This window comes from Haliotis asinina, chromosome 6, assembly GCF_037392515.1.
Source record: "Haliotis asinina isolate JCU_RB_2024 chromosome 6, JCU_Hal_asi_v2, whole genome shotgun sequence".
NCBI classification, from domain to species: Eukaryota; Metazoa; Mollusca; class Gastropoda; order Lepetellida; family Haliotidae; genus Haliotis; species Haliotis asinina.
Genome location: NC_090285.1, coordinates 63,610,847 through 63,671,794, shown reverse-complemented (window position 1 = coordinate 63,671,794; position 60,948 = coordinate 63,610,847). Strand labels below are relative to the sequence as shown.

The following is a 60,948-nucleotide window of genomic DNA, read 5'->3' as shown; positions in this document are numbered from 1 at the left end:
CCAGATATTGGCACAACAATGCCCAGCTATTTAGTTACCGCTAACTCGGAAGTGAGTACATAACTGGTCTAACAGCATAAATGACAGCATTCCTTGAAGATAATACTCTCGTTTGGAATGAACAAAAACAACTTTTGTTGTTAATATTGGCACTAGGCAAATCTGGATTTTCTAATTTAACTGCGGTATATCCACTATGTTTCCTTCATCACTTCCGACTTTTTTATTTTATTTCCTCGCCCTATTGCAGAAGCATAGAATCATGTCGAAGGGAAATAAATCAGGTGCGGAATACAGACATGTATTTAATGTCAATCCGGGTCAGACATATACCTTCAAGGTGAGGACACGCCCAGTCGTACACAGTGATGAATTTATTACACAGCTCATATTCCAACTATAATCTTCCAATATCATTTGTCTTTTTCTGCAAAATCTGATTTAACTAAATAACATATGATACTGGCATGATGAGAATTATAACTGAGTGAAATTTCCTTATTGTTAAAAATAAGATAAAATCAGAAAGATATGTAAACTGTCAATTATGGAATGATATATTGTATGATAGTACGAGCTACTATTTACATACACTTATTTCGCATCCAGATTCAGGTCCCTTACAAAGATGTTCTGTACAATGTGTCCTCAGAATTGACGTGCCCTGCACCTATCGGAGGTATGTTCTTTATAATGTGTGTGTGGATGTTATGTTGTCGTTGACTGCTTTGCTGTGTTCAGGTACACTGTAGTTGAAGACGTATGTAAAAGGAACAACATACTATATAAAAATGGGTAGGCAAGCGAGTTTGGGCCTAAAGCAGTATAGAAACATAACTGTGTAGGGCACCATAAATAGGCTTCACACATTGTACCATGTGGGAATCGAACCCGGGTCTTCAGTGTGAAGACGGAACGATTCAGTCACTAGGCTACCCTACCACCTATGAAAAAATAGGTAGAAACAAACATTAGTTCATATTCGGGAGATAAGCCTTACGAGGGTCTTGTGATGAGGTGAAATCAGGTTCAACGTCGCCCTCAAGATGGACTCATCTGTGTCTTGTTTCTGGCTTGTGGCTTGGGCTTTGGTTTTTTGCTTTTGGCTTAAGGTTTGTGGGCTTTGTTTTTTTGCTTTTGGCTTGTGTCTTTTGGCTTGTGCTGTGCAGACATGTGGTCGGATCGAATACACTCAGTCAATTTTACTTGTCCACAGAGATACGAAGTTTAAAACTGACACCCGAATCAGACTCAGTAAAATGACCAGAGGCCGTCCAAACCTTCCTTCCTAATCCTCTGATGAGTTAGGCTCGGCAACAACAAGTATCATCTTTGAAGTCCTTTGGTATTACAAGGCCGAGGATCTAACTCCCAAACCTCTTACTATTTAACCACGAAACCGTCCACCCAAAACCACAGGTATCGATGACTGACCTAAAAGTTATAAAATAGAAACAGAGAATTTGTGCCAATATCCATTGGATATTAGCTTGATCACTGGTGCTTCATGCCAAGAAACATATGAAAGTTTTTGTGACGCCTGAAGTTCTTTGATCCAGATTAAAGAATATTTGATGTGATGATGAAGTGAACATACAGTACACACATAGCCTTATATTATTTATATTGCAGTTCCTCCAAAATGGCCAGAGGGATTGCAACCATCTCCCGACGTCACCGACACTCAGTTCATATTAAACCACTTTGAATTTTGGGATAACGGTACAAATGGTCCCATAACAAAGCGTCTCTTGTACATTGCAAAACACAAGAGAAAGTTGGTACTACAGGGTATGTAACATAAGCAAATTGTTTTGTCACAGTTTTCTACATGTTGACGTGTTTTAAGACCTACGATGCACTATTGCTAAAAGGAGGACAACCAATGTTTAATGTTATAAATTATTCGATTATTTCAGATGACAAATCTGGATATATCCCGGCAATAAGAATCGGGTGTTGTAGAGGTAAACATTTTCTCCACTCTGTATCAATCAAGACTTACCTCCCTTTCCGTGTGACATGTACATGTTTACCTTCCCATTGTGTATATTCCTATTATCCAAAACATTCAAATATCTTAATAGTTATGTCGTCTACAAGCAAAAGTAATTGCAACAAAATAATGTCACATGGAAATCTTTATCATATAAACTTGCCAAAAACAAGTGTACTTTTTGTATTTTTAGTTTTTCGTCGGTGTTAGATTTTATTCTGTCCTGCCTTGTTTCAGAAGGATCTGACAAAGTCTGTAAGACTGGCCACTGTACTACACACCTGGCACCAGACACAATATATTAGTACGTAAATCGTTTGTCATTGATTAATGAGATTTGTACACGCAGCACTATGCCGTTCAAAGAAACGACACAATAACTATTTCAGTTACAACGCTAATCTAACTGATATTGAAAAATGAATTCAACTACCTTCCTTTGATAAATATCCTGTCCGTTTGGGGACAACATTGTGGAATCAGTTACTTTTCAGTAATTTCTTTGAGGGACATTTAGAAGTCGGTGTGATGAGCAACAAGGAGAGTTAAAATGATATTCAAATCATTTAACATAATATGAGTGACGTTTCGACTTGGCTACTAACACTTACTTGACAACGGCGTTAGTAGCCGTACCGAAACGTCACTCATATCATAAATAAGAAATTGTACATCTGTGTTTATCCATAGAACTCTCCTCGTTGTAAATCTTTCCAGCATTCCCTTCTTTGAGATAATTTATCCAAATGATTTTAATGACTAGTTATACTTGCATTTCAATGCAAGCATACTTGTAATATACAAACTTATATACTCAGATGCAAAAGTTCTTGTAACATGGACTGTAACCTTGCGAATGATGTTTTGAATTTGAACAAGAGAAAGGTTGTGATATGACAGTAAAAGAAACAACCAACCAGCTGTTCTGATTGCAGAATAGTTGCAAGAAGCATGTCATATATAATGAGACACATGTGTCATAGAAAGTTACAGAATCATATATTGGTTTGTTTGATTTACAGCTACGTTGTTGTGGGTTGCACAAAGAGGGGTTGCACAAAAAGTCCAATATTCGACTTCCGAACAAATAAAGGTATGTTGGCAGCATTGGACTGTTTTTGAAAAAGAATCGGTTGTTTTTTTCAATGGGCATAACGACCCTCACAAAAAACATTGACACTAACAGTATTGTTGCGAATTGTTATGTCAACATTTGGGGTAAAGAAAAACTAATTGAAAATGATGTATGCAATATATTAGTTATTGTTATTTATAATTGTGACACTGCACATTCCTATGTTTATTGTAAATCTTCATATATCTACTTATGTTATGACAGATAATACCACCTCTATCGTGGTCGCAATGTTGGTGACGGTCGTGATAATTGCTGCCACTATCATCGCTGCTGCCCTTCTATGGCGTTCCAAGTAGGTTACATCCTCACGGTTACATCCTTTGGTTCAACCTATGTTTTATAAATGAAAGAAAGTAAACATGTGGAATTTCAACCCAAAAATTAAAAATGTACAGGGGTAGACAAACGTGTTGCTACTCACTGATATCACACACTAATATCGACCATCACAACCCGATCAACATCACAGAATATCGATTTCTTGTGTATTATTTCATTTTTCTGCTACTGTTACACATAGGCGTATACTTTCGGAAACATATTCTTTCAGTGTGGAATACGTTTCTGAAAAAGATCTAATAAGAACACCTTCGGAGTATTACACAAATATATATTTTAATATATGTTCATCCGCAATAAATGTTTGTTAGAATTATCAGACTTGTGCTGAACACAAGAAGAGAATACTATAAGACATATCATTTGATATTTTGTAAAATGACAACACTTTCAGAGTGAAAGTGAAATCTGATATGTACATTTCAGTGACATTAAATCATCAGGCTAGTCAGTTATAATAATGACTTGGAGGTTTCCGGCTCGTCATTAGTGATGCTACTGTGTCGTTAAGGTCCACAGACAGGTTTAGAATGACTAATTTTCTATTGCCTGACTAAGATTCTATTATATACGGACATCTGTCAAAGAACTATTATTTCAGTGTGAAACAATATTCAAATAACTGTCGTGAGCTCAAGGGTATACGCTTGTATAATTTTGCACTCTTGGTTCAGTTCATTAGCTGCTATTGAAACCGTGTGATAGGGATCGACGCATACATGAATGATGGAGTCACGCAGGCTCGTCTAACCCTCCCATTGAAATTTAAGCAACAAAAGAAATTCCAATAATCTGCTTTAGCATTTCACCAGACACCAAGGTGCGACAAGGTCCCGACACATAAATACACGCAAAGGCATAAAAACCTTTTATCTGGAAAAGCAGGAAAATCCCAGAAATGTGCTTAAATGGCATAACTTAGACTTTTTCTGTGGAGGTACTTTTCAATCTGCTATGATAACTCCAGTATTTATTCCTCCATCTGTCCCGAATCCCACGTGAAAGGTCTGTACATCCACATTCATGATATCAGTGTATCTGTGTGTTTTTAGTTTCGGATCCTTGTTTTCAACTGAGAAACAAACAGCAAAAAATAAATGCTTTTTTTCACTTCCTAGTATCAAGGAAAATATATCAGATACAAGGATCGACTTACCCTTAGTGATTAGCGATTTCTGATTTGCGAAATATCTCTATGTATCTGATTACAGAATAACGTCTTTTACCTGGGCACGTGCATGGGTTGCAGCAATATTCCGGGTATCTGAGTGAGACTATCTTGTCCTAAAGCGTCCATAATAGCATTACCTTTGAGTTTATGTAGATATCAATGCAGAGGGTTTATTCATAAATTACCTGTGTTATTCAATGTTTATACTTGCCTAAAGTCTGATTATTAAATAATTACCACGACAACCTATGAGCTAAACCTGATTATGGGAAAACCTCTTTTATTGCAACTGTCAGACCAACCGATAAAACGCATATGAAAACATCCATTTCAACATTTCTTCGCAGTCTTGGGGCGATGGGGGTAGTCTTGTGGTGAAATCCATGCCGAAGACCCAGGTTTGATTCCCTACATGGGTGCAAGGGATGAGACACCCGTTTCTGGTATCCCATTCTGTGATATTGTAGGAATATTGTTAAGAACACGTAGAAACTAAAATAAATTTACTGACCGATTACTCAATACCTTTATAAATTACCTTAAGCCATGGTATAGTTAGAATCGAACTTAAGGCCATAGAGGTTTCTTTTGCGTTAGATCATGGTCTGGGGTCGCGCTTTACAGAGTTTGGTCTGAATATGGAATATTTGTTCATTATAAAAACATATTTGGAATGCTCTTTATTCCAATGACGATGATATAATTCTCAGAAAAAGAAACACCAACAATACCCACAGTGACGAGCGGGAGGGAACGGTGGACTATAGAGTTTACTACAGAAATAGCCGACGGAATGGTTGGGACTGGTCAATGGCGGATTACATCTCCCCTACTGTGGAACGGCCCAGCCCAGAGTATGAAGCGTTGCATGTGTATGAGGAAGTACAGTAAACTTTATCCTTATCCAATAATACCCGCAATACGTCCACTAGTTACAGTGTAGTGACAGATGTTGTACACTACTCAACAAAGAGCGAAAACTCGTAATGCTGGTTTCCAGTTTCATTCGTTGTCATTCTCAGTACAGAGGTATGTCCATTCAGAACAGCTACAGTTGTCAGATGTTCCGGTATTTGCTGGCCAAACACCTCAATACAATCTTGTGAATGTTTTACCTGAGTGACGTGCTACATGCTTTCAAGCACAATGCACTAACAGACGCATAGCTGTATAGAACTTGTCAATGTTATCAATGCGATGTAATTGTAATTGCTGTAGTAACAATGGTTTGATGGCCATTCCAGTAGCTGGTGAATAAATAAGAAAAACGTAAAACTTACAGACACCATCTCGATTTTACAGGGGTGGATGATCATAGTTTTACACCGCATTAAGCAATATTCCAGTTTGATGGCGGTGGTCTGTATATACCTCGCGTCTGGGCTAGACAATCCAGTGTTCAACAGAACGAGCATCGGTCTACGCTATTGGGACATGATGACACGTGTCTACCAAGTCAGCGAGCCTGACCACACGTTCAGGTTACTCGTCTCTTAAGCACTGGCTACTGGAGATCAATTCTATCCCGGATCTTCACGGTAGCTAAATACAATGAAGAAGAAGTAGATTTCTATATAGTTTTATGCACCCATATATGTTGCAACAGTTTCACAGATCTATAAGTAACTACTCTCATGCTATCGCGAGAGTAGTTATTACTCGGTATGTATGTACACTGCCATAAAAGCAAGTAAACGCATCGGTTGCACATTGTGCAATGTACTGTAAGATTGACAATGATGCAGTCTGCTACTGAGACATTACAGTGCTAAACGTTTAAAGGTTAAACACAAGTATACCTTTTATTCAAACTCAGATATAAAAATTTATGAATGATTTATATTTTGTGCTATCTTTGAAATATTCCAAATGATCATGAATATATTCTTTTGTCAATATAGTAATTGCAAAGTTGTGAAAATGATTCGAGTTTCAAGAAAATTGATTTCGGCCAGCTTACTTGTACAATTTATGTAATTTCGCTTTGCATATTTTGCACTGTACAACTGTGAATAGAAATTCAATGTTTCCAAGGGTTATCGCTCGTGAATCAAACCTTATGCGCAAAACATATTTTTATTTTTTAGTTGCTATTTAGAAGCTGAGAAGTAGAAAAAAATGACAAAAGTTGTGGACAGACTTTTTTTATTTTTAAGTGCTCCATTTCGAAAATGATTCTTGTACCGTTGTTACTATAAGCAGGACAACAGTGCTAGAATTCAATTCAGAGCGTTGGACCGTTGCTTCATTAATTATGTTAATGTGTAATAATTATTGTAATTTTCATGTACGTTTTTTGGAAACTCTTGAAATTAAATGAATGGCAATGGATGCTAGTTATGGCGCTGATTATACTAGTTCTTACCTGTAACTGTCGTAACAACTTCATTGTTATTCTGTGCAAACGTGCTTGGAAAAGTCTCACCTCAAATTTCATTTTACATGTCTGGAATATCTAGTTTCACTTCGTTTCCATCAAGTGTATAATTCTATTTTTTTTCTGTTCATTTTTCCGAAGGATGTTGCTCAAACTGATTATTTTATATCTTAGTGTATAAGTCTAGTTTAATTGTGTAAGTACATAATTCTAATTTTCCTCTACATATTTTTGTAAGAAAGATGCCACTCCAACTGTTTGTTTCTGTTTTCATGAAGTGGAGTATTCTAGGTTTATTGTACAGTATTTTAAGAAAGACGCTGATCAAATTCATGATGTATGTAATGCTAAACATTATTGTACATATACTTTAAGGTACACGCTGATCAAACCATTTCTCCTATCTATGTTATATCGTACAATAGCTTGCACCGGGAATAAAAAAAAATAATAAAATAAAATGATTCTTTGTATCTTTCATAGATCGACTCTGTAAATACCCTGCCTGCATTACACAGTATTTGTCTTGCTAAGATAGTCAAATGTGGGTCCAGGCCCACCTGCACAAAGCTGGTTTAGCACTGTTTCAGTGTATGTTAAGCATGGGATATGCGATAGTCTTAGCTCCAAGGCCATTTCAGGACCAGGATCCAGATCAACAGAGATGGTGTGATCCGGTGGTGTGATCCGGTGGTGTGATCCGGTTATATCGAAATGTCGTTCGGCGATGTTGCTTGATGTTACCATTAGGGGGATAATACAAGGACTGGGAGGTTAGGAGGAGGTAAAGATTTGAATGTTCTATCAGACTGTAGCACGATATGTCAGTAGACTTTCACTGGACCATACAAGCAGTTACACACACTTGCAGACACACATATAAGTGTAAGTATTCAAGTGTACGTTTTTCGCCATATCATTCACCTCACTTTTCATGAGTGGTAAAACCATATATTTCTTTACAACTGGCAGCACTTTCAATTGTTTCCAGGCCTTGAATTATCACATGTGGACCAGATAGTTCAGTGGCTGACATCATGAGCATCTGACTATGCAAGCATTAACCATGTCAACGACAAGCCTTGGTTAGTAAAGCCCAATTCTTGCCCCGATCTCCACGTCTTGAAATCATGCCTGACTCGGTAGACAGAACCTGTAAAATACAACCTGTGGAGGTGCGGGTTAGAATATTGGCTTTCAGCAACTCATGCTTGTAAGAGGCGACTAACGGGATCAAGTGCTCAGGTTCGCTGACATGGCTGAGAAATGTCATCGCTTCCCAACTGAGCAGCTCGATGCTCATTCTGTTGATCAGTAGATTGTCTGATCCGTATTCGATTATTTACAGATTGCCACCGTATGGCTGGAATATTACTAAGTGCGGTGTAAAACTAAATTCACTCACTCACCTATTAAACGCCACGTAGAGTAAACAGATTAAACCAAACATTTGCAAACATGATGAAGACACTGAGACCCAAACCACAACTATATGATATCATTTTCCAAAACAACCATTTCCCGTAAGCATATTCTTGATACACCATCATGGATGTATTCATTCGTATGTCTGAATATGTCACAACAACAAGACAAATGACCCAATTCAGATTTTTTTATCTAAATCTAATTATATCATATCACACATTACAAAAGACAATGGATTTCCGCCAAAAGGAAGCCTGTTTCAATCATGGTACAGACAGCTGGGAACTAGCTGGGGCGTGGTAGCCTGATTGACAAGTAATGCCAATATATATGTATGCATGTATGTGTGTGTGTGTGTGTGTGTGTGTGTGTGTCTGTATGTGCTTATGTATGTATGCACGTATGTGTGTATGTAGGCACGCGTGTGTGTGTAAGTGTGTATATATTAATATATGTATGTAATTATGTGTATGTATCTATATCTGTGTAAATATAGATAAATAGATATAGATATAGATAAATAGGTACTTGGCGAGATAAACCGGCATCACTGGGTTTCATAATATACATCGATTTCCTCAATCATGGGGCTGTACATGAAATATCAACATATGACATTGTTTTTTAACGAAACAGTGAAATACAGAGAATACTTCCATTGTTATCATTCATTTGTGTAACTTCTACCATGGTCGAAGTCGGTTACCACGTACAGGGAAGTATGGATAATGTTTTCACAGTCTGTATGAAGCAAAAATTCTAACATGCGGCAAACGAAACCGAGTCTATAACAGCGCTTTAATGCACTGCTCCTATCAGGAAGTAAATGAAGGGCTAGGGTGGTGGGCGAGGAAATGTGACTAACGTGGACGAAACATCGCCGGACTACATTTAGTATCATTAACTAGCGGAATTTCTATGTCTCTTGTACATTAACCCAGGAACTCTTTTCAAAATGGACGGTTCGGTACGCCTGTTGATCTACACAGCAATACTTGTGAGTAGTTCGTTCCTTTATTTTCTCTAGACATAATATGATGCTCGTTGTGGGGTGTACGACAAAGCCCGATATTGACTCGTATTGGGTTTAGCGAGCTTGTTTCCATATGAATAAGAGACACACACATCGCTCCGATTTTATATACCGATGTAATTCGTGTTAGAGTTTCATTTAAAAGATTTGTGAAGAAACTGTATTACAGAGACACACCCTGACTAGTGTTTTGATGCGGTATATTTTGTTTGGTTTGACATTACGTGTAACCATTAATTATTGGGGTAAATAAATATCATACATATATAAAATTGTATTTAGTTGTTTAGTAGCGTGAATGCGTGTTTGATGAAATGCAAAAGACTGGAATATAACTGGACATATCTAAAAGTTGGCATTCCTCAGCAGATTACACACGCATATTGCTAAAATGATTTACTAGCTTGATCGGCGATCAGTATTCCTGATTAATGTGCCAAAGCATGTCACCGCCTACGGCTATAGTACATGTATGTTGGGACATCATTACTGCATTGGTGTTGACAGTACGCACGACCTACACGTCGGTCAAGATCAAGCTTATATTCAGTTTCAGTATTCGCCAAGATCTGTGTCATGAATGATTTTCGGTTGTCATGCCACATCATGTTTACAGCTATTGAGACTTTTTAAGACCAGTTTAGGCTGTGCTGTCAGGAAATCGAAAGTGGTTATTCTCCCATTTGCACATGTTGTTTGGAGGACGGAAGGCTTGTGAAAATGTTAACTGTGTTGATATACCAATTCGAAATGCACACAAATTCAATACATATATTTGTAACAGCAAAATACGCTGCGTTTACTTCTGATATCAAATGCATTGTAGAGCATCCATCTACGCAATTGAAAAGCGATGATGTCGATGTGTCAACCAAATTACCCGATCACCACCCGACCCCGCTAGTCTCCTCTTACGACAAGCATAGGTTGCTGAGGCCCAATTGTTACCCGGATCTTCACGGCTTGATACGATTATGATTAAGAAAGGCTTGACCTGAACAGATAATATTTTTCAACCCCACCTAGACTGATATTTTTTAAAATGTTCTTTAAGAGTCTTGATAACTGATTTGAGGAAGTCTCTTCCCGATCTTTTCACATCAATCCCCATTAGTCCAATGACACCATTGAACGAGTTAAAATAGATTCAAGCTAGAACTTTCTGCATGTACTGGAGGAGACGGATATCGGGTCAGATAAAGACAGCGACTGAGTTCAGTTTTACCCCGCTAACAATACTATTACAGCAGTATCTTATCAGGGGCCTCAGACATGGGCTTCACACATTTCACTCATGTGTGTTCATCCAGAACACGGGAAACCCCTAGGCTACCCCATCGCACTGGCGAAAGAGAGCACGCCTCTTTCGATAGCTAAAAGCTTAAAGATGTCTGTAAGAGTATGACCACAAGTCAATCGGTCATCATTTCCGGTGATCGGACATTGCACTTTGTCAGTGAAGTACACATTCAAGTCCTTTTGGTTTAGTCCCATCCAGGATTCGAACAAGCACTCTCAGAGTGAGGCATGCAGCTATTCGCTAGCACACAAAGAAAGCCACAGCGGCTCTCACTTTCTAAATGATATTGTGTATTCATATCTTCATGAATGGATTTGGGCATAAAACACTGTTCGACAAGTTAGTTCATCAAGATACTTCATTGTATCAGAGAAGCTAATGACAGATCTAAAGAGAGTAGGAAACAGTTTGCATAGTCCCGAGCGTGATAGGTGTCCTAGATTTGTGAATCGGGGTGGATAACTGGCTGATTGCTTGTAATTTTATCCAGAATGCTTTGCTCCTTGCTCAACATATCACTTACTGGCCCTTCGTGACGCCCCTCAGTTCCTAGATGGATCGGGCATATTCCTTACAAACTTTAAGATACTAAGAATCGAACACTGCAACCAACAGGCTACTCCATCACCTGGATGTAGCAACAAGTGGCATGACTCCCGCACTGTATCAACTCTCAGCACATGGAGGGACGGTGTTGGTGATGTCATGCGTAGTGGCTGCTTCCTGTCAGTAGGCACACTCAGTCACAAGCCCATTGTGTATCCTACATCACTATGGTCTGACAAGGTTTACTCTACATACAGCATCAAGACAGTGATGTTGTCACGAAGTTCAAAATGAGACCTGCACAAAGTCTCAGGAATGTGACTAACTTCTGGGGGAATTCAGATTCTGAATACTGCTGAAACAAATACATAGCAATAGTCACTTATATGGAGATCATATCGAGGCGCATTACCTGATCACGTACACTACTATCCCCGGTCATAGGTCACCATCGAACTATCCGATACTTGTTCAACTTCCTACGCATCATACAGATGATGCCTGTCATGAACTAGCACACATTTTCACGCGTACCCAATTTACAGCTGGGTGAACTGAGACAATATGGTTCTAAGTATGTTGTCCAAGGATAGTACGCAAATATATTCATGCTCATGATATGCTTAAAAGAGATTTCTCATGAATGTGGAAATGGTTTTGTGGCTTCTGTTGAATAGTTCACCAGCTATACAAAGGACGTAGCGACTGAACACCCAGTTTCGGGTATTTCATGGATCCTTTGTTATAGTACAAGTGTTAAACTGTAGCCGGTTCGCCTTGTCCATGCTGTATTATTTGTAGGTTTACAATATCCTGGATGTTGAATGTCGAGTTGAACAAAAAGTACATCGATCCGAGAGTGAAATACAAGAATATAATAACTGGTGTAATTTACAAACAGTAGGTTATGTTAGTGTCAAAATATGACCATGAAATACTATACTGTATATTTTAAACCGAAAGAAATCAGTATTTGCGAAAGAGCATTTTTGCCCGGAACTACTATTGTTTAACATTATGAGGTGTTCAAAGCATGATCCGGTTCTCAAGCAGCAGGATATTTATTTGCAAAGCACGTGATACATAGAACATTTTGTGCATTCTGGCCAAATTACATATCTCTCTTGCCTAGTCAACTTTTATATTTCAACTTCTTCATTTTGACACCACAGAAAAGATGACACTGCGTTGGGTTGGAATCCATGTAATAAAAAGCTTCAAAGCATTTGTGAACAACTGCTATACTGAATATTTGTTAAAATACGTTGAATCAGTTATGGATCTAAAGGACGAGGAAGAATAAACCTTTTGATAGTTTGATCTAGATATTATTGTCATTTCTTCAGCACAGGGTAGAGTACAATGAAATATTCACTGCGGTCTAACATCCGGTTTTGACGTCACATCAGGATTTGCTGTTATCGGCATCCGCCAGATACGACTATGACGCAGCACAAGGAAATGCAGCCTACGGATGACAGTTAGTTTATACTGTTCCACGATCAGTAATCTGAGTCATGATAAAAACAGAGTAATTTGCATTAATCAGCATGATATTTGAAAGCATTAAGTTAAAATGTAGTGTTAACTAAACGGTATTAAACTTTTATTATATAATATGTGAAATATACCCAGGTTTCGTGTTTGACATTCGTTTTCACGGTTATTAGTACTGCTTTGTGGTTTCTTGTGCTCAGGAATATACTAGCTATATGGCGGGAGTGATTCCTACAGTAATCGAATCGTCATCAAATTCATTGACTGATATTATGAGCATCAAAGTAAGCAATTGGGGTACTATGCTATTTGTGTGTTTGATGTTTACTGGGCAATTAACTAGGTCATAGTGTCTAGCTGTGTGACCTAGATCAGAACTTGAGTAAGTCACTGGCGTTTCTTGCGCTGAGTCGAATATTTCCAGTGTGTATCTTAAATATTGTCGACAAAAAACACCAACATAAGAGACAAACAACATTCATTTATGTATGCATTGTACATTCCATCGATTTAAACACATACTCAGGGCTCACAACAGTTATGTATTTCATGGTTTTACGGTACGTCTTGTTATTTATGGAAAGTTTTTGAGACAAGGGGAATCAATACCATGTGGATTCTCAAAAACTGAAAAGATAGGCTTATATTTGTGTTCTGTCTAGACATTTGTGACTGAACAATCTTTATTGATAACAATTTCGAAATAAAGAAGTTCTTATCCTTGTTTGTTCAATATTGTACTTCTCAACCTTCTAAAATACCACACAAACAAAAATGTTTGATTTATCAGCATTATTTACCACAATTCCACGTGGCAAATGTAGTAATAAACATTGTTCCTTGATCCATGGGGCATTTGTAAAGAATCGTAGTGAAACAAGGATATATCTTCATCAAACTTCAAATGTATTTTCAAAGGTTCAGTACAATTGGTCAAATATGTATGTAAATGCCATTTGATGTTTACCGAGAAAAAGAATATGTAAAATGCTGGACTTTCTCAGTGATAACATCGTTGTGAAATATTGGGGTAAAACATTTCGCCAAGCAGACCTCCCCATGCGCACCAGCGATGCCGCCTTCTTGCCTCCTTCTTGCCCCCTTCTTGCCTCCTTCTTGCCTCCTTCTCTTTCTTTATGCATATGAATCAGAATTTCTGCTTGGGTTGGCAAAAATCGAAACAAGGTAATTTGATCATGACGTTTAGCTTAAGCTTCCGGTACATCGATGATCTAACATCGTCTAGTAACCATCAAAGAGCTAATTGATGTATCCACCTTAACTTGAAACCAAGGAGACAAGTGTGACATCTCCAACTGTTTCATATTTACATCTATGCATAAAGAGGCAGAGTGACAAAAGTCTCCACACGGCTGTTCGACAAAGGGATAATTTCGCTTTTCCAACAGCCAACTTCCCTTTTATGTCGAGCAATATTTCAACGGCACTAGCCTCTTTTCATCAGGGTTTCAAAGAGTATCATATAGCTCTTGCTCAGAAGTTGATCAAGGTTACAACATTCAAGGCCTCACAGTAAAGCTTTCAAGATGTTTAATGGTAGATATGTGCAGAAAATTTCCGAACGATGCATCAATAACAAAAATGATGTCAATTCCCTGTTTGTTTTGCCAGGTATTTGACGCGGAGAACTGACTAGATTTAGCGTATGTTTATGACGGGTGCCACCGCTAACTGTTCCGAACTGTTGGTATTTCATTGTGATTCGTTAAATATATGTTCTGTCATCTTATCAAATAGTGGGAATCACTGAATTGTCTGGTTCAGACTCGATTTGTTTACTAAAAACATCTTACAGCTGCATTATTGCTGGAACAAATATATGCTCATGATATAGTCAAAACTGTACAGTCGACTCTGCTCTTGTCAGGGATGTCTTTCGAATGTGGAAAGGGCTTTGTCGGTTTTATTTACGGATGTGGGAAGGGTTTTGTCGCTTCTATCAAGATGCGTGTGGTCATAAGGTTTAAAACAATAGTGGCCTAATGAAATTAGCTTATGAGCATTTCAGCCCTGTCTAATGAAGTATTGTAATGTCAACAGCCAACATACTGAAGCGAGAGTCATACAGATCAACCAGACATAGCAAATAAAAGCCACAAACTTAATTCCATATTTATATGAAATGTCCATTGCAGATTCCAACTAAATCAGAAGTATGTCTCGACGATTAACGATCACATGGTAATGATACATAATGTTTGCGGAAAGGTGGCCGTATCAGTGTCACTAGTGGCAACCGTCACAAACACGTGCAAAGTCAAGTCAACTGTTCACTTAAACAGGCACACGAACATGCGGAAGAAAATATAATGCTGCAGTTTTCATGTTCAAAATGGCAACCTCTTCAACAGATAATTGAAGTAAAGGAAACAAAGTAAGCCGCCCCCTGCAAGTGTTTCATATTTAAACCTATGATTCAAGATCACTGCAAAATATTATTTATCTTGTGTACCAAAAAAGGAGAACACAATCGAAAAACCCTTGATTTAATTTCCGCAAAAAGGAAGTTTGAATCTATTGTAGCGCAGTCAGGAAAGTCTCTGTAGCATGGTATCTGCAGATCCGTGCCAGTTATATTGAGTTTAACATTGACCTTTGTAAAATTTGACAGGCAAATGTGAAATCATCTCTGCTCTGCACTCATAATTTCAGTTCAGTTTTCCGACCACTATGTAACTAATGATAACACATTTATCAATTTACATATGGTTCCATGATAGGCAATCCCATAGGCCGCCATGTTCAAAAAGATCTGGTTACTGTGCATATGTTGATCAAGTTGTTGCCATTCGATTAATAAGCAAGAAATAAGTCAAAGGAATTTATGTGATTGTAGGTAACAAAATGAAAAACAACTGACTTGGATCTTACGAAAATTACATTCATGAACTATATTTATTCTACACTATATTAACATGGAAATCTATGGAAACTGTACATACATACATACATACACACACACACACACACACACACACACACACACACACATACATACATACATACATACTGTGAGAGTAACAGATGATTCTACTTGATAAAAGCACCACTATAGAAACTAAGCTAAATCACACGTCGACACGTGATATGTTTATTACATTGCCCGTTTCTGTTTTTTAAAGGAAATATTTTCAAGCTGTTATTCGTTATACGCTATTAATTTACTTCCGTAGTTTTGGGGTGCATACATAAAACTGTTTTTATAGTGTATCGAGGTTGAAGGTACAAAATCTTATCTAAATCTGCAGTTGCTGGACAGTTTCAGTGACTGACAGTGACCAAATTCTGCAACCCATACTTGTCATAGGAGTTGAAACACAAGATCATGGTGAACACTCTGAACTGGCACCCCATTTGCCGACCTCGATGTTTATGTCGTTAACCACTAGATTGTCTAGTCCAGACTGTGTGTTTACTTCGATTGCATTAAAAGAAAGTACAGAAATATACATGTGCTGAAAACTTCTCTTTCTGCCGTAGATTCCTCCAATGTCTACCGTGTGAAGGGTATTAAGTATGTGTGTTCTGTGTTCTGATATATCAAGAATATTGGTGGAAGGTTAGGCAGAAACAGACACATTAATCTTTACACTTTCAACTAAATGAGTCAAACCTTAACATTAGTGTGCGAATCTATCCCCCGTCATCCTGGAAGAAGATACTATGAAGCATGACTTGTTACATCTCTCCATGTTTTTAGGTTGTGTACCTGTCCGTACTGACGTTGCAAGGGACGACGACGACCACGGATGGTGCTGCAGTCAGCCCCACTTCCACGACTGAGACTTCAGAAACCGCACCACAAAAGTCAGTGTCAACCACTGAGGCATCCTCATCCAGTGAACCAGATCTTTCAATATCGACATCTGCTATGACGCATACGACTCAACCGTCTCCACCAACATTACCCCCAACAGCAAGTACCAGTACGACGCCTTCGAGTAAGTCAACACACTGACGTCGTGATACACGTGTGGATGCAATGACCCTGTTTTGTTTTGCATAGATGCTGAAACATTACAGCTAGTGATGAACCAGAATGTATGCATGCTCAAACGTCATTTTTGACTGTTTTAACGTCCCATTGCAACACTCTACTGTCATCATTAGTGACACTGCTGGCAATGTATTGTTGATAGTACTGCCTCCATCTGATTGATGTAAGGTAGATTAAATTCCACTATTTACTGAACAATACGGGTAGTAAACGTTTATGGTGACAGAATAGATAAGTTTAAAGTCGTGTAACGCGAAGGTGTTGCAGATGTACGTTAACAGCCGCTCTTAAGCGTGATCAGAATGTGAAAACCCTTCACAGTCCAAGAGAGTTACAGTATGATTGTTATTTTTAATCTATTATCTGGTTGGCGTATCTCCTAGTAGATCCAAAATAGGAATCTTAGAAGGAATTAGAAGATGAAGTTAAAGATGTCATGCATAAACATGGGATGCAGGGTGCTGAGTTACTCAAAACTATAATTCTATTCATTATTAAATTGTTCGTAATACGTGGGGCGTTCCGAAAGTAGTCGGTTCCATCTAGAAAATTATACAAATGCAGCCGTTTTAGACTTATTTTTCTACATATTTTCTGTCAGCGTAAAGCAACGACCTCCACTTTGTTTGACTCTTAGTCTTAGTTGGATATCGAGAATAGAGTTAGGCCCACTACTTTTGGGACGCTGTGAAATGAAGAAATGAAGAAACACAATGACGTTGTTGAAGACGCCGTTTGCTTGGTTGTAAGGTCGGTGCCGCTTGAGTCGAGAATGTGGGCGTGGTGCCTACTGTATCATGAGTCGGTGCACGTGTGGGTACGGCTACTACAGACACGGGACACAGTGTGTGGCCAGTGAGTGGGTAATTCACGTGCATGACCACATATACGTCACCCTGTTATCATGTACTAGACACGTACAACTTATTTAGTCACTGACATGCATAAAATGTATCCGTGTCCATGCCATCTTCTCCATGAATATATAGAATGTATGTATGTATGTATGTATGTATGTATGTGTATGTGTGTGTGTGTGTGTGTGTGTGTGTGTGTGTGTGTGTGTATGTACGTACCTACGTCTGTGTATGTATGTATGTAGAACGTGCGTTGTCCCGTACGCACGTTGTCCCGTACGCACGTGCACACACACATATCGTATATTTGCATCATAGTCACGGGTATCTGTATCGTTCATTTGTTCTGTCACTGATGTACCTATTCAAATATAGCACGGATTTTGATATTTTCAGTTCCTCATGTATACACCAGTATACTTCAGCTATACTCAGCTACTGAAACTACCAACACAGATACAAGTACTAACAAAAGATTATCAAAAACGATGGACTCATGGACAAGCATGGATTGTGCTTGATGAGAGTCTGGAATTTTACTCTGATATCTAATGTTTAACATTAGCCAGTGCGCTGTATATGCGTGACTGAACTTAAAAGACATGTGTCCCATCCGGGAAGTTGTCAATACCTGCATAAAATCTCAGACCCACCCATGGCTTGTACATTTATCTTCAGCTCTACAATCCTGCACATTGTCTAAACTGGATTACAATGAAATCTGATTAAACCGGTAGTTATTGGGAATGAATAAATAATTCAGTTTAGACAATGTGACGGATTGTAGAGCTGATGTACAAGCCATGGATGGGATTGAAATTTTATGCCGGTGTTCACAACTTGCCGGATGGGACAGATACCGTTTTTACACCCTCCACTGTATTTATTCAGTCCCACTGAGTGCCGGTTTAGACAGCTTCCACTATACTTAATTTTGAAACCTAATCTGTATTCAACGTCTCACAGATATTCAGAATAATGTCTTCGTATAGTACTACGTATGAGATTGATACATACATTAATACCTGCAGGGTAGACTGCACAACTCCTAATATCTTACCTTGCACATAAATGTCGCTTTCTGATTGGCTGAGTGCACATCTGTTATTTTCAATGTACCCCGCTGACAAGCGAGCAACATTTATGTACCTTCCTGGGAATGCCGAACTCATCTGGTACTTCATGGTAGTAATTCTTTATCTCGAATAACACTGAATCACGTATGATGTACGGTAAAAAACGATGTTTTGCGAATGCAAATCGATGGGAGATAACTCTAAATTTGTTTTTTCCTGTCAATGCAATGGGCATTGAGGTGTTCGATAAGATAACTAAGCTGTTCACTAGTATGTCGGGGTCGATAGGCTGATTTACCTTCGATGTTTGTTTATGTTCATGTGACCATTGAAAAGCGTATAAGGTACAACGTGTCACATATTTCTTCTTTTTTAAAGGATAGAATTACCAGGCATCCATAAGCTTAGCCTAACCGTTTCAGAAAACAGGGCACTGTCCCTGTACCAGGATCCGCTGACTGCGGTTCTGATCCAGATACGTTCGTAATATAGTATGACCGTTTGTTCCTAAACACCAGCCAACCTGCTCTACAAACGGGGTGAACGTCATGGTGGGCCTTCCTTTCGTTATTTTATTGATATAACGCTACTATGTTTAAATGAACCCCAGTCAAGAACCACTCACTCGCAAGCATCAAGTGGTTTGCCGTCTACATATACAGCATGACCTAAGCCTGTTATACACTAGGACTACATACTAGCATTTAATATATTTGTATTGCATGTTCTATAGATGTGTGATTTCCATATCTCATTCATGTTCGTTTTGCTCTTTTCGTATATTCTCGATGCATCGTATGGTGTTTTCCATATCAATCACTTTGTGGGAATGTTTTTGTGATTACTTGTATTGTTTTGTCTTAAATATTTTGTAAGTGGAGCTTTGAGACCATATGGGAAATATACCAGTACTTCTTTAGTTAGTCAAACGTTCCGTTGGATTGTAGAGGCCAGTTAGATAATTTACTCCATGACCATAATGTTTCTGTTAAATTAGATTGACTTGGTAGATTCCAGTTGTATTATAAGAATGTCTTCACGGTTCACTGTCAAATAATGCTGATATCAGGTGTTTACGAAAGACGAGCGCACCCTGCCACACCGGCTGCTTACGTCACAGATGCCGACAGAGACAAGGCAGTTTATCACTTGCAAAATAACACACAAAAGGGAACTTGTGGATCAAACCTTTGTACCTTTCAAAAGACTTTTTGTGTATTACTGAATACAAAGGGAAAACACTGGATCTTTGTATGTAGGTCTAAATATGAAATGATGGGTCAGTCTCATTTGTCTACTTCATTGTTAGTTTAGGTGGGTAAAACTACGAATTGGAATTAGCCATTGGATTGTTATTGTATGGCAATAGATATTTGATATACATAAAGCTTAAGTTGCATTTCATAACCTCATTTGATTCTGTCGTAGTAACATGACTACTTCGTGCTTCGTGCTTTGTTCTTCGTGTACATAACGAAAGAGGTCGGCGAGAAGGGGGACAATATTGCTACACATGCATACATGCCTTCACGTATTGTCTTCGTATTGTCGTATTATCTTACCTATATTAACTTCAACTATGCGTTCCCATATATTTTCAGATGGAAAAAAAATTGACTCGACTTTGTGTGTGTGGCGCATATCAATATTTGAAAGTGACACGGAAACGTATGCTAAAATATATAGTCGGAATCGTACAAAGATTCAGCGTGTAGCGGTGATTTGGTAATTACCCTGATTTCTACACTGTTTTGTCCCGAACATCCACCTGAGTCATCGAATGGTTCCCACTGATCAACAGTTAAACATGATTGGATGTGATAATTTAGTTGTGTCAAGTTCTCAAACATAGTTACTGCATATATTTTACATATTTACAGACCTCTTAAGGAGTATCGTATGTACACAACATGTATTTGATTGTCATAACTTTAGGGCTAAGGTTGTTCAAATATGATCATTATTGATCGCAGAGTTCACTGCATGCAACCTACACTACCCAGAAATGTTTTCTATATCTATATTGGTGCATGGTTAGTAGTTAACCTTACATTTTAGAAATCGTGTTTCTAAAAATACTGCATGTATGTTAATGCCATTAATTCGCTCAGATCAATTTGATGTCCTCTATTACAGAACGCTTTGTGGAACCGACACCTATGTCTAACAAACCTTTGACAAATACAAAGGTGGTGGACATGTGTACCCGAGCTTTAATGATTACCTTTATCCTACTGGAATCATAAACTTCATAATATGCTATTTTGTCATTTATGTATGTTCAAAGCAATACCGGTTGGCAGCAATTGTACCAATGAATCTCAATGTATGGCGCCTTCCACGTGTAATGACTCCACATGCACATGTCCTGAGAAATACTACAAGAAGGATCAACAATGTGAACGAAGTAAGTCATTGACTGCCACTGCTGAGGAACATAATAGGCGTACACAAAGGTACTCTATTTTCTAACGGGGAGGTGGGGGTAGCCTAGTGGTTAAAGCGTTCGCTCGTCACGTCGAAGATCCAAGTTCCCCACATGGTATAATATGCGAAACCCATTTCTGGTGTCCCCTGCTGTGAGACTGCTGGAATATTGTTAAAGAGGGTATAGAAAGTAAACTCACTTGCTCATTCTAATTTCTAACACAATGCACTGTTTGAGGAACAGTATAAGAAATATAAACGCTTTTATATTGGTTGGCTTCAATACAAGTGCATTAGTGCTACGATGTTATATATTCGTGCATTTTGTTTATTGGCTGGACAAGTACAAGAGGTTATTGTTATTGTACAATTCACTTACGTTATTTTATATCATAACCCGATGAACTCGACAGAAATATTATTTTTACATTTAAAACAATCATTTTGTAATGCAGCCAATAATGTTCAATAACACGTAAAATAATCATTGTATATAGTATATGAAGTGACCGATGTTATACACCCAGTACAGTATGAACGATTGTCTTCACCGTATGTTTGTCATACAGGAGTACTTGTGGGTGGACAATGCACCAACAGGTCCGAATGTGTTGCTAACGCTGATTGTAGCAATAACACATGCAAGTGTTCTGGAGAATTCTTCGAGAAGAATATGACGTGTATACCAAGTGAGTCTTGCACGCTCATGCAACATGTATCTGGTAATCCTCCCACATCTCCACCGATTCCTAGTTCCTTTTGTGTCGCTGCACTACCACAGTGTACATACTCACATTGCACATCCTTATTTTTCTCCAATGTAACCAGTGCCCGCACACTTCTGTTTATCACAGATGATAGAATGCACATCCATATGGCACTACGAGATTACTCGGAATAACCACACTCTTCTCTCTAACTTAAATATTACAATACACATCGCTTTACTACACCCAATATGAGTAAGCCTTCCATATCTATCTGATGTACTTCCACATCCTACTGTTTATCACCTTATCAGCTGACTTCATCTGTATCATTTTTATATTTGTATCAGCCAGAACCAGTAACCAATATATCAGTATCTTGGAATGACTTGTATTCCTCCTGAATTTGTTTCAACCACAGCCAGTAACCGACATATGAGCATATTAGCCCAGAACGTATTCCTTCTATATTTATATTGGCCAGAACAAGAACCAGCCCAGCATGTATTCCTTGTATATTTGTATCAGGCAGATTCTGTACCCAATATATCAGTATATTAGCTCAGCATGTATCCCTTCTATATTAGTATAAGCCAGAACAAGTACCTTATATATCAGTATACCAGCTCATGTATATAGTCCTTCTATGTTTGTGTCTGCCAGAACCAGTCTAGCATGTATTCCTTCTATATTTGTATCGTCCAAAACCAGTACCCAATATATCAGTATATCAGCCCGGTATGCATTCCGTCGCCTGGATTGTGTATTTGCCTACCTGCATTAAATTGTCCTTTTTTTGTTTGTGAGGAAATTGTTGCAGATATTATGATTATAAGTAATGAATGAACTTATTTTTACTGTTTATTCAGGTATAGCAAAAACCGTATAAGAATCCGCAAACACATACTGTTTGCACATCGAGAATGTACCTTATGTTTGTTTTTTCATAAATACTCCCACGCCACCAGGATTCTGTATAGTTCTATTGGTAAATGATTTGCCCACCACCTCCAACAATTCTGAGTAAATGCTATATCAAAATGCTATCTCGACAAACTAGACATAACATCACAAACACGTTTAAATATTATCTGCTGTGTAACAGTTGTCTTTACCGTATATCCGCTATACAGGGGTACAGGTGGACCAAGGATGCCAGGACAACGCTGAATGTGTTGTTAACGCCGTGTGTAGCAATAACACATGCACGTGTTTAGAAGATTTCTTCCTGAAGGATATGAAGTGTAAACCAAGTGAGTCCACGGATTCCTCCTCCCTTCTGTGTCACTTCAGTGAAGTGGTAATTTTCCCACGGATTCCTAATCCCTTCTGTGTCACGTCAGTGAAGTGGTAATTTTCTCACGAATTCCTCCTCCCTCCTGTGTCACTGCTGTGTAGTGGTAATTTTCTCACGAATTCCTCCTCCCTCCTGTGTCACTGCTGTGTAGTGGTAATTTTCCCACGAATTCCTCCTCCCTTCTTTGTCACTTCAGTGTAGTGGTAATTTTCCCTCGGATTCCTCCTCCCTTCTGTGTCACTGCAGTGTAGTGGTAATTTTCTCACGCATTCCTCCTCCCTTCTGTGTCACTTCAGTGCAGTGGTAACTTTCCCACGGATTCCTCCTCCCTCCTGTGTCACTGCAGTGTAGTGGTAATTTTCCCACGAATTCCTCCTCCCTTCTTTGTCACTTCAGTGTAGTGGTAATTTTCTCACTGATTCCTCCTCCCTCCTGTGTCACTGCAGTGTAGTGGTAATTTTCTCACGGACTCCTCCTCTCTTCGTTTCACCTCACTGAAGTGGTAATTTTCTCACGAATTCCTCCCCCTCCTGTGTCACTGCTGTGTAGTGGTAATTTTCCCACGAATTCCTCCTCCCTCCTGTGCCACTGCAGTGTAGTGGTAATTTTCCCACGGATTTCTCCTCCCTTCTTTGTCACTACAGTGTAGTGGTAATTTTCCCACGGAATCCTCCTCCCTTTTGTGTCACTTCAGTGAAGTGGTAATTTTCCCACGAATTCCTCCTCCCTTCTGTGTCACTTCAGTGAAGTGGTAATTTTCCCACTGATTCCCCCTCCGTTCTGTGTCACTTAAGTGAAGTGGTAATTTTCCCACGAATTCCTCCTACCTCCTGTGTCACTGCAGTGTAGTGGTAATTTTCCCACGGATTCCTCCTACCTCCTGTGTCACTGCAGTGTAGTGGTATTTTTCTCACGGATTCCTCCTCCTTTCTTGTTAATACAGTGAAGTGGTAATTTTCCCACGGATTCCTTCTCCCTTCTGTGTCACTGCAGTGTTGTGGTAATTTTCCCACGGATATTCCTTCTCCCTTCTGTGTCACTGCAGTGTAGTGGTAATTTTCCAACGGATATTCCTTCTCCCTTCTTTGTCACTTCAGTGTAGTGGTAATTTTCCAACGGATTCCTCCTCCCTCCTGTGTCACTTCAGTGTAGTGGTAATTTTGTCGCTGATTCCTCCTCCCTCCTGTGTCACTGCAGTGTAGTGGTAATTTTCTCACTGATTCCTCCTCCCTCCTGTGTCACTGCAGTGTAGTGGTAATTTTCTCACTGATTCCTCCTCCCTTCTTTTCACCTCAGTGAAGTGGTAATTTTCCCACGGATTCCTCCTCCTTTCTTGTTAATACAGTGAAGTGGTAATTTTCCCCACGAATTCCTCCTCCCTTCTGTGTCACTACAGTGTAGTGGTAATTTTCCCACGGATTCCTCCTCCCTTCTGTGTCACTACAGTGTTCCACTCGGATAGTACCCTGACTACTCCCATGGTCTCTTTTCACTACCATATCAGAGCACATAACCTTACAACATTCGGATAGTACCCTGACAGCTCTTATGGTCCTTTTTCACTACCATACCACAGCACATATCCTTCTAAGAGATATCGTTTGATCTCACGCAAGCAATAACTTGGGTGTAACACATTTTGCAAGATAAAGTCATGTATGTTGAGTTCTGTTTGTATATGTGTACAAGAGAATCGTGATTTCCCTGCGACCTTAAATAATTTTTCAACATCTCATTAAAGACGACAGAAAAAATCAAACACGTTTTAATAATAATTTTGTAAAGTAATTATAACACATAATTGCAGATCCACATACACACATACGCACGCATACGCACACAAACCAACACACGTGTGTAACAACGAAAACTACTTTTTATTGTCTACGGTATGTCCGTCATACAGGGGTACAGGTGGACCAAGGATGCCAGGACGCCGCCGAATGTGTTATTCACGCCGTGTGTAGCAATAACACATGCACGTGTTTAGAAGATTTCTTCCTGAAGGATATGAAGTGTAAACCAAGTGAGTCGTGAATGCACGTATGCCATGTATCTGGTAATTCTTCCCACAGATCCCTGCTTATATTCTGTGTTACTACAATGTCACAGCGTGCACATCTTTACACAACTCTGTATAAATTACGGTAAATACACTCGACGGATTCTTGGGTCTGTCTCTGAAAACATCTAACCGTCTCTACCTAAAGGACCACTTTGAAAAGAATTGACGCAACTTTATATTCATCCGATGACACGTGACCATCCGGGCTAGAAATGATCTTCAGTAACATTAGATTGACATAAAAGTCGACTAATGGGATCGTGTGGTCAGGCTCTCGGGCTTGACTGACATGCGTCATTGCATCCCATTTGCATAGAGCGATCAGTGGATTGTCTGGTCCAATTTCGTTTATTTACAGATCCCGCCATATATCTGAGTGCTGCGTTAAACTAACTAACCTACGCCTCCAATATTACCAATACCCACGCACCCATATTAAAGTGGATTATTCAAAAGCAATCCTTTCATTGCTCCGTTATTGCTGTTTATCATATATGCATATATGAATACCCATCTTAATGTCACCTCGATAGTATTCTAATTAACAACACACTTCTCTTTAACTGATCACAGTTGCAATGCACATCCCATTACTACTAAAAGTTCTCCTCGTCCTGATCAATTTCCTTAACTCATGAGTACGTATCGGCCCAGCATGTATTTATTCCTGCAGTCTATTGTGTATCTTTAATGTTTGTCCGAAATTATCATATGTAACATGTTTTCGACTTCCGGTTTAATTATGAATATTGATTGCCTTTTGTTTTCGTTTGACAGAGGTATGAAAAAAAAACGCTACTCAAACCGTTGTAAAAAAAAACGTGACGCTAATTCATACAGTTTGCACATCGGGTATAAAACACAGTGGTGAACAATGTGTTACTCTGAGGTGTCACAGTTGTGTACTTAGTGTTACTGTGAGGTATCACAGTGGTGGACGTAGTGTTACTTTGAGGTGTCACAGTTGTGGATGTTGTGTTCCTGTGAGGTGTCACAGTGGTGGACGTAGTGTTACTGTGAGGTGTCACAGTGGTGGATGTAGTGTTACTCTGAGGTGTCACAGTGGTGGATGTAGCGTTACTGTGAGGTGTCACAGTGGTGGACGTAGTGTTACTGTGAGGTGTCACAGTGGTGGACGTAGTGTTACTGTGAGGTGTCACAGTGGTGGATGTAGTGCTACTCTGTATTGTGACAGTGGTGGATGTAGTGCTACTCTGTATTGTGACAGTAGTGGATGTAATGTTACTCTGATGTGTCATGATAATGGTGTATATGATAAGGATTATTCGGTGTGACAGTTCACTGGTGATTTTTGCATCTAGATATTGCTTTTGTCGTCGCTTTGTACTTCGTACAAACAAAAGCGTACCTTTGGAAGCCTAAGTTGAATGCATCCTGGTTATGATACAATTTCCAGTTAAATTATAATGGAAACTATATTGGCAACAGCAGAAATCTCTGTGAACTTGGCATTAATTGACGAAGAAATAAGTACACGGTGTCTGTTTCAGGAGTTTCACCTGGTGGAAACTGCACTGACCACACCTCATGTGTGGAGAACGCTGTTTGTTCCGGTAATTACACCTGTCAATGTAACCAAGGATGGATGGTTAATGGATCGATCTGTACAACAAAAGGTAATACTGGTAACAAAGAAGAGTGTGTATATAACTGGGAATTTTAAGAAATAAGCTAGAACTTTTACTGTTTTAACATGCACAAATATATATTATACAGAGACAAGATACGTGGAGAATCTAAATGTTACTGGCAAGACAGCGTCATCGGTTCTTGTGACATTTGATGGCCCTCTGGACTACAACATGTTCAAGCTTGATGTCAACACCTCCACTCCAATGTGTATTGTCCTCCGTCGTAATGCTTCAGAGGAAACCTGCAGTGAGGTAAAAGTTGTTGATAATTAGTTGTGTACATTAATGTTGTCACCTGGCAACATATAAAGGTGGGAACATCGTAAAACAAGGGCAAGACGGTGACGAAATACTTGGCATAAACACTATTCTGCCAGTATTGACTGGCGCAGAAGGATATCTTGAATTAAATATGATTACAGTTATCAAAGTGAGCGAAAAATGTGCCGAATGTCAGCTGAGAGGCAAGTATTATTTTTGTTTTCAGTGCAAAATAACTGCAGACATTGAACCATCTAAAGACAAGCGCATTGAATACAACGTGACAGGTTTACAGGCCTTCACTCTGTATGAGATCAAGGTGGCAATGGTAAAGTGCAACAATGGAAGTTCTGAAGGCAGTCGAGCAGCAAGTTTAACGGTGCAAACTGACACAGCAGGTATACGGTATTCCTAACCTGTTATAATCTTTGATTTCATAAGTTGCTGGTCTACGTGATCGTTACGACTCCTCACCAACATTTTACTGTGTTCAGACACTCATTCGTTATTTTCATCTTATGCTCAAGTAATTTCTCGGTTGCATTTATAGTACTTAGTTGTACATATAACTAATTCTGTTGAAAGTTCCCAACCGTGTGAAGGACTTGACTACATGCAGAAGAGATCACTGCCTCGTGTGTGCACAGTGGGCTCCCCCGTTCCCAGACCCAGGGCCTGTCACATACAGAGTAGATATATTTGATGAAGTCAACATGACAGTGGTAAAAGAAGCTAATCAAACCGGTATGCCTTTTTATCTTAAGCCCGGGTTCAAAATCACGGTCTCTCTCTCTCTCTCTCTCTCTCTCTCTCCCTCTCTCTCTATATATTTATATATCTATATATAACTATATCTGTCTATCTATTTATCTATCTATCTATGTGTGTGTGTGTGTGTGTGTGTGTGTGTGTGCATATATATATGTGTACGAAACCGGCTAATGAAACCGGTATGCCTTTTATCTTGCATATATATATGCATATACCAGTTGAAAGTGCCTTGATTTGATCTTGGGTATTTCCTTAAATAAGTTTTTGAGAGTCGATAGTAACTGGCATTTACTTTTAACCAACAGCGCAGTGAAATGGTGATGTTTTAATATCTTGTAAACGAAGTGAATGTCTGTACATGGGTGTTACAGCTACATCAGTGTGCTATACAAAGGAAGATGTCAGTCCTTTCTTGAGGTACACTATTGGTGTGTCAGCATCTACTACAGCTGGCCAAGGAAAGGAGGAACGAACAAGTAGCATGGAAAGTAATGTACTTACTCACATTATTTTACATAAATGAAAAGACATATCTATAATGCAAGTATATTTCAATATTTGCAAATATATTTCTAATGTTTTGTACATCTTGTTAGGATGCATGTATCCTATTGTTTCTTATTTGCATGTTGAACGTTAGGTTTCTGACGTCTTCTATATAACACACATCTGCTTTCAGTTCATTTCCTTGAATTCAAGATCTTCACTGCAGAAGGGATGTGCAACGGGCGCAGCCTGGACACTACAGGGAGCTACAGGCAGATGACAATACAATGGCGAGAACCAGATATTGGCACAACAATTCCCAGCTATTTAGTTACCGCTAACTCGGAAGTGAGTACATAACTGGTCTAACAGCATAAATGACAGCATTCCTTGAAGATAATACTCTCGTTTGGAATGAACACAAACAACTTTTGTTGTTACTATTGGCACTAGGCAAATTGGGATTTCTGCGGTATATCCACTATGTTTCCTTCATCACTTCCGACTTTTTTATTTTATTTCCTCGTCCTTTTGCAGAAGCATATCATGTCGAAGGGAAATAAATCAGGTGCGGAATACAGACATGTGTTTAATGTCAATCCGGGTCAGACATATACCTTCAAGGTGAGGACACGCCCAGTCGTACACAGTGATGAATTTATTACACAGCTCATATTCCAACTATAATCTTCCAATATCATTTGTCTTTTTCTGCAAAATCTGATTTAACTAAATAACATATGATACTGGCATGATGAGAATTATAACTGAGTGAAATTTCCTTATTGTTAAAAATAAGATAAAATCAGAAAGATATGTAAACTGTCAATTATGGAATGATATATTGTATGATAGTACGAGCTAGTATTTACATACACTTATTTCGCATCCAGATTCAGGTCCCTTACAAAGATGTTCTGTACAATGTGTCCTCAGAATTGGAGTGCTTTGCACCTATCGGAGGTATGTTCTTTATAATGTGTGTGTGGATGTTATGTTGTCGTTGACTGCTTTGCTGTGTTCAGGTACACTGTAGTTGAAGACGTATGTAAAAGGATCAACATACTATATAAAAATGAGTGAGTGGGCGAGTTTGGGCCTAAAGCAGTATAGAAACATAACTGTGTAGGGCACCATAAATAGGCTTCACACATTGTACCATGTGGGAATCGAACCCGGGTCTTCAGTGTGAAGACGGAACGATTCAGTCACTAGGCTACCCTACCACCTATGAAAAAATAGGTAGAAACAAACATTAGTTCATATTCGGGAGATAAGCCTTACGAGGGTCTTAATGTGATGAGGTGAAATCAGGTTCAACGTCGCCCTCAAGATGGACTCATCTGTGTCTTGTTTCTGGCTTGTGGCTTGGGCTTTGGTTTTTTGCTTTTGGCTTAAGGTTTGTGGGCTTTGGTTTTTTGCTTTTGGCTTGTGTCTTTTGGCTTGTGCTGTGCAGACATGTGGTCGGATCGAATACACTCAGTCAATTTTACTTGTCCACAGAGATACGAAGTTTAAAACTGACACCCGAATCAGACTCAGTAAAATGACCAGAGGCCGTCCAAACCTTCCTTCCTAATCCTCTGATGAGTTAGGCTCGGCAACAACAAGTATCATCTTTGAAGTCCTTTGGTATTACAAGGCCGAGGATCTAACTCCCAAACCTCTTACTATTTAACCACGAAACCGTCCACCCAAAACCACAGGTATCGATGACTGACCTAAAAGTTATAAAATAGAAACAGAGAATCTGTGCCAATATCCATTGGATATTAGCTTGATCACTGGTGCTTCATGCCAAGAAACATATGAAAGTTTTTGTGACGCCTGAAGTTCTTTGATCCAGATTAAAGAATATTTGATGTGATGATGAAGTGAACATACAGTACACACATAGCCTTATATTATTTATATTGCAGTTCCTCCAAAATGGCCAGAGGGATTGCAACCATCTCCCGACGTCACCGACACTCAGTTCATATTAAACCACTTTGAATTTTGGGATAACGGTACAAATGGTCCCATAACAAAGCGTCTCTTGTACATTGCAAAACACAAGAGAAAGTTGGTACTACAGGGTATGTAACATAAGCAAATTGTTTTGTCACAGTTTTCTACATGTTGACGTGTTTTAAGACCTACGATGCACTATTGCTAAAAGGAGGACAACCAATGTTTAATGTTATAAAATATTCGATTATTTCAGATGACAAATCTGGATATATCCCGGCAATAAGAATCGGGTGTTGTAGAGGTAAACATTTTCTCCACTCTGTATCAATAAAGACTTCCGATTTGTGTATATTCCTATTATCCAACACATTCAAATATCTTAGTAGTTATGTCGTCTACAAGAAAAATTAATTGTAATAAATTATGTCACATGGAAATCTTTATCATATAAACTTGCCAAAAACAAGTGTACTTTTTGTATTTTTAGTTTTTCGTCGGTGTTAGATTTTATTCTGTCCTGCCTTGTTTCAGAAGGATCTGAGAAAGTCTGTAAGACTGGCCACTGTATTACACACCTGGCACCAGACACAGTATATCAGTACGTAAATCGTTTGTCATTGATTAATGAGATTTGTACACGCAGCACTATGCCTTTCAAAGAAACGACACAATAACTATTTCAGTTACAACGCTAATCTAACTGATATTGAAAAATGAATTCAACTACCTTCCTTTGATAAATATCCTGTCCGTTTGGGGGCAACATTGTAGAATCAGTTACTTTTCAGTAATTTCTTTGAGGGACATTTAGAAGTCGGTGTGATGAGCAACAAGGAGAGTTAAAATGATATTCAAATCATTTAACATAATATGAGCGACGTTTCGACGTAGCTACTAACACTTACTTGACAACGGCGTTAGTAGACGTACCGAAACATCACTCATATCATAAATAAGAAATTGTACATCTGTGTATACCCATAGAACTCTCCTCGTTGGAAATCTTTCCAGCATTCCCTTCTTTGAGATAATTTATCCAAATGATTTTAATGACTAGTTACACTTGCATTTCAATGCATGCATACTTGTAATATACAAACTTATATACTCAGATGTATACTCAGTTATTGTAACATGGACTGTAACCTTGCGAATGATGTTTTGAATTTGAACCAGAGAAAGGTTGTGATATGACAGTAGAAGAAACAACCAGATAGCTGTTCTGATTGCATAAAAGTTGCAAGAAGCATGTCATATATAATGAGACACATGTGTCATAGAAAGTTACAGAAACATATATTGGTTTGTTTGATTTACAGCTATGTTGTTGTGGGTTGCACAAAGAGGGGTTGCACGAAAAGTCCAATTTTCGACTTCCGAACAAATAAAGGTATGTTGGCAGTATTGGACTGTTTTTGAAAAAGTGTATTCACGACTTGCGAATTGTTATGTCAACATTCGGGATAAAGAAAAACTAACTGAAAATGGTGTATGCTATATATCATTTATTGTTATTTATAATTTTGACACTGCACATTCTTATGTTTATTGTACATCTTCATAATACTTATGTTATGACAGATAATACCAGCACTATCGTGGTCGCAATGTTGGTGACGGCCGTGATAATTGCTGCCACTATCATCGCTGCTGCCCTTCTTTGGCGCTCCAAGTAGGTTACATCCTCTCAGTTACATCCTTTGGTCCAACCTATGTTTTATAAACTAAAGAGAAAGTAAACATGTGGAATTTCAACCAAAACATTAACATGTCAAGGGGTAGACAAACGTGTTGCTACTCACTGATATCCCACACTAATATCGACAATGATAACCCGCTCAACATTACAGTTTATCGATTTCTTGTGTATTATTTCATTTTTCTGCTACTGTTACACATAGGCGTATACTTTAGGAAACATATTACAAAAATAAATATTTTAATATATGTTCATCCGCAGTAAAATGTTTGTTAGAATTATTAGACTTGTGCTGAACACAAGAAGAGAATACTATAAAGCATATAATTTTAACTGCCAGTCGTTTGTAAAATAACAACACTTTCGGAGTGAAAGTGAAATCTGATAAGTACATTTCAGTGATGACATTAAATCATCAGGCTAGTCAGTTATCATTATGACTTGGAAGTTTCCGGCTCGTCATTAGTGATGCTACTGTGTCGTTAAGGTCCACAGACAGGTTCAGAATGACTAACTTACCACATATATCGTACATAGTTACATTGTTATCTCATTATCTCGATTTGTCGACTGCCTGACTAAGATTCTATTATATAAAGACATCTGTCAAAGAACTATTATTTCAGTGTGAAACAATATTCAAATAACTGTCGTGAGCTCAAGGGTATACGCTTTTATAATTCTGCACTCTTGGTACAGTTCATTAGCGTCTATTAAAAGCGTGTGATAGGGATCGACGCATACATGAATGATGGAGTCACACAGGCTCGTCTCACCCTTCCACTGAAATTTAAGCATAAAAAAAAATTCCAATAATCTGTTTTAGCATTTCACCAGACACCAAGGTGCGACAAGGTCCCAACTCATAAATACATGCAAAAGCAGGAAAATCCCAGAAATGTGCTTAAATGGCATAACTTAGACTTTTTCTGTGGAGGTACTTTTCAATCTGCTATGATAACTCCAGTATTTAATCCTCCAATTTCAGGAGAGCTGATATGATGCCTGTTCGCATTTCACTAAGAAAGCCGGATCTGTCCCGAATTCCACGTGAAAGGTCTGTACATCCATATTCATGATATCACTGTATCTGTGTGTTTTCAGTTTCGGATCCTTGTCTTTAACTGAAAAACAAACAACAAAAATAATGCTTTTTTTTCACTTCCTAATATCAAGGAAAATATTTCAGATACAAGGATCGACTTACCCGTAGTGATTAGCGATTTGTGATTTGCGAAATATGTCTGTGTATCTGATTACAGAATAACGTCTTTCACCCGGGCACGTGCATGGGTTGCTGCAATATTCCGGGTATCTGAGTGAGACTATCTTGTCCTAAAGCGTCCATAATAGCATTACCTTTGAGTTTATACAGGTATCAATGCAGAGGGTTTATTCATAAATTACCTGTGTTATTCAATGTTTATATTTGCCTAAAGGGAAAGCATATGCACTACTGGGACAACGAAGTCTGATTATCAAATAATTACAACGACAACCTATGAGCTAAGCCTGATTATGGGAAAATCTCTTTAATTGCACCTGTCAGACCAATGCTGCTGTCCCAGTTGGAGGAACGCGTCACAAAGATGCATGCAGACAGCAACTTACAGTTCTCAGTGGACTATGAGGTCAGTATAATCACATGACATCACACATGCTTTAGTTTGTCAAAACGTAAACAAATATAATCCCGAAAAAAAGAGAAAACATGCCGTGTCTATCGCAGTATAAAGTGTTACGGTTACAAATTTACCGTGACAACAATGTAAGAAATCCCCTTGTGAACCAGCAAAACAGAACAAAGACAAGTTTAAAATATTCAGATACTATTATTATGCAACGAGAGCAAGGTATGCAAAGTCACAAGTCAATACAATAATGCAGATTTCAGGTACAATTCAAGAGAGACAAAGTCTAAGTCAATGGGTCACAAAATACAATATAGTAAACTCACCAAAGTGTCAGTACGAGAGGTAATAAACTATGCAGAATGTCAACACAGCGATCGGCGTGACAGCAGATAATGTAGGTCAGGCGTTGACGGGTTTTGATGCTCAAGCGTGGCAGTAACTCCAGCAAATATGAATGAGTGTGAGTGTCACCCTCCGCACGGCAACCAACCTTTATATTTATTTACTAAGTCATTTCCCAAAAGTTCGTGCACAAACGAACATCATCAACACTGTAGAATGCCCTAGAATAAGTCTCCTGGAAGTAAACACATCCACTAAATGCTGTGACCCAAACATAATTATTACTTAATTAATAACAAAATATACAGAAAATACACACTCGTAACAAAAGTTACATAGCATGTGTGATATGCATTTCTTTTGTATACCAATAGTTATGAACACTCGGCCACACTACTTGTAACCTGTGAAGGTCCGGGTTACACTTTGCCTTCAGGAACTAATGTTTTTCGTAGGAGGCGACTAACGGGATCGGGTGGTCGGGCTCGCTGACTTGTTTGACTCATGTCATCATACTCCAGTGGCGTAGTACGATGCCCATGATGTTGGTCACTGGATTGTCTGACCTAAGCTCGATTTTACAAACTGCTGTCATATAGCTTGAATATTGCTGATTGCGGCGTAAAACAACAAACCACGACCATATTACTTGTGTCAGTTTCAAAGGTTGTCGTGTACACTGATCTGCAAAGACTTACACCAAAGTTTCACCAGTGAAGGCTCTCTGAAGAACGTATACACCGATCTGTAGGTCACCTTACTGAACGCAAACCTTTACATGACAGTCCATATTTCCTGGGGCATAACACACTGATTCATCAGTTTACAAAAGGACTCATGTTTGCATCGTAACTGTAACAAAATGGTTGGGATATCGTGGATGTTTGTGTTATACATTTTGATCTCCGGCAGCCAAATTGTGAATTTAATCCATTAGTGTATGTGGAAGAAATATGAACTCGTTTTCCTTTTGTAAGCACGTGTATTGTTATTTAGTATGGTGTGTGTGTATTTTGACCAAAGGGAGATAATTGTAAATATGGGAAGTATATCATTCAACCTGGTTTGACATTATCGTTCTTACAACAGTCACCTTATGACTGTGTTGTTCGATATGGGTGACTGAGTGAGTGATGGAGCGAGCTGGACTTTCAGCCACTTTTAGCAATATTCCGTCAATATCACGACTGGACACACCAGGTATGGGCAGCATAGCACCCATGTGCAGAATCGAGCGCTGGTCTTCCACTGAAAGAACGAACGCTTTAACCACTACGCAACCTCAGAGTCCCCGAAAGGCACACAAACCGTCATGTCTATGCGAGGAGCAAAGATTTTTATTAAAATATATGACCCCTATAGGTATGTTTCCGATTGAAATGCTTCACAGTGCAATGTATCTAGACAAATCGGGGGTCATCTCAAATTATATACATATATATTAAAATCTTTAATCTTCACAATGACACGAGGGCCTGTGGTTAGGCTTACATATTCTCAGTATTTCGCTATTTCTATGGGTATTTTTGTCGAAAACGGTGAATCAAGATACGAATACCTTCAGAAAGTATTATCATTGTAGACACTGAACCAAAAGTATATTGCGTTATGAACGGTGTATGATTAAGTTCAATACCTGATGTTTTTTTCAGCTGGTATATGTGTTATCGTATCACATCTATGTCTTTCTAGAACATCACCCGCATCAGCCCTAAGCACACGAACCATGCCTCCCAGATAGACGAGAATAAACAGAAGAACCGATGGGTGAATGTTTTGCCGTGTGAGTGAGGATTTATAGATGTTACATGGTAGTTACGAGAGTTTCGTTAAGCGCTTTTGTGTAAAGATAAAATATGAGTACATTTTCTTTTGGCTATTAATTTCGTCTAATTTCGTGTCATGTTTATGGATGAAACCTATAGTTAGTAGTATTCAGTTTCATGGGGTTGGAGCTCAGCAACAGTGAAGCAATATTTGAAAAAAGTATGGAGCAAGATTAAGAAGGCATCACTTCAATATTTTCAGTCGACCATAGCCGGGTTATCCTCCAAGTTCTCGATGATGACGAGACTTCAGATTATATCAACGCCAGTTACATGCCGGTAAGTAACAATTCGGGATCCACCTGCGTTTCATAATAAACCACAATAAGCAGCATGCATGTGCTTTAACGATTGTTACATTTCAAGTACAAACTCGTAGTGTCAGTGTTCAACGCTCGAACAGATCCCAGCACAGACATGTTTATTTGTTGTTTAGCTCCACGCTCAACAATATTTATGCTAATGGCGGCTGTCTGTAAACAGTCGAGTTTGGACTATACACTCTTCTGGTCAACATCGAAACAGGGAACCTAACCACCCGATCCTCTTAGTCACCTCAGGTCAGTCTGACCGAAAGGTTAACACGTGGCATCGTATCCAATGTAAATCGATGCTCATGATGTCAGTCACTCGATGTTCTTTACAGACCGCTGTTAAATAGCTGCGCTATTGCTCGTTAAACAACAAACAGTTGGTAATATATCAAGCGGTAATAAATGTAGAGGATTTTTAATCCGAGCTCTTAAAATCCGTAACTGTTTAATTAATTTTGGGCATGTCGAGGACTAGCATATACAAATGGTCGATTTGACTATATATCATGTGTGGTTCTTGTCAGTACTCGTCAGTATATATTTCCTGATCTGTTTGTTCTCATCAGTAGTGAGTTCTGTTGTACGCAGCCTTCAGCAATATTCCAGCAATATCACGGCAGAGGACACTAGAAATGGACTTCAAACATTGCACCCATTTGGGGAATCGAACCTGGGTCTGTGACGTCACAAGCCAAAGCTTTAACCACTAGGCTACCACCCCTCTCACCAGTGTCCATGCCCTGTAAGAGGATTACGCTTGTGTTGATATAATTTCACAGGGCTACAACTACGAGAACGAGTACATCGCCTCCCAAGGACCACTTCCTGGTACAGTGGATGATTTCTGGAGAATGATCTGGGAGAAGAAGGTCTCTATCATTGTCATGGTTACGCCTGTGAAAGAAAATGGAAAGGTGAAACGTTATTCCTACTGCTGACACAAACACGATAACCTCACCTGTATTTGGTTATACGACCATCTGCTTCCCTGGACCAATAATTCCTAACCCCGATACAATCAATATCGTAAACTTGGCATAGTAGTTGGTGAAGCGATCATCAACTATCACGAGGCCTAAACTCTCATAACTGACACAGTTACAGGATAATCTAGAGGTGCATTTGGTGCAACAATAATGCGCTACCCTAGATAAATATTTGACTGACCTCTTGTAGTGTTGCGCAAAAGTTCTGCTACAAGGCCGTAAGAAGTCAAGTCTTGACCACATGTTTACAGATAATGCTATATGATTGAAACAACAGCTGTAGAGAGAGGGGACATCAGTACCTTAGTAAATATAGACAGGTTATGGAATATAACATTGCAGAAAAGGCAAAAGGAGGGGAAGGGTAAATAATGTGGTTCAGTGACAGTGTTAACAGAACACCTTGTGTTAATAGAACACCTTATATTAATAGAACACCTTGTGTTAATAGAACACCTTGAGTTTTATACTTTAAGGGAACTTTTCTATAGTAATCAACGTCATGACTTCCTGCAAAACTGGCAGTCTGCCAAACCGCGAGAGCAATAGCAGAATCTGTCAGCAGATAATTAAAACTGATCGTTCTCAACTGACAATTAATTTATATTTACAAAACATGAAGTTTTTGTGGTAGAATCCCTTTAAGCACTCGGTAACATATGACTCATTCTGTCCACTGAAACTATACTTTTCCTTTTCTCATCTTATTTAAATGAGATTGTATTTTCCGGACAAATCACTGGGGGAATATACAGCTTCTGTTGTAGGTCGTAGGTGGTCCCGCCAGTGACAGTGTACAGTTATCTCATATCGTGAGATTGCATACATACGTGTCACGAAGTACACGTGACACATGAGATTTCACCTCAGGCAAATTAATTTGTTCGTGAATAAAATTGCCTTTGTTCACCCAGCAGTAAATGGGTACCCGGTGGGATATGTAATATGGAATGTTTTGAGAGTGCATCACCATTTGCACTTCCTTACAACCATAGTCATTTGGAATGTAGTCGCTTTTGAAAGATGACTGGTATATGGTATGCAATTTGCATGTCTACGATTCTCTTTTCAAAACAAACAACTAGAAACAAACACTAACAAATGTGTCATGCAAGATGAGTGTCAAAATTAATATTTTTGATTAATTAATATGCTGTGCACCTGCATATCTTTCGTTCTGTTTAGGGGTTGTAATAGAGGGAAATGGTGGTGCGTTCATATGATGTCTGTCCTTGAAACGTTCAGTCAGGAGTATGTAGTTGTCAGCACGACGTACCTCCAAAGCTGCTTTGCCCTGATGTGTCTGAAATACTCCTCACAGCTCCCTCAATACTCCCTCAATCGTTCACCGAGGCATTTCTACCTAGGTTAAGCATATAAGGAATGTATTGGTGTAATGTTACAGGTGAAGTGCGAGGAGTACTGGCCAGCGGAAGTTCAGGAACCCAAGGAGTACGGGGACATCGTGGTGGAGAACACCTCCTTCTCCTCCCTCAACACCTACAACGTTACAGTCTTCCAGCTGAGGAATGGACAGGTAACAATTCACAAATCACTTTACTGATACAACCAAAACATACAACACACAACCAAAACAGGAGAATTGGTTACAGTTGCTGTTCAACACGGATAGCTTTGGGCGATCGTTCACACAAGTTGATTTCAATCAGTAGTTTAATTACACCGCGGTGGGTCAGTGGGCTTGCACCATAAAACCAAACTAGTCCATATACACATACACTGATGGATGCGGCAGTAAAATACGATCTGCCTCTGTGCTGATGAGTGAGAGCCAATGGCTGGATTGACTTGCCCTAGGGTCATTTCAGGATAACGATGTACGAGTGATAAAGCACTTCCACTTCCTGAACTGGAAGGACATGTCGGCGGATGTGGAGCGGTCCGACATCTTGGACTTCGTGCGGACAGTACGATCACACCTCCGTCCTGACATGGAAGGGCCAATCGTGGTCCACTGCAGGTAAGTCCTTCCTCGAGTGTACTCAAAAGCAACAGAGAGAGAGAGAGAGAGAGAGAGAGAGAGAGAGAGAGAGAGAGAGAGAGAGAGAGAGAGAGAGAGAGAGAGAGAGAGAGAGAGAGAGAGAGAGAGAGAGAGAGAGAGAGAGAGAGAGAGAGGTGGGTTACTGGTATCAGATTAAACTTCCAAGATATATTTCTAACATTTTCTGTTTGTATGACATGTATCCCATCTTGCTGAAAACCCTCTGTAAAGGAAAGGCTGCTGATTTCAAATCCTCAGAAAATATTTTTGACAGAAAATCACAACAGTGGTCATATTTCTCAGAGGATAGCATGGCACTTGCTTTCAAATGGTAGGCAGGGGAAGTAACTCAAGTAACACTCAAGTAACTCACATTACTAACTGGTTCTCATATCCGGAAATTAGTTTGTCCGAACGAATCCTATGTTCAAGTAAAGTGGCCTTATTGTACATTGACTTTAAAGGTCCTTGCTGATTTCCAAGGTATTTCCATAAGATCCTTCAGTACGCACTCTGAAAATTGGTATTTCCCTCTGTCTTGATTAAGATCAATATCTGTACACATAACTGACGATACATACCTGTATCTCAGCAAATGTATGGCATACTATTTTGTTTCAGCAAAGAAATATACTCAAACATGTTCCCATTCCATATATAAAAGTTAAAGGTCAAAGTCAATCATAATACCTGATGGTGTTGTGATGTAACATACAGTTGGTTGCATCGACGGTTAACGAAGTACCAGATAGGTCATCATAACTTGAAACAGTAAAACCTTGTCCCCATTTTTCGTTATTTAAGTTTAAAAGATTGCATCCATCATGCAACTGAATTCTCATGCACTACTGCAGGAGGCCCACAGGTCGTTGATCGTTTTGGACAGAAAGGAAACGATACCAAAAGCATGATCTGAGTAGATTGGGCATGTTTTTTATGAATAATAATTCCATTTTTCAAATGAAAATATGGTTTCTAACAGAGGAACTTCCAGCGAAGAGTGTTCAAGTTTTTCCCATAGGGATTATGTAACGTTGCTGTTATTGAAATATCAATAATGAGACATTAAACAAAATGTGAAAAGCTTTATTCCTGTATGTTCAACCAATGTTTTATTGTCTACGACGTGTTTTTCTGTACCAAACTAATTGCTTAACTACGTAAAGAATCGCAAGTGCCAGTTTCTAAAAGCAAGACATTATTCCAAAGAACATGCTATCCATTTGCTGTGGCATTTTCCTTTCAAGACATACATATTTCTTTCCAGTGCTGGCGTTGGTAGAACAGGGACGTTCATATGCCTTGACTATCTAATCCAGTTTATTGAGAAGCATGACCTGTCTGACACTGTAGACATATACGGTTACGTGATGAAGCTGAGGAACAACAGAGTCCTCATGGTCCAGACAGAGGTTAGTTGATTTAGCATCCCTGCTGTGGGTACATAATCAAGTCGGAACAAGAGAGAGAAGAGAAAGAGAGACATACGATGTAAAACCACACGGTCTCGTTAGTCGCAACAGAGCAAATACATACTGTGGTCCATTATATGACCCCATATGTACCACAAAACTGCATGCTTTAATCTACAGCATACTCACTTGTGCCACTACACGTCCACAAAACTGTCCGCTTTCATCCATGATCTACTCACTTGTGCCACTACACGTCCACAGAACTGCCCCCTTTCATCCATGATCTACTCACTTGTGCCACTACACGTCCACAGAACTGCCCCCTTTCATCCATGATCTAGTCACTTGTGCTACTACACGTCCACAGAACTGTCCCCTTTCATTCATGATCTACTCACTTGTGTCACTACACGTCCACAGAACTGTCCCCTTTCATCCATGATCTACTCACTTGTGCCACTACACGTCCACAGAACTGTCCCCTTTCATCCATGATCTAGTCACTTGTGCCACTACACGTCCACAGAACTGTCCCCTTTCATCCATGATATACTCACTTGTGTCACTACACGTCCACAGAACTGTCCCCTTTCATCCATGATCTAGTCACTTGTGCCACTACACGTCCACAGAACTGTCCCCTTTCATCCATGATCTAGTCACTTGTGCCACTACACGTCCACAGAACTGTCCCCTTTCATCCATGATCTAGTCACTTGTGCCACTACACGTCCACAGAACTGTCCCTTTTCATCCATGATATACTCACTTGTGCCACTCCACGTCCACAGAACTGTCCCCTTTCACCCATGATCTACTCACTTGTGCCACTCCACGTCCACAGAACTGTCCCCTTTCATCCATGATCTACTCACTTGTGCCACTACACGTCCACAGAACTGTCCGCTTTCATGCACGACATATTCACTTGTGTCTTCTTACGACCGAATACATTCAGTGGACTCAGCGATATCCTATTTATGTAAAATGAAGTTACTGTAAAATCAGGTATCAGCTGAATGTTGAAATTTTGGCAACAATCCAGTCTGTTGGGACAAGTTATTATTGTAACCCGTCTATCTCGGGTACGTATTTGCCAGCGTTCCAACGTTAACCCTACTGGTCAAATTGCAGGGACAAGACCCAAAGTTGACAAGGAATGAGTCAAAATAAAATCAACATCTATTTATATTATGACATTGCTACGAATACAATTGACACGATTTAACATTTTTTCGTATTTGTCATTCAAATTCTAAAAGGTTTTCCAAGTTCCATAATTTTGATTTAAAACATCTGAGCATTCGGACTGTTACGGAGATGGGCGCCATTAAAGGAAGCCGCAACCATAATACTGAGTTAATAAGTTGAAAAACATGTTGTGTAACAAGTTGCATTTTTTATACGATTAGATAGCACGCAGTCAGCAGACCCCACAAAAACGATTAGTTGAGAAAAACGATGATTTTTTCCAAATACGTGGTACGAGTTTTTCTCATCTTCGGCGCCAGTTGTCTTTTCGGTGTAATTTCAGTTGCATTTCTGGTCAGGTTCTTTCCCAACTGAGCTGGTTTCAGCAAGTGACAGTTTTGTGGACGTGAGCGCTGGGCGGATATTCTATGTTGAACATGACATCAGATAAAACGTTTGCTGCAAACACTAGAGCGCGTTAGAAGCCGAACCATCTCCGAGGATGAACGGTGGTACGAGATTTGTTGAAAAAATTGTTATTTTGATTAGGAGCTATGTATAACCTGTGAGTATTTCGACATGAAGGCTGTAAACTTTGCAGATTTAGGTTAAGAGCTTCGTTTATTTCCAATATTGAGCAGAAATAATATTTCAATATGAAATCGGAAAAGCGAAGTGAATCATTGAAAACATTTCCCTGATCGTTAATGCATTTATATTTTTTAAAACCAAAGGTTTCAAGAGAACAAAAGCCTGTCCCCGAGGACGAGTAACATTACTGCATTCTTTCTGTCAAATCTGGAATCTTGGCGACACCTGTTGTATTTCCTTTACTATACAGTTGGTGGACGATAGTCTTATACTGAGATACAACGACAAAATGGAAGGAGAGTGATTTGGGGGTCATCTTGTGATTGTGCAGCATCTCGGTATTCTTTCATCTTAACACAAAGAGATTGTAAGTGTGGTTTTACGCAGAATATGGGCATATTCCAGCAACACCACGTGATTTTGACAATGAGGAGCATGGTAGTACTGTTCAGGGACTGGTGCTCTCCTGGTGAGAAAGACAACAAATGCATTATCTCGAGATTTGAGGTCATCATTGTACTGTTTTCTTGTTCACTTGTTTTTATTTAGTAAGTATATGACACATGTTGAAGCTTAACCTCACAAGCCACTGGCATCATATTCCGCGTCTTAGTCTGTTGAAATCGTGTCTACACAAAATTGGTATTCCAGTAACGAAAAATGTCCATATATTAAATTTTTAACATTTTCTGGAGTTTGTTGGAAACCATAAAGCTTCCTGTTTCTGCGTTAGGAATATTAGATATTTTCGTTTCTTCTGCACTCGTCCATAGCGCCGTTAAGGAAGCTGCCATTTTGCATAGATGACCTGTTGTAGTTTTTCATATTTCTGGATTTGCGTAGAAACCGTTATCATTATATCATGACAGAATTTAAACACTTGCCTTGCCGTAATACATCCCCTTTACTGGTCAGTGAGGGGAAATTAATGGGAGATCCCGTACAGGATGTTCAGGATGATTATGCGTGTGATGGCAACAGTCTTGGATCAATGCTCATACTATCGATTTCTTTGACTATTTCACTGAATCGTAGCTTGAATGTTAAACCGTAAGGAATATAGGTGCCCAGGACCATGTTCGGTTTTGCATGTAAATGGATCTGTCACGTCTGTGACGAAGTTGAAAAATGTTATCGAATGTATCAGCATGTATCAGTGTTGTATCACTGGATTGGGCACAGACTCCTGCCATGTAGCTGAACACAGCAGCAGCAGCAACAACAACAATAACCGCAAAAACAACACAAATCTATAAAATACCCAAACAAAAAACCCCACCCAACATCCAACCAAAGAAAAACAACAACCCCCTAACCCTACAAGAAGCCAACCCCCTCCTACCCTCAACTCCGAAAACACCCAATATAAAACGAACACGCACGCACGCACGCACGCACGCACGCACGCACGCACGCACGCACGCACGCACGCACGCACGCACGCACGCACGCACGCACGCACGCACGCACACGTACAAAAAAACCAAAAAAAAAACCCCAAAAAACCCAAAAAACAAAAGTTACAAAACCCCCCCCCAAAAAACCAAAAAAAACCCAACAACCCCCAACCCCCCAAAGGAAGCCAAAACAACAAACAATAAAACAACATATAACGGAATTTCAGTTGTTATCGCTGACCGTGTTCGATCCCCAGACCCAGTACGTCTTCATCCACGACTGTGCCAAGCAGCTGGTGGAGGAGAAGCGGTTGGCTCTTGAACATCCCGACAGCGTCGTGGACGTGGAGGAGGGGGAGGAGGAGGAGGAGGAGGAGGATGCGGTGTATGTCAACACAGAGATGGGGGTGCCGGTGATGAACGATGGTATGACAGGAACAGAAATACCAACGTGTAAAGATAAAACAGGGGGTGAGCCTCAGATTTGAGGGAAGTTTTAATGGTGGAAGGCAGCAAATCGCGAAAGGAAATGGAGGACGTAAACCGGAAAGAGATCAGTTGTATTGGTCATGGTCATCGCGAAGATATAAACTAAAGTCGAAGTTTCATCACAGAAGGTGTCGCCAAAACCTCTTTATAACTGATGGTTGCAAATTGTTTGTTTTTTATTTTTGCTTCATGTTGGTGAAAAAAAGAAACCGAATGCTTGTATTAATAGACAACAAACACATAGCCTCAGTGTTCAATGCTGGAGAAATACTGTCAGCACGTGTGCACTAAGTTGATATTTTCTGTAGGTTAAAAGTAAGATATCAGGAATAAATCTGGTGATATTGTAATATGTACTTTAGAACAGCTGTTTGATATATTCGAATCATCTTTGTTTATGATTCGGTACAATACTACATGTGATGGGGTATAAAAATAGGAATATGTCAGTTGCTGTTTTTCAAGCAGATTTAACTAAAAGCTATGCCAATATAAACGTCATTAACGAAAGTGATATTGATTCGTTTTATATATTGACACAACTCAGTTTATATCGTGTTTATGCAAAGCTGATTTATAATAATTTGTTAAATGTCTATCGTGATGCCATTTCCATCACCACAGTATTCACTGTAATAAATGCCCACGTTTACAAGTGACGGATCATATACCATTAAATAAGAAAGGGATGTTGGATTGACAAGATGCAAACGCGAATGATGAAGCTAAGGAGAAAACAGTATATGTGGGGAAAATGTGATCATTTATTCAATTTCGCTGTAACTCGTGACTACATCTTCCACAGATGGCTGTGATCTGTATGAGAATGCCAGCACCTGCCGCCTTATTCAACAGACAGAGCTATGAGGGATGTACGATGTCACCCTTAACAGTACAAAGAGCCATTCAACTCAGTTGGTACCGCGGGAAGTTGCTGACACAGGTGTCAAACCTCTCTCACTCACTCATCGACCATCTCAGCAGATAGCATGGTTGTTGCCTAAAGTACTTATATAGATCACCTCAAGTGCCAAATACCATTGAATGTAAACAATAATATTATTTTACATATTTTTGTCATTTATGTATATGTATGCATTATTATTTTCTTAAACGTGTGTATTATATCGTGCTTATATGAACAAATGGAGATACTTAAATTCAGTACATAATTATGTATCTGTATATAAATCGCTTCGCAAAAGTTCCGTGTCATACATAATGTTTCCTTTGATGTGTCACTACTAGGAAGGATAAATGTTTTCTTTCAAGAGTTTCCATTAACTTAGTCCATCAATTCATCAAGAACAAATTAAGCAGATACGGTGACAATCCAGACTGTACAGTATTACATATGGGAGGTTGAAAGATTTATAATAGATAACATGTTTGTCCTAGTAATCCCATGATATTTTAATGTGTTAAGTGTATAAAGAGTCGCCGCGAGCTTTGTAGCCGCAGCCTTTTGCTGATGACTGGAAACTTATTGCTCTCAGAAGGATGTGCGAATTGAAAAAGTTGTAAAATGCCATTTTAAATTCACTGTGATCGTTCTTAAATGACATCTCTCATGGGAATATATCAATAACAGAATAACAGACAAACAACAGAAGTTGATTGGAGCACCAGACAACACTTGGTCGTGTGAAGCTAGACATACTCTGTCTGTCATACGGCATATGGCTATTATGACCTTATCTCATATTCAAGATCAACGTCATAGCTACAGGTCATCGCTGTTAACACAGATCCTGTGTGTTAAAACAAGACATTTCGAAATGTTTCGTGTTTACTTTTAACACACATATCATATCACAGAATGACCACAAGCCAGATTTTGTCTTGTTTGAGTATGTTCTTTAATGTTCTCAAAATGCATATTAATCTCTTTAAACGAAATTTTACGTGTATTTTCCATACAACTGCATGTTTTGCTCAGTCCGATTTTCATGTTAGTATTGTGAAGAATATACCTGTTGACAGGACAGACACGCACAGAAACACAGAGACACAGATCTAGACACACACACGCACAGAAACACACAGAGACGCACACAAACTTGTGTTACACACATGCAAAATGATTTGTGCAATCAAATCCTCTCTTCCATGTGATTGTTGAACCGCCAACGAAATGACTATTGCCTGTAAATGTCCGCGTTTGTATCACACAATCCGATGATCGATACTTTAGGAATGGGGGTATGTGGACACTCCCAAAACAATCATACAATCCAACTGCACGTCCCTCAAGACTAAACACATGTCGCTTACGAATGTGTGATGAGACATCGTTTATCCGATTTATAATTTCTGGTGTATATATACTTTTATATCTTTATATTTTGTTATGATCATTAAAAGTCTTTTCCACGTTTTTAATATAATCTCATTTCTTGTTTATAACGCAATCAGAGTTCATACAACGTTGTCCTTTACGTCCAGGCTTATCTTTGAAGGTGTTTATTGAATCCAAGTTTTTTTAACAGTCTCATCTCTTGTTTATAAACATCGATCAGAGTTCCCAAAAATTATGTCCAACGTTGTCCTTTGCATCCGGGCAAATCAGTGAAGGTGTTTATTGAATCCAAGCGAACTATCATTCAAGGGATCATTGACCTCCTTCCATTTCACTTGCGTGAAAATAATTCTCTTTCATACCAAGGCCTTACATCCATCCTTTAAATGAGCTGCTGGCCATGCAATTTTCCCTATCCTCATCTCGTCCAGATCAGTGACCATTGGTTCTGACAGGCTGTGAAATTGCCAGAGGACCTTCGTATCTGCGGGCTTTCCTTTGTCCCGTGTATCAAGGCACATTCCTAAACAGGCAATTTCCGATAAATCCCCTTTGTCCCTGTCTATGTCTAGACCTGGCCTTCGATTGTCTTTGTGTAAACATTATCTGGCCTTCGTTATAGACGCATTATCTGCTCATTTGTCCCAATAGTCAGTCCGCGTGAGGACAGGATATTAGTTGGTGAGAGCCTATTTTATGAATGGGTCGTTGCTCACTGATTGAAAACAGGCCACACGGATTGTGAAGATTTAAGTTTTGGATTGTTTTAGGGTGAATTACGTTAGGTCATTGTAATGTGGAACGTCAGGTACTCGATATTTATGGTTGCAATATACAGCCCATCATGGATGCCCCACCTCGTGATATGGTCATATTACTGCAGATAAAGTCACAAGAGGTGAGCTAAGAGGTTCAAATATCTTGTTTAACGTTTTTTAAACGTTTAAACTGTGAAGGTTTAGGAAATATTGAACGTATTTGTGATTAACGTCCTTGTTCTGATGTGGACAGTGAAAGTTTTCATCGTGTTGAGACAGATGTAGGTTGTAGGATCCCTTGCATTACTGGAAACGACAGAAGTATGACAGAATGTATGTTGCAATGAGTGTAGATGCTCGTCAGGTGAGGCCCGTACCGCATGGTCCTATTTAATCAGGATTAAGTGACCAGGCTGTGTTACTTGCTATCATGAGTGTAATGTTATTCCAGTCGATTCTTAAGTTTCAAGTCAACTGCTGTTTGACGTTACATACATGTACCATTAAGCAACATGTTCTTGTCCCTTTTGGTCTGTAAACACAATGTGAAAAGCATAAATCCAGTGTTTTGATTAGAACCGATCATCTGCAATGCAATGCAGGCGATTAACAGAAAAGGATGGTTAGACTGAGTTCGTGAATGTATGTCACAAATGTGTCTGACCCAAACCGGACCATTTTACAGACCGCCTTAAAGCCTCTATTGAGGAGTGCAATACAGGCAATATCAATAAATAAAACGACATTCATTTGAATAAACATGACAGGGTCAACATAGGTAAACACAGGAATAACAGCACAATGGATGGACATACAGATGAACAGACAGACAGGTCAGGCTATGTCACTTACTGTGATGAGTGTGCTGAAGTTTGTAGTCAACTGCTGTTTGACGTCACATACATGTAACATTACCAACCTCAACATTAAGCAACACTTCTCGTGTCCATGTAGCTCAGTAAACACAATGTGAAACACGTAAATTCAGTCTTCTTCTCTCCTGTCTGAGAGATAGCACAGCTCGAGCTTGAGCACGGACCCAAATAGCAATCAGAATAATTTGTTGAAGGATATTCATTACGTGACATATACTAAACCACATGAGACCCAGACATCGATAGGCTATAATGGCCCTGAATGACATGGTCTACTCCAAGTACACGTGGGACAACGATATGATAAGTATATCTGTGCAGCGCAATGGATGGAGAATCAGTTTCCATAGCATCTGACTCAGTGTACATAGAGCATCCACTTAGTCAGACGTAGTCAGGAAATGCATTGACCACCGTAGTGTAAAAGTGTTTTAATTGACATCGTTACACAGAATCTGTGCAGTATAACACATTTAGTACTGACCCCATCAATCCGAGACACCCAGTCTTTATTAGGAGTACTGTCAACCATTGGTGTGACGAACTCTATAAAGTAAACACTTTATCCGAGTGTGCAAATTTGTACAAACGAGCACACATAAACATGCACGTACAGAAACATGCACGCACACATGGGCACATGCACACAACTGCATATGTACATACACGTCTCTTTAGCCGTGATATTGGAAATATCTTAAACCCAGTTTTAAGACGCCACATCTTCCTACACTGTTTGGTTTTACATTCTGCTAGACTAGACTGGTTCACACATACGCTGAATAGTTTTCCGCTATAGTCATGTAACATGCCGCGAATCTCTCCCCACTATAGTCATGTAACATGCCGTGAATCTCTCCCCACTATAGTCATGTAACATGTAGTAAATGCTTCTCCCATACAGTTCAGTATTGAATTATGTATTGAATTTGCGTTTTGTGTTGTGTTGCAGTCAGGTAGGACAAGTGAGTCAGTATATTTCCAAAACGTCCGTAACATCAATACATCACCCTGGACACAAGGCAACGGCAAAGGGCTTCAGGGCGTGAGTGAGTTAAAGCTAAATGGGATTTTCGACTTAATCACCGTGTGTCATTTTTTACACAGCTACCCTGATGGAATATACGTCAGAGCAGACATAAAGTGTCTGATAACATCGATCCAGAGTTACGAAGTCAAACTAATACTCTGTCGGGCTGTCAGCACGAAATGGTTTTCTACAATTTGGATACTCTGACTTTTACCCTTGGATTCCCTAAGGTGAAATCTACATTACATTCAAGAAAACGGTATGCTTAATGCGACTTTAAGCTTACAAAGAAAAGACAAAAGATTTGGAGTCTTAGAAGACATGTCTCATTGTTTGTGCAATGAGACTGGGTCTTTGGGTCGTCACATTGCGTGCTTGGTATTTGGTTTGGTGACTATCAGACATGATTCTGACTACAGGTTTCCACTGGAGGTCCTTTCACCCAAGCTGCTGGTGTCGTTGTGGGCATTTAAGTTGATGAAGGATATGTATTACGTGACATATACTAAACCAGAGCAGCGTAAAATAACATGCAGACACACAAACTAACATTCAAACAAACTGCTGAATAACAGTACAATATATCCAGTCAGCATACGACATAGCGGATATCATGCATATCACAAAATAAAATTACGCCATCTAATTTCACCGATATCCGTGTCTCCATTGGTAATACGTTCCGTGCATTAATATGATCACCCATCGCTCCCACAATGCTGAAAGTCTGAAGTCTGCTAAAACTGCATGTTTGACAAGGAAGCCGAGAGCAACCTTAAAGATCAAGCAGCAGCTGTGTCTTTAGAATCCATAGAATAATCCATTAGTTAATCGGTTACTTGAATCTTTTATTAAGATAAGGAACTCTTTTGATGAAACGGCCCATGCCCTGGAAACAGTCGTAAATGAAGAAGTTGTCGGGTTCAGTCAAATGAGAAGGAGCGCCTGTTGGAGAGGCTTACGTTGTGTGATGCTTGGTTGTCTCATATGGCTTCAGCGGCTGTGTTCTCTCAGTATTAAAGGTCAGATCACAAAGGCCGGTGAATTTCGACTACAATTTAAGTATGAAACTGATCACAGGAACGGCATTGTGTGCAGTGTTTAATCGCGGAGGGAGGTGTGCCATGATTTAGATTACTCTTTTCCATTACAGTATACTATTCCTTGGTCCCCGAGGATCATTTAGCAGAGGAAATGTATATTTGTGCTTTTAGTTAGCGTGTGTGGTGTATGTATGAGGCATTTGAAGCATATCGGGAAGTTACAAATATTAAATTACAATTATATAAAATATTGTATTGTCTTGAAAATGTTAAATTTGTCAAATCAATTTATCGTTAAGGGAATTCTGTTGGCGTCCTGTTTATGAAAACACTTAGCTAGTATCTAGGATATGTCAGAGGGGTCCTATTTCAACATAGGCATAGTGGTGTAAATAACATTCCATGAAGAAATACAATTGGTCAAAACTTAACTTCACTCTTCAGAAATTGTATATAATCGTTAAATACAAGTGTGTGAATTATTGCTGTGATATGTTTTTGACATGGAATTAGGACCGTTTCTCCCAAACTCACACAGATCTTTGTTCACAATTTTGTTCCTTTGTAAGTCATGACTATATCTTTCACAGATGGTTGTTATCTGTATGACAATGTCAGCAGCTGTCGCCTGTCAACGGACAGCAAATCGTGTTACCTAAAGTACTTAAATAGATCAGTCCCAAATAACATTAAACGTCAAGAATAGTATTACTTTACTTATTTTCATCTTCTATATTATGTGTGTGTAGCAGGGCGTTTAGTCATCCCACAGAGTACATCCTTACCTTGTCAACTTGCTGAAGGGGTTAACCTCTTTGGTCATGTAGACAAGGCGTCCGACTTCGGAGCAGCTGGTCAATCGTTCGAATCCCTGCACGGGACTCGGAAACTTTGTGGCCTTTACCTACATCTGAATCATTATTTTCCATGTGTGATATATCCGCCTATTTTCTTTGATGTGTCATCTCTGGAAAGGACGAATGTGTTTGTTTCAAGAGTATTCATTAACTTGAGTTTTGGGTCCATCAATTCATCACGGAAGAAGAACAAATTTTTCAGATATAGTTCAGGTTCTACAATATTTTATCTAGGAGGTAGAAAGAATTATAACAGGTAATAATTTTGTCCTAGGAATCCCACGATATTTGTGTTAAGTGAATCACGAATCACCGAGAGCTGTGTTGCTGCAGCATATTGCTGATGGCTTGAACATTATTGCTCTCAAGGGGTTAAGGGGAAAGGTTCCAATGGAAAAGCTGTAGAAACGCCATTTCAAGATCACTGTGGTCGTTCTTAAATGAAATCTCTCAAATGGGAACAAAATGGTGAACAACAACAGTAATCGATTGCAGTAGCAGGCAACACGTGGTCGTGTAGCACTAGACACGATCTTCCTGCCTTACGGTCTTATCGCTATCATGACTTTATCTGATATTTAGAAATAATGCCATAAGAATACTAGTGGGTCAGTAGTCGTAAAACATCTCTGCTAACAAAGCAATGTTTTCGTGTTTACTCTTATCACACCTAGAACAGAATGAACGTGACTCAGGTTTTGTCATGTGTAAGTACGCTCCAAGATGTTCTGAAACACATCTCTGTAAACGTAATGGATATCAGCAGACTGACGATACTAAAGTATTTTCCCATACGATGGCACAGTTTGTTCAATTTTTCATTTGAGTGTTTATGCAGAATATATCTGTTGACGGTAACGTTCTTTTCTGTCACTGTCGTTTAAAATAGCTTCATATTCCAGTGAGCTCACTGCTGCGATGCCATCTTTCCTTGGTAACTAACTGTATGATGTCACATACCAAAGTAACCACAACAGAAGAATAGTTTGTTTTGCAAAACTTTATTCCTCCCCTTAAGATATAAGTAACCCCAATACCTATACTAAACTAATTCTACAGGTGCAAATACAACTAACTAATCTAATTACCTAACCTAGCTACATATACAGTTCTGTCTACCACTTATATTGCTAAAGTTCTAATAATACTACTACTACTACTAACTACACTAAAATCCTAATACCCTCACTAATATAGATAATGATTACATATAATCCCAATCAGAAACTAAACAATTGAACTAAATAACAATAAAGGAATTTGCCACTCAGAGAGAACACTTTCTCTTTACAATGTAATCAGAATGTCAGTGCACTTTGGTTCCACTTGGTGACGTCATGGTATTTGTGTGGTATCCCTCACACCCAGGCGATGGTTTCCCTCACGGAGTTTAAGGGGCCTGTGTAATGGTTGATGGCTGTGCCATCCACATCTCACATTACTAGGAGATACATGCTCCTTGTACAACAGGGAAGACTCTTGTCTGTCTCCTTACAGGCGGAGATAATACCCCTCTCCTTACTTTAAGGATAACCGGCCAGTTCCGGGACACTACAATACAATATAAGTAACTACAGTTACTCAGTAAGACATGTGTCAATGTCTTATACTTTATGCATGTACTTTACTCCGATTTACATATTTGAAAGTGGAACAGTTTTTGTGGAACGATAACATTCAAATTTTGAATGGCTTTGTGGCTATATAGTGTTACAATATGCACATATATCTAGAAATACTACATCAGTAAAACAATTTCTTGCTACATCTACTCAATCAATAAATACAAAAGTAATAATGATAATAAAAACTTACGCCAGCCAGCGTGAGATGCAATCCCATACAAAAGTTGAACCCATACAGGTGAACACAGTGGTGATTCTGGCTGACTGTGCAGATTACTACCCTTCCTCACTATTTATATTGACCTCCCATACCCAAGCTACTCAACACCTCTCTATTGTTTACAAATTAACACCCCAGCTCTCTGGCCATACCTGGTCACGCTTCCCTGAACATAACCCTGTTCCCATAGTATTACCGAACATAATCTAACAACAACTCCCAACAATATATAACACACTCTAACAATACCATACTACATCTATTTACAGTACCATAAACTAATTATATAAACGAAATCATCTGTGATCTTGACATCACTCCCCACTTCAAGTAATTGTACACAAGTACAATTATATATTACACTCAAGATCACATTTAAGTTTGTTTTAATGCATAAATATCATAAAACACAATTGTCTAAATGTACAATAGCACAGTAATACATAAGAAATAACTGCTGACAAATAATCTGGATATGCAGAGAGTACATTATTTACACACTGCCATACACATAGTATGACTAGGGTGAACACCGGCTCAAGAGATCAGCCCCAACATTCTCACTTCCTTGATTGCACGAATTAGAAATCTGTAGGGTTGCAAAGTCAGGGCCCACCTCATCACTCGTCCATTGGTCATTTTTGCCTTGGTCATCCATATTAAGGGCTGATGGTCAGTCTCCAAAATAAATTCTCTCCCATACAGATATCTTTCTAACTTCTGTATTGCCCACACAATAGCCAAACACTCTTTTTCTATTGTAGAATACGCTCTCTCACGATCTACTAACTTCCGACTCACAAACAATATTGGAAATCGCTCACCTTCCTGTTCTTGTAGCAGTACAGCTCCGATTCCAACGTCAGAAGCGTCTGTTCTTACCAAGAATGGTTTCTTCAAGTCGGGTAGTTTCAAGATAGGAAAACTTGACATATGGGTTCTTAACGTAGTGAAAGCTAATTCCTGGCTTTCTGTCCATATTACCTTGTTTGGCTTTCCTTTCTTTGTGAGATCAGTTAACGGAACTGCTATGGCTGCATAGTTTGGGATAAATTTCCGGTAGTACCCGGTCAGTCCCAACAACGCTCTCACTTGTTTCTTGGTTTGAGGTCGCTCCACATTTAGGATCTTTTCTACATTCTTACCTTCTGGTCGAATTAGACCACTACCCACCTTGTGCCCTAAAAAGTCCAGATGTTTATATCCCACTTTTACCTTTGAAGGTCGAGCTGTAAGATGGAATTGTCTTAACCTCGTAAATATTGCTCTCAGACTTACCATGTGGTGTGACCAGTTCTCAGTTCCTTCTATGATGTCGTCTATGAAGTTGTCTGTATTTGGTATGTTGTGCAATACTTGTCTCATCAGTCGGGAAAATACTGCAGGTGCATTAACTACTCCAAATGACATCACCTTCCATTGGTATAATCCATCAGGAGTTATAAATGCTGTCAGTTCTTTGCTACTCTCTTCCATTGGAATCTGCCAATATGCTTTGCTTACATCAATTTTGGTAAGATATTTACAGTTCCGTAACCGTGCAAAGATGGAATCAGCTAATGGAATTGGTTCGGCATCAAATACGGTCACCTGATTCAGTTTGCGAAAATCGGTACAAAATCTGTAAGTCGAGTCAGGCTTCTTCACAAGTACAATGGGGGATGCATATGGTGACTGAGAAGGTTCTATCACCCCCATGTCTAACATTAGCTGTATCTCCTTAGCTACAACATCTCTCATATGATGAGGAAGTGGATAGGGCTTGGATCGTATAGGCTCATTACATGTCAGCTTGATCTTATATTCCATACAATCTACCTTCCCTGGTAAATCACTCAGTACATCTTTGAATTCACTTATGAGCTCCTTCACCTCATTTTGTTGCTCCTCTGTCAAATCTTCAGAAATGTCTACATCCTGATACGTTTCCTTAGAAACTAAAGAAGGTGAAGCTATGTCTAACATACTCACCTCTTCAGCCTTGACATCCACCAGACCAGCACTGACATGCACAAGTTGAGCTATGCTGACGTCACATACAGCTGTGTCCTTGACCTCCTCTCTCTCAATGTACCTTTTCAGTAGATTGGCATGATAGGTTTTAATCTTGTTACCAACCTGTATTCTGTAATTGCCAATGCCAAAGGTATCCAGTATTTCATATGGCCCTTTCCACTGCAGCAACAGTTTGTTTGAATCAGTGGGCAACAGAATTAATACTTTATCACCAACCTTCATTTTTCTTGGCTTGGACTTCACATCAAAGAACTTTTTGTATTTACATGCTTTCTTTTGAAGTTCTTGCTGTGCTACGTGAATAGTCTCCTCAAGACGGTTTTGAAGATCTAGCACATACTCATATGTGGTTCTTACCTCTGGATTTGGTATATCTCTTGTCCAGATTTCCCTCAGAATCTGTACTGGTCCTCTCACAGTGCGTCCATATAAGAGTTCAAATGGGGCAAAACCCAAACTCTCTTGAGGTACCTCTCGGTAAGCAAATAACAAAGCAGGTACATACCTGTCCCAGTCATTTGGTCGTTCTGCACACATCCGTTTCAGCATCGTCTTCAGGGTTCCATTGAACTTCTCTACTAGGCCATTGCACATTGGATGATAAGGGGAAGTAGTAAGCTGATGTATGGACAATAGTCTACTTACCTCCTTCATCACGCCTGACGTGAACTGGGCTCCCATGTCTGTTAATATCTCCTTGGGGATACCAACCCTACTGAATATCTCGAACAGAGCTTCGGCAACATATTCCGTCTCTACTCTGGGTAAAGCTACTGCTTCTGGGTATCGTGTTGCATAATCAACCACCGTCAGTATATACCTATTACCCTTGTCTGTGACAGGATACAATGGACCAATCAAATCAACAGCTACCCTCTCAAATGGCACTTCAATTAATGGCATTTGTCCCAGTGGTATTTTCCTTACCTTTCCCTTCGGCATGGTACGTTGACAAATATCACAAGACTGAACATGTCTTCTGACATCACCAATTACTCCTGGCCAATAAAACTGTGAGATTACCCTATCTAGAGTCTTCTTGATTCCAAGATGTCCACCCATCAGTGCTTCATGACATACCTTCATTACCTGTGTGCGCAATCCAACCGGTACTACTGCCTGTACAACTTGTTTACCATTGTCCATTTTATTGGAAGTATGCTTCCTATACAGCATATCATTCTCCACAAAGTAAGAGGAAGTACTATGTCGGGTCTCCCTAATCTTACCTTCTTCCACTAATTTTCTTATTTTGTTCAGACTTGAATCCTGATGTTGTAGGGATACGAACTCACCTCGACTCAGTGTCAACCCAACAGGTTCCAATGTCTTCAAGGGTTCCATGCCTACTTGGCGTACTCTTCTCTGGCTCCTTGTCTCTACAGCACCTACTGTTTTAATGTCCTGCTTATCCCACATCAAGTCTGGATCTCCTGGCTCTCTAACTCCGGGAATATTGCCTAATATTAAGTCACAGATTGGTGTGTCCATACATGCTGCTCTCACCATACCCGTGTAAAAGGGCGTATTTACAGTAATCCATGCTACCGGAAGTGTCAAGATCCTGCTATCTGCTAATTTACAAGATTGTGTTTCTGAAGTCAAACATGCATCTTTTACCATTGACCTCCTCACTATTACACCGTTACATCCCGTGTCTCTAAGCACATCTACTGGAGTGTCGTTTACCTTTCCCTGATAAAATGGCATGCGGTGATCTTTGGTAAGCACACTCCCTGAGGCTACATCTGCTTTAGTAACCTCCTCTGAAGTTGCTGCATCACCATCTAGAACTTCATGTATGCAGGGCTCTACTTTTGTGTTATCTGGATGTATTAGAGACATGTTTGTGTTGTCTTCACTCACCTGGATACTTGCCACTTTAAACTTGGGTTTCTTGCACTGTGCTGCCAAATGCCCAGTTTGATTGCAGTTGTAACATGTCCTTTCCTTAATAGGAACAAATTGTTTGGAACAAGTACCATGTTTACTTGATGCGCTACCCTCGACTATTTTCCCTTTGGAAACCTGCTTGTCAGTTTGACCTGGAATAACTGGTCTATTGTATCTTCCATGACTCGTACCTCTAGCTTCTATAAATTGCTCTGCTAGTCTAGCCATTTCCATCGCGTCTTTTGGCTTTCTCTCTCTCAAGAATATACCCAGATCCCTTCCAGTCACATTCAAAATCTGTTCACGCAGCAGCAAATCTCTCACACCTTCGAACGTCTTTTGTGTACCACTTAGTTCAATCCATCTGTTGAAATAGTTCTCAATTCTAACTACAAATTGTGTGAAAATCTCACCTGTTTCAGTTTTAGCAGTCCTAAATTTCTGATGGAATCCATCCTCAGTCATTTCATAGCGTTTAAGTAATGCAGTTTTAACTGCATTGTAATTTTCAGCCTCAAAGGCATTTAACCGGGAGTATACTTCTAAAGCCTTACCTTTCAGCAGAGTACACAGGTAAGCTGCCCAATGGGACGGGTCCCAGCCTTGCGCTGTAGCTACACGTTCAAACCTTTGCAGATATGCATCAATATTGTCATTGTGGTCGTCAAATGGAGGCATTTTAGGCATCTTGGGAATGGCTGCCGATCTATTCTCTCCTACCTGCCCTTCTTGATTTCCTGCCGCACTCTTTTCTAACTTGGCTAGTTCTATTCTTTCATTTGACTGTATTTTACACTTTTCTTTCTCCAATTCTAATCGTTCTCTCTCTCGTTCCCATTCTAACCTTTCTTTCTCCTTTCTTTCCTCCAGTTCTAACTTTTTAATCTCCCGCTCCCTAGCTCTTTCCTCCCGTTCGAGCCTGTCCTTTTCTTTCTCATTCTCCAACTCCATTTGCTCTTTCACAAACACTCTCAAATCATCTTTCTCATACCCTAAACTCTGACCCAGTTTGATAAGTTTGTCAATGTCCATAATTGTCTGTATGAGGGCAAAGCAGGGTACACAAAAAGTCAAACTGTCTGGAATAAATAGGGATCCTACCAAGAATAAAACCGGAGGTGATTTCCCATATATCCCAATGTTCAAAATGTTCACGACGAACCAATGGCCTTAACTGACCAATAACCACAATACACCCTCCACCCTTGAATTCCAAATCATACACTCAAGGACGCAGAAGTGGTGCCGTATGTTCTAACCCTTCTTTATGGACACAAAGATTCTGCAGCGATATACAATCAACAACGCTACATCAAATGCGCTACAGAACACAACTAGGGTTCCCTTTGATAGTGACAAATAATCTAATTATCCCACCGCTGCCACCAAAATGTCACATACCAAAGTAACCACAACAGAAGAATAGTTTGTTTTGCAAAACTTTATTCCTCCCCTTAAGATATAAGTAACCCCAATACCTATACTAAACTAATTCTACAGGTGCAAATACAACTAACTAATCTAATTACCTAACCTAGCTACATATACAGTTCTGTCTACCACTTATATTGCTAAAGTTCTAATAATACTACTACTACTACTAACTACACTAAAATCCTAATACCCTCACTAATATAGATAATGATTACATATAATCCCAATCAGAAACTAAACAATTGAACTAAATAACAATAAAGGAATTTGCCACTCAGAGAGAACACTTTCTCTTTACAATGTAATCAGAATGTCAGTGCACTTTGGTTCCACTTGGTGACGTCATGGTATTTGTGTGGTATCCCTCACACCCAGGCGATGGTTTCCCTCACGGAGTTTAAGGGGCCTGTGTAATGGTTGATGGCTGTGCCATCCACATCTCACATTACTAGGAGATACATGCTCCTTGTACAACAGGGAAGACTCTTGTCTGTCTCCTTACAGGCGGAGATAATACCCCTCTCCTTACTTTAAGGATAACCGGCCAGTTCCGGGACACTACAATACAATATAAGTAACTACAGTTACTCAGTAAGACATGTGTCAATGTCTTATACTTTATGCATGTACTTTACTCCGATTTACATATTTGAAAGTGGAACAGTTTTTGTGGAACGATAACATTCAAATTTTGAATGGCTTTGTGGCTATATAGTGTTACAATATGCACATATATCTAGAAATACTACATCAGTAAAACAATTTCTTGCTACATCTACTCAATCAATAAATACAAAAGTAATAATGATAATAAAAACTTACGCCAGCCAGCGTGAGATGCAATCCCATACAAAAGTTGAACCCATACAGGTGAACACAGTGGTGATTCTGGCTGACTGTGCAGATTACTACCCTTCCTCACTATTTATATTGACCTCCCATACCCAAGCTACTCAACACCTCTCTATTGTTTACAAATTAACACCCCAGCTCTCTGGCCATACCTGGTCACGCTTCCCTGAACATAACCCTGTTCCCATAGTATTACCGAACATAATCTAACAACAACTCCCAACAATATATAACACACTCTAACAATACCATACTACATCTATTTACAGTACCATAAACTAATTATATAAACGAAATCATCTGTGATCTTGACATCACTCCCCACTTCAAGTAATTGTACACAAGTACAATTATATATTACACTCAAGATCACATTTAAGTTTGTTTTAATGCATAAATATCATAAAACACAATTGTCTAAATGTACAATAGCACAGTAATACATAAGAAATAACTGCTGACAAATAATCTGGATATGCAGAGAGTACATTATTTACACACTGCCATACACATAGTATGACTAGGGTGAACACCGGCTCAAGAGATCAGCCCCAACATTCTCACTTCCTTGATTGCACGAATTAGTATTACTTTACTTATTTTCATCTTCTATATTATGTGTGTGTAGCAGGGCGTTTAGTCATCCCACAGAGTACATCCTTACCTTGTCAACTTGCTGAAGGGGTTAACCTCTTTGGTCATGTAGACAAAGCGTCCGACTTCGGAGCAGCTGGTCAATCGTTCGAATCCCTGCACGGGACTCGGAAACTTTGTGGCCTTTACCTACATCTGAATCATTATTTTCCATGTGTGATATATCCGCCTATTTTCTTTGATGTGTCATCTCTGGAAAGGACGAATGTGTTTGTTTCAAGAGTATTCATTAACTTGAGTTTTGGGTCCATCAATTCATCACGGAAGAAGAACAAATGTTTCAGATATAGTTCAGGTTCTACAATATTTTATCTAGGAGGTAGAAAGAATTATAACAGGTAATAATTTTGTCCTAGGAATCCCACGATATTTGTGTTAAGTGAATCACGAATCACCGAGAGCTGTGTTGCTGCAGCATATTGCTGATGGCTTGAACATTATTGCTCTCAAGGGGTTAAGGGGAAAGGTTCCAATGGAAAAGCTGTAGAAACGCCATTTCAAGATCACTGTGGTCGTTCTTAAATGAAATCTCTCAAATGGGAACAAAATGGTGAACAACAACAGTAATCGATTGCAGTAGCAGGCAACACGTGGTCGTGTAGCACTAGACACGATCTTCCTGCCTTACGGTCTTATCGCTATCATGACTTTATCTGATATTTAGAAATAATGCCATAAGAATACTAGTGGGTCAGTAGTCGTAAAACATCTCTGCTAACAAAGCAATGTTTTCGTGTTTACTCTTATCACACCTAGAACAGAATGAACGTGACTCAGGTTTTGTCATGTGTAAGTACGCTCCAAGATGTTCTGAAACACATCTCTGTAAACGTAATGGATATCAGCAGACTGACGATACTAAAGTATTTTCCCATACGATGGCACAGTTTGTTCAATTTTTCATTTGAGTGTTTATGCAGAATATATCTGTTGACGGTAACGTTCTTTTCTGTCACTGTCGTTTAAAATAGCTTCATATTCCAGTGAGCTCACTGCTGCGATGCCATCTTTCCTTGGTAACTAACTGTATGACACACTGTTTTCTGTACATTATTAAGAAATGCTAAGTCAAGTAACCTTTAAACATACTGCAATCGACTAATCAAGATAT

At 39.3% G+C, this 60,948-nt stretch overlaps 2 protein-coding genes across 6 annotated transcripts; both read left to right on the top strand.

The window, feature by feature from the left end:
- Window positions 1-552: 552 nt before the first annotated feature.
- Window positions 553-5,565, top strand: LOC137288006 (uncharacterized). The gene is made up of 7 exons (XM_067820367.1): window positions 553-679; window positions 1,633-1,791; window positions 1,920-1,967; window positions 2,234-2,300; window positions 3,019-3,089; window positions 3,336-3,426; window positions 5,355-5,565. The coding sequence occupies exons 1-7, from the start codon at window positions 553-555 to the stop codon at window positions 5,533-5,535; spliced, it is 744 nt and encodes a 247-aa protein (XP_067676468.1). The 3' UTR covers window positions 5,536-5,565.
- A 1,458-nt stretch (window positions 5,566-7,023) lies between these two features.
- On the top strand, window positions 7,024-46,668 carry LOC137286649 (tyrosine-protein phosphatase 10D-like). Of its 5 annotated transcripts, none has more exons than XM_067818612.1 (29): window positions 7,024-9,446; window positions 16,547-16,787; window positions 21,064-21,183; window positions 21,773-21,892; window positions 23,044-23,163; window positions 25,114-25,233; window positions 26,784-26,909; window positions 27,010-27,176; window positions 27,412-27,583; window positions 27,771-27,929; window positions 28,328-28,444; window positions 28,636-28,790; window positions 28,980-29,066; window positions 29,336-29,405; window positions 30,362-30,520; window positions 30,649-30,696; window positions 30,927-30,993; window positions 31,715-31,785; window positions 31,977-32,067; window positions 33,083-33,151; window positions 33,644-33,725; window positions 35,763-35,853; window positions 36,099-36,175; window positions 36,990-37,124; window positions 38,602-38,733; window positions 39,026-39,177; window positions 40,466-40,610; window positions 44,050-44,218; window positions 45,087-46,668. In XM_067818612.1, exons 1-29 carry the CDS (start codon window positions 9,405-9,407, stop codon window positions 45,146-45,148), a joined length of 3,366 nt encoding a protein of 1,121 aa, XP_067674713.1. In that variant the 5' UTR covers window positions 7,024-9,404; the 3' UTR covers window positions 45,149-46,668. The 5 variants fall into 5 exon arrangements, with proteins under 5 accessions (XP_067674713.1, XP_067674712.1, XP_067674716.1 ...); XM_067818611.1 differs by having other exon boundaries at window positions 44,050-44,263; window positions 45,087-46,663; XM_067818613.1 differs by lacking the exons at window positions 7,024-9,446; window positions 16,547-16,787 and adding an exon at window positions 17,564-17,698 and having other exon boundaries at window positions 44,050-44,263; window positions 45,087-46,663.
- The last annotated feature ends 14,280 nt before the right edge of the window (window positions 46,669-60,948 follow it).

Coding starts and splice junctions, on each gene's coding strand:
- LOC137288006 (XM_067820367.1), top strand. CDS start 553: ATGATATATTGTATGATAGTACGAGCTACTATTTACATACACTTATTT. Junction 680..1,632: donor GTGCCCTGCACCTATCGGAG/GTATGTTCTTTA, acceptor TTTATATTGCAG/TTCCTCCAAAATGGCCAGAG. Junction 3,427..5,354: donor GCCCTTCTATGGCGTTCCAA/GTAGGTTACATC, acceptor TATAATTCTCAG/AAAAAGAAACACCAACAATA.
- LOC137286649 (XM_067818611.1), top strand. CDS start 9,405: ATGGACGGTTCGGTACGCCTGTTGATCTACACAGCAATACTT. Junction 33,152..33,643: donor TCCCGAATTCCACGTGAAAG/GTCTGTACATCC, acceptor TGCACCTGTCAG/ACCAATGCTGCTGTCCCAGT. Junction 44,264..45,086: donor GTGTAAAGATAAAACAGGGG/GTGAGCCTCAGA, acceptor CATCTTCCACAG/ATGGCTGTGATCTGTATGAG.